Source organism: Coenobita brevimanus, chromosome 3 (genome assembly GCF_032717465.1).
Source record: "Coenobita brevimanus isolate Jiangsu-jjx chromosome 3, ASM3271746v2, whole genome shotgun sequence".
NCBI classification, from domain to species: Eukaryota; Metazoa; Arthropoda; class Malacostraca; order Decapoda; family Coenobitidae; genus Coenobita; species Coenobita brevimanus.
Genome location: NC_136956.1, coordinates 12,658,686 through 12,730,774, shown reverse-complemented (window position 1 = coordinate 12,730,774; position 72,089 = coordinate 12,658,686).

The window sequence follows — 72,089 nt, the reverse complement described above, 5'->3', positions numbered from 1 at the left end:
TTTATGCGAGGAAGGAACCAAAGGCCATGAGCCCGCAGTAACAGTTCCCTCCAAAAGAAAAACAAAATACAATAGAGAGCCAAATTCAAGATCCGATCATTTTGAGATGCCTGGACACACTGCATTTGAAAGACTGGAGATCATAGGCAGCAGGAAATACAGACAGAGGGAGACAGTTCCAGAGTTGACCTGTTGCATAAATGAAAGACTGGGAGTAACGGTTAGCTCTTGCATTAGAGAGTTGGACAGAAAAGGGATGAGAGTTTGCTGCCAGACGGGTGCTACGCGCCCGTCATAGAGGTGGAGGAATGCAAGCAGACAGTTCAGAGGAGCAGTGACCATTAAACTAGCGATAGAAAAGAGATAAAGATGCAACAGTGCAGCGAAGAGACAGAGATTGAAGGGAGCCAGTAAGAGGAGGAGAGTGAATGAGACGAAAAGCCTTTGACTCCACCCTATTGAGAAGAGCTGTATGTGGGGAGCCTCCCCACACATGAGAGTTGTTCTCCACACAGGGGCTAATAAAACCCCTGTATAGAGTCAACATTTGTGCAGGGGTAAAGAAAGAGCGGAGTCGGCTTAGCACACCCAATCTCTTGGAAGCAGATTTTACAAGAGATGTAATATGATCTTTCCAAGATAAGTCCCGAGTAAATGAAACCCCAAGCATGTTCAAGGATGATGCAGGATTAAGCTGAATATTATTAAACATTAGTGGGTATACCTGTGGAAGATTTTATTGGGTTGATAGGTGTAAGAACTGAGTCTTAGATGCATTAAAAACAACCATATTATTTTTACCCCAGTCAGCGATACGAGCCAAGTCAGACATTAGGTGTGCCATAGCCTCATCCCTTGCTTGTTGAAGTAGCTGCTGAGGTGGGCATTGCGGGAACCAAATGGAAAGGTGAAGGGTGGAGTCATCAGCGTATGAGTGGATAGGGTTAGATGTACAGCTTAGAAGATCATTGATGAATAAAAGGAAGAGAGTTGGTGATAGGACAGAGCCCTGAAGAACACCACTGTTGATAGATCTAGGAGAAGAACGATGGCCGTCTACAACAGCGGCTATAGAACGACCAGAAAGGAAGCTAGCGATGAAGGCACAGATAGAAGGATAGAAACCGTAGGAGGGCAGTTTGGAAATTAAAGATTTATGCCAGACTCGATCGAAAGCCTTTGAGATGTCAAGTGCAATGGCAAAGCTTTCGCCAAAGTCCCGAAAGGAGGATGACCAGGAGTCTGAAAGGTAGGTGAGAAGATCGCCAGTGGAGCATCCCTGATGGAACCCGTACTGACGATCGGAAAGAAGGTTGTGATAGGAAAGATGCCTTAAAATTTTTCTATTGAGAATTGACTCAAAAACTTTTGAAATACAGGACGTTAAAGCAATTGGACGATAGTTGGAGGGTTGGGAGTGGTCACCCTTCTTTGGGACTGGCTGAATGAGAGCAAACTTCCAGCAAGAAGGAAAGGTACAAGTTGACAGACAAAGGCGAAAGAGTTTGCCTAGGCAGGGTGTAAGCACAGAAGCACAGTTCTTGAGAACAACAGGAGGGACCCTATCAGACCCATATGCCTTGTTAGTACTGAGGCCAGTGATGGCAGAAAATACATCAGCTGAAGAAATTTTAATGTCAGCCATGAGGAAGTCAGAGGGGGGAAGTGATGGAGGAACAGCACTGGAATCGTCTAAGGTGGAATTGGAGGAGAAAGACTGTGTGAAGAGATCTGCTTTATCAGTAGAAGAAATAGCTACAGAACCATCAGAGTAGAAAATAGGAGGGAAGGATGATGAGGTAAAGTTGTTAGAAAGGATTTTGGCAAGGTGCCAGAAGGAGCGGGAAGAATTCGAGTTGGAGAGTTGAGAGCATTTAGTATGGATGAAATTATTTTTTGCAGAGCGAAGAATAGACTTAGCAGATTCCGGGCAGAAACGTAAAGATGATGTGATTCAGTGGTGGGTTGGCTCCGGTACCTTTTGTAGGCCCTCTCCTTGTTGCGGACAGCATTAGAACAAGCGTGATTAAACCAAGGCTTTCTTGCGTTAGTCAAAGGATATGAGCAAGGCATGTATGCTTCCATGCCCGAGAGAATAACCTCCGTAATGCGCAAGGCACACTCAGATGGCTCACGGCCATGGAAGCAATAATCATTCCAGGGAAAATGAAAGAAGTACTGCCTGAGGGCCTCCCAGTCCGTGGTTCCAAAATGCCACAGACGACGTTTCCCTGGAGGGTCCACAGGCCGTACCGGAGTGATAGGACAGGTTAAGGTGATAAGGTTGTGATCGGAGGAGCCCAACGGAGAGAAAAGATTAACAGAGTAAGCAGAAGGATTAGTTGTAAGGAAAAGGTCAAGTATGTTGGAGCTCACTCTAAGGTGGTCAGGGATACGGGTAGAGTGCTGTACAAGGTGCTCTAGGTCATTAAGGATAGAAAAGATGTAGGCTTGTTCACCAGGTGGATCAGTGAAAGGAGAGGAGAGCCAAAGGTGGTGGTGAACATTGAAATCTCCTAGAATGGAGATTTCTGAGAAAGGAGAAATGGACAGAATGTGTTCCATCGTAGAAGTAAGATAGTCGAAGAATTTTTGATAGTCAGTAGAATTAGGGGATAAGTAAACAGCACAGATATATTTAGTCAGAGAATGACAGGGAAGCCGAAGCCAGAGTGTAGAGAATTCAGAAGAATTGAGTTCAGGAACACGAGAGCAAGATAAGTCGTTGCATATATATACACAAGAGCCACCTTTGGCTTTGAAATGAGTATAGAGAAAGTAGGAGGATACAGAAAAGGGTTTGCTGTCAGTTGCCTCAGACAGCTGAGTCTCAGTTAGAAAAAGAAGATGAAGTTTAGAGGAGGAGAGCAAAAGTTAGAGGAAAGGCTGCGAATGTTGCAGAAATGAAGAAGAAGTGAGTCAGACAGTGGTTCCAGGCACCTCGAGTCATCACAGGGAGATGGGCGGATGGTGGGGGCATTTATGGTCCCCCCCCCAGGGGACTCCGAGGCTTGGTGAAGAGACGCCACAGTTTTTTACATTTTGGAAAGGGAAGTGTAGTGTGTACTGTGCATGTAGTTTGGTGTAGATAGTTAGAGAAATTTGTATTGGAGAGCATGCTGGCCTACTCTCTGTGTAACTGAGACACTGAAAAAGTTCAGCAAAGGGACCTAGTCCTGAGGGCTGATGAAACGGGAGCTCCAGCACTCCCTGTCATCAGCTTTCCATCCACCTCGGGAGTACTGCCCTGCTCGACTGGTGCTACAGTCTACCTCTGCTGGTGCTGGTCCAGGAGATGGTGGTTTTGGCACCTGTGCTGGTGCGCTGCAGGTGCTGCAAGTGCTGGAGGTCCTGCTGGCCATCGGGTTGGAAGGTCAGGGGCATGATGGATGACATGCCCTGATGTGGGTCACTCTGCTTCATTGAACTGAAGGAGCTTCAGGATTTTCTCCTCCAGAAAGTCCAGCTGACTGACTGACCCATGTGAGCACTTCTTGTATAGGGCGAACTTTTTGAAGATTGCCATCTGAATGAAGTACAAGGTTATTTTCTTGGTTCACTTCACAGTCCACAGCTGGATGGGGTAATACTGGACCATTTGGTCAAAGTGGTCCACCCCACCCATGTGCTGATTGTAGTCTTCCACCATGACAGGCTTGTCCATGGTCTTCTGGACATAGGTTGTCCTCCCATTAGGACCCCTGGCCTTCCCTCGAACCTGCTTTGAGATGGTGCTTGTGCTGTGGAAGGTGGAGACCATGTTGATGATGCACTTGTTCTTCCACAGAAGCACCATCACGTTGTCCTTGTGCCTAGCTGCCATGCCCCCCTCTGGCAAGCTCTTGGCCCTGGAGATGGCCTGCAGCTGCTTTGGTGTTCCTCTTGCCAGGCATTGGGTCCCACACATGTAGGTTCCTGCACTGAAGAGTTGTTCACACAGGGTTACAGAGTTATAATAGTTGTCCACATAAACTTTGCATCCCTGGTCCTTCAGCAGTTTTATGAGGCCACAAACGGTGTCCTCCAGAGTCTTCTTCTGCCCCATATACACCTCAAAGTTCCAAATGTTACTAAGGAAGCCTCAGCCAGGATGTATAGCTTGATGGCTACTTGAAGGACTTCATGGGGTTGTACACGCGGAAGCTGTGCCAACCCCTTCCACGCCAGCAAGCCCTCGCTGAGGTTGAGGTGCTCCTCGGGTAGGTAGGTGTCTTGGAGCCACTGAAGGAGGTACTCCATCATCGTGCAAACTCTGATGAGCTGATCGCAACTGTCCTGGGGTATGGTGAGTGAGTTGAAGGCATGGAAATGTTTCAGGATGGCCCTGAAATATTGCCCACTCATCACTCGCCTGAATCGTGGATAGTCGTGGAGCGGTGAACTTCTCCAGTAGTGCCTGATGGTCGGCATATACACGATCCCCATGAAGAAGTACAACCCCAGGAACTTGGCCATCTCCTTTTCATTGCGGATGAACCAGGCGTCCAACGCAGTCCCCAGGAATGATGTGTAGTTGTTCATTTCGTGGGTGAAATATGTCAACAACTCTCGGCTGAAGAAAAGCTGGAAGAACTGCATGGGCGTTGTTGGCAGATCCACCTTCATTCCTGGGGATCCTGTGAAGGGCCCATTATGTGGTGTGAATGGGCCACTGCTCCACCCTGGGTCCTCTGCGGGAACACCTACTACACTGGTGGCAGCGGGTTGGCCTCCTTGGGCACCCCTTGGCTGCCCCCCGTAGCCGGGCCGTGGACCCCAGCAGCCTCATGGAGGTGGTGACGGCTCCGATGAGGAAGATGACGAGGCTGGCTCTTGCTGCTGCAACACACTGGGGGGGATGAATGGTGCCGGAGACAGCGCCTTGGACGACCAGGCAGGGGATGACGATACAGTCAAATCCTGCACCAGCCGTGCCACAGACACTGCAGCAGGTGCAGGTGCCAATGTCACGTAACTAGGCCCTGCAACCGGTGACGTGGGCTCAGCCAAGGGGGAACTGGAGGCTAAAGGTGGAGAGACTGCAACAACTGTTGAAGCGAGAAGTCCAAGCAGATGCAATGGCTGAGGTCCAAGCGAAGATGATAGCTGGGCTGTGGGTCCCAGCACTGGTGGTGGTGTCTGCTCCCGTGGTGGTCAGGGTCGGGGCACAGCCTCCCAACAGGAATGGCGTGGGACATCATCCCAGTCCTCCTCCACACTTGGAGCATCACTCAGCACCTCCTCCTCCTCCTCGCTCTCAGCCTCCTCCTCAGACAGAACCTTCTGCCACTTGTCAGAAGACAAACCTTTCCTCTCCATCGTGGCAAGCACTGAGACACTAAAGTTCAGTCTGAGTTATAGGTTCTTTCTGAAAACAAGAGATATTCTTCACTGTCATGCAACATCTACCACTGAGAGCGGCACTACACAAGTGATGTAATATCTTTCTATGCGACCAATCGCTGCACCATTTACGGACACTTCACATAAACAATAACATTTCAATGTCTTAGCATGGTGTAATACCTGTCCACTGGCGTCAGTGGGTGTGTGCCATATATATATATATATATATATATATATATATATATATATATATATATATATATATATATATATACACCTGGACTGAGTTCAAACCTTCACCCTTTTTACACCCCCCCTGGGAGTAGGGGGGGTTTTCAAGAATACTCCCCCAGTATCCCTGCTTGTCGTAAAAGGCGACTAAAAGGGTTGGCGGAGGATTAGTGCCCCTCCCCGGAAAACAACTAACTAAAAAAACAAACAATAAGCCTCGGACAAGGACTGACCAAACGATGACGACCAAGGACCGGACAAAGGACATTGTAATTGGAACTTGGAATGTAAGGGGAGCGAATGATGAGGTGAAAGAGAGAGAGAGATTGTCCAGGTATATATATATATATATATATATATATATATATATATATATATATATATATATATATATATATATATATATTATAACTTAGATGATAACCAAATACATAATAAAATGAATGTAAAGATTATGAGAAGACAATGAGATCTGAGAAGAACATGATATCCAGTACAAAGCTACATTAATAAGTCTCAGTTACTTTATATTACATTAGTTTTTTTTGGATTTTGGAATAGACTTGTGTACAAAATATTCACAGTACCATGGGTGCATTACAGTATATAAATCTAAATCATGGAAATAAATTCTTGGCAGTTAGACCAGTCTGAGACATTTTTTCAATGAAACCATATTTATGGCAGCCAGAAATATAATTCGGGGGGGGGGGGGGGGGGAAGGGGCCTCAATACCTAACCATGAGAAATATTAAAACTGATTCTCCTGAAGCGGCCGCCTGCTGCCGATTGGTGGACGACCTACTGACAAATACGATATATTAATCACAGAAAAGGTGCTGTTAGATAGTCAATTAAATCTAACTCCTGGCACTGGCATTCCCCTACTTACTGTTTTAAGAAAGTTAGCATCGAACAAGGTGAGTTGGGACAGGTAAGTATATATTTTGTTCCCCAACAAAAACTATAAAAGATATTTGTATCATACTGCAGTAGGAGTACCTCCATATGACGTAGATTTATCATACCATGTTTCAATGTTTCAGTCTGAACACATTTTGTACACTGTTAGTGAAAGTACTTTTTGCTCACCCCTGACATGATGGGGTGAGTTGGGACTGTTTTGGGATATACTTGCCAAAGCTGGGACGTACCACTTTTTAACTTAATATTTCATTTAAAGTAAAGAATCACTAATTTCAATGTATTAGCTGATAAATAATGTAGCACAAAAGTTAAATTTATTTCTATTACCTTATATGAAATGCAGTATCAAAATTACATGAGCATTATTGCTCAAAAAACATAAAAAGAAACATACATTTATCTAATTAATCAATTTGAAGTTCTATTAGCTTTCGTTTCGTTTTTAAAGGTTCCCACATGCTTGATCCATCGGCCTTGGTCACCTAATGGTGGTTCTCCATGCTGCACAATCTCTGGCAGCTTCCCTATTCGGTCCCTTATCCCTGAGGTCACACTCAGTGACCTTCTTCTGGGTCCTTTTCAGTCAAACTCTTCCAACCCTACCACTAACATCAGCACTAATCAATTTCTGCACCCCATTATCATCCCTCATCCTCTCCACATGCCCAAACCGTCTCAATCTACCCTTCCTCATCACAACACCAATGCACTCCAATCCCATCCTACCTCACAACTCCATCATAAACCTAGCCTCCCCCCCCCCACACCTCGTATTTAAGGACACATTGCACAATACATATTCTATAGTTAATAGTTCCACTAAGTTGCCTGTAGCTATTTATGCTGAAAAATTTCTCTGAAAAATATGCTTTTTATAAACACGAAAGGCTTTGTCCACCTCTTGCATCATAAATGGTACAGTTCCTGCTAATAAGACAGGTCCACCAGTGATGTACTGCCGAAAATCATCATCAGTATACAGTACATCATCACAAACTGGCCAGTTGCATTTCTCAGTTTCTCTCCTTTCCAAAAATTTCATTGTACAACTCCTTTTCCCCTACTATTGACACCGTACCAATACAGGTTGCTGGTTCTTTGAAAGCAGTGATAATAAACAGGGAAGTGAGCATGGAAGTGAAAAAGTTACTACATGACAGTATTGTGATACCAACTCTAACGTACGGAAGTGAAGCTTGGACGTTGTTGGAAGGACACAAGTCAAGAGTGAGAGCAGTGGAAATGAGTTATTTAAGAGGAGCCTGTGGAGTCACATGGAGAGACAGGCTGACGAATGAGGATATAAAGGAGCGTTGTGGTGAGGATGTGGATGTGATAGGAAGCGTTATGAGGAACACACTGAGGTGGTTTGGCCATGTGGAGAGGATGGAGGGTGAAATACTGACGAAGAGAGTGTATGTGAGTGAGGTGGAGGGGGAAAGAGGGAGGGGGAGGCCGAGGATGAGATGGAGGGATGGGGTGGAGAGGTATATGAGAGAGGGGGTGTGAGTTGGGAGCAGGGCAGTGAAATGGCGGGGACAGGGCGACTTGGAGGAGATTTGTTTGTGGCCACCCCAAACGGGATTGAGGCGTCTGGCAATAGATAGATAGACCAATACAGGTATAGGCCTTTTTGCCATAATCCACATCATAGTAATTTCTCTCTTTAGGGCATGCATGGAACCTGAAAATGAGAAATATCTACTTGTTGACACCCAAAACCACCACAAACACAGCAAACTATAAAATATAGTAGTATATAATGAATGAAAAATAGTTTTATCCTGGCAAAAATCACAAATGAAATTGTTGTCCCAACTCACCCTGGGTAAAAATAATAATAATAATAATAATAATAATAATAAAAAAAATGATGGGCGAGTCGGGACAACTGTCTGTTAACCCTTCAGCACCGCTCTGCTGTAAAAATTCATTTTCTGGATAAATCACAAAAACTATAACAATTGAAGATTTCACCCACCAAAATGTAGACCTTTAGCTCTAAAACTGATTGTGGGAGAGGAAAATTGGCAAAATATGTGTATTTTCAAAAATGAAATTCTACAAAGGTCAAAAGGCTACCCATTGATATTTGCACATTTTTCATGCACTATTCGTGGTTCTAGAGAAAACTAGTATTAACAACATTTGTAAAGTTGAGGCAGGGCTATTGAATGGGCACCAAAAAATGGAAATATTATGGCATTTGGTATTGCAGTGCCCACTGTTCCAACTCACCCCGTGTCCTGCACTGTCCCAACCCACCACACTCAACACTAATGTCTATAAAAATCCATCGTCTGTTAAATATTTCACTTAGTTCAGTGATGATTACTTTACTTCAGTGATGGTTGCCACACAGGTTACAGGTAGCCAAAGCCTGAAATATATCACAAGGAAAATCTTAAGCAATCACTGGCTTCCAGTTTCTGCATGAACCTACACTTATGTAGAGCTCGTGACATGACATTATCATTTGTTATTATTACTGGCAGTAATAATATCCTCTACAATGTAATGCATTTGCTTAACATAAACTGACCTTTTAGAACTTGAAATCATGAAATCCAATATACTTGATTGCTGCGGCTGCTTCCGTTTCATAAATTGATCCAGGGAAACCCACGGAATACGTCTTTTCACTTCTTATCACAGTACAGCGTGCAAGTTGTATGGATTGGTCACTGGCGCAACATAATCTAATGAGAGTTGACTGATGGCGCAGGCGGTTGCTGAACGAGTGACACTTAGCTGATGGCCAGTAAATGTTGCCACGATAGTTTATTTTTCTTGCCAATTCTGCAATGTAGGTCTACATGCCCACAGGTACTCCTAACTAGTTAATTACAAAAAACCTATAAGTACCGGAGTTTCCCGTTTTGAAGGTAATGTGTCATAAGGTAGGCTACATAAAAAATTTTAAATTTCGCAGAGCGGCACACGTTTCATGTTTCCTTTCCCGCTTCCTTTCCTCACCCATCCGGGTGCCAACGGCTCCCCGTGCGTAAATATGAATATCTGTGTCTCACCTAAAGTAAAGTAAGTCTTAGAAAGTGTATGTGTATACAAGACTTTTAACTCAGAATTGCACAATTTTTCAGTTCTCCAAATATGTGACATACCGAGTATTACACCCTGTATGGAACAAGTATTCGATATTTAAGATTCGCAGTCTACTCTTGAACACACGTAGAAATTTTTTTGGGGGGGACCCGGGCCCCCGTGGCCCCCCTGGCAGCTCCACTGATGCCAGCCTTCTCCCAGCCTTCTCTCGTTCCATTGTATTCTGTTTCTCCACCTCTCCCATTACTCCCTTGACATTCTCTTTTCTTTTTCACTGGTTTTCTCTACGTCTTGCTTACTATATTTCCATCCTTTTCCCCACCACATGTCCAAACCGTCTCAACCTAGCGTCTCAAGCTTTCTCAGCGGTAGCAGCGACGCCTTTTTGTCTCTAATATCATGTTGAAGTCATTCTCTTCGCAAAATTCCCACGAACCACGATTTCCTTCTCAATTCTTTTCACTCCAGCAACCCTTCATTGTTTCTTGCTAGTTTCCAGACTTTTGTTTCATACAGAAGCACCAGTCATATTAATGTGATGTACTCATTTTTTTATTCGGCTTTTCATCAATGTTTTTTAGAGATTACTGCAGTAACCTCTTCATTTTGAACATCCTGTTTTAACTCAGCCTCTAACATGAGCCTCTGACTCTCCTTCCTTTTCTAATGCAGATTGCATACGCTCATTCGAACCCGTTTGTTTTATCCTGTGACCACATTCATCCAATATATAAATAGCCTTTCCACCCTTTCTGCGTCTAACCACCACGTCAGTTTTGGGTACATTTAGCCTACACTTAATTCATCTTCCTCCATACTGCTGTTCCATTCCACCACACAACATGTCCCTTTCTCTTTCAGTCAACATCATCAGCATACGGGCAGACAAAAATTCGAACACAGTGTGATATATATATATATATATATATATATATATATATATATATATATATATATATATATATATATATATATATATAATAACCATCGTTTACGGTCTAAAAAGGAAATACTACTTGTACAAAACACACACACACAATATATATATATATATATATATATATATATATATATATATATATATATATATATATATATATATATATATATATATACACTCAGGTAGTAGGGTGTTCGTAGGGAACCTCAGTTTCAGAAGGAGGCGGACAACGAGCGTTGACGTGAACAGCATATTTTTATTTCAAATGTTTCGACATTCAAAATGTCATCAGTGAACTAAAAATGGGAAACAAAAAATCACGTCAAAACACTAAAAACACAATATACTTGGATGGGTGACCGCCTGGGAACACCAGATGCTGTTGGCTCGTTCTCCCTACGTGTCAAGTGGGGTTGGTGGAGGATTAGTGCCCCTCCCTGTAAAACAATTAACTCTAAGCCCTTGGCCACCCCGTTTGGGATACATGGCGTCTGGCAATGAATGAATGAAATGACAATATTGTGAAGTTAAAAAGCACACACAGACTTGCGATCTTCTTATAACGAAAATAAAATAGGGGGATGGGAAAGGTTATTGGAACATTTATGTAACATAAAAAGGTACTGTAGACTTAGTGTTAGTTAGAGATGGATTATGGGACTTTGTATATATTGATTCTAGCAATCTTAAGTTATTATTTCATGAAGAAGCTAATATTTTAAAGGACTCCTTTTTAAGTATGATATCACAAGATTCACAATGGTCTCTTACTGCTGAGTGAGGAGGGGACATGAGTCGTCGGCCTGTCCTGCTGGACTGACCCGTATGTTCGTCTGTCCTAACCTTGAAGGCACGGATTGTGCTACCGATATACCCGGCCTGACAACTTGGGCAAGTGAAACAATAAACAACAGACGAACGGAGGTCGGTTGGAACATAGTCTTTACCGTGAAAAAATGAGCAAATTTTGAATGAATTAGTATAACCTTAAAGTCAATTTGAGAATAAAATTTAACAAAGTTGTGAATTAAATGGTTTTTCATTTGAACCGAAATATCACCCAAGTAGGGTAAACTGAGATAAAATACCTCCTTACTAGCAGTAGAGATTGGTTGTTTAGGCATGTAGTGTTGTTAAGAAAATTCTTACAAGACGATAGAACAAATTATCACTATAGCCATTATTCACAAAATATTTTATTAGGAAGCAAATCTCATCATGGAACAGAGATTATGTAGATGAGGGAAAAAATGCTTATGCAACAAGGTCTTAACAGCATTGATTTGAAACAGTTTGCAACAATAACTAAAAAAATAAAACTGCTACCCAAACCTGAGAAAGTAGGCTTACGGAACACGGAACACAGGAATTTACTATTATCTCGACTAACCAAGGTATCTAAAAGTGGGAAACAACTGTTGGACTCTGTTTCAGTCGTGAACTGTATGTTATCATGACGATTGTTTATATACAATAGTGCAAAAAATCCTGACCATGGCTTTTATCTCTAAATATGACAAATGTATCATCGACATACTTTCGGTACTTCCATGGTTTAATAGTACTTGGACAATCTCTAAGTCATAATTTTTCATAACAATATAAAAAGATGATGGCAAAAGTAGGTCCAAGGGGTGATCCCATAGCAACACCATTAATCTGTAAAGTTCGTTATTGAAAATAAACAAGCCATCCTTAACACGAAGGGCCAAAAGTTCTTTGAATACATTTCTTGTCATTCCCCTGAAAAGTTTAATGTCTTTATAGAGCACTTTCAAAATTATGTTTATAGTTTCATCAATGGGTATATTGGTAAAAACGGAGGTAACATCAAAACTGCAAATAAAATAAGTGTCAGGTATACAAATCTTGGACAGGAAATCAGCAAAGTCGTATGAGTTCTTCACTGTGAACTCATTGGTAGTTAAGACATTTAGAAGTGGGACAAGAAAATTTGACAATTTTAATCTAAGCAGCCATGATAAGATGGAGAGGTACCGATGGTACCCCCCAAAAGCACGTTTGAATAATACGTATCTAAAGAGTATTATATGCCAAGAAAACGAGTACTCTAAAATTGAGAAGAGAGATTGTGTACATGCAGTATGAGGGAAATATGAGTGAAATAAAAGGAAAGGGCAAAGAAGAGATATAGGAGGAAGAAGACGGAACAGGAGAGAAAAGAAAGTTGGAATAAGGGGAAACAAGACGATACATGGAGGAAGGGAAGGGGGAAGAGAAGAATGGAACGGAATGGAAATATGGAAGAGGAATGGAAGGCTGAACGAAATGGGTCAGAGGGGAAAAAAATTTTGAGGACGAGAGGAAAGAATGGGAAGAGGGAAAATGAAGACAAAGTAAGTGGGAAAGAGGAATGGTGTGAGAAAGAGGGAAGAACGAGGGAGAGACAGAGATGAAGAAATAAAAAAAAATAAATGAAAGAGAAGGAGGGAAGGAAAGAGAACAGGATGGACGTTATGGAGGGAGATAAGGATACAGAGAAAAGAATGTAAAAACATGGGGAGAGAGAGAGAGAGAGACGAGGGGATGGGTCACCTCACCGTGCTATTACACTGAATTCTTTGCTTGAACCTCGTCAGAAGTGGCGCAGTAACTAATCCAGACGGAGAAGCGGAGAAAGGGATGTAAAGGAATAAAGGAGAAAGATGAGGAAAGATATCAAGGCAAAATGTGAGGCACGGAAGAAGGAAAAGAAACAGCGAGTATTAGGAAGGGGAAAAAAAAACAGAGGGGTAAGAGAGGAGGAATGGAAGCGAGGTAAATAAAATGCTGGGGGTGGGGGTGGGGTGTATTACCTGGATTCCACCTAATGAAATCAACCCGCTCAGGTGCTGCCCAACTTACCTGGTGATCCATAAATGACTCCCGAGAGAGAGAGAGAGAGAGAGAGAGAGAGAGAGAGAGAGAGAGAGAGAGAAGTACCCCTTAGCATGTTCAGTAAAATGAATTTGATATTTTTTTTAGTCTATCAAACCAACAGTTACAATCAGCAAAGAAAACTTCTCGTAGTGAACAAGAAATGAAACAACACATGTCTCCTTTTGTCCACGGCTTACAATAGTCAATAAGTTTAGTTTGACGGGACAACTCGTATCAAAAAGATTATTATAAAGAACTTCCGTGTGCCTATTAAACACGACAAACACGATGATCTATTATTTTCCTTTTTCCTGTCACGGCACAAGATGTACTCCAGCTTTGGAGGCTTCTTGTACAGAAACGGTCAGGATAATTTGTCCTTAGAATTCACGCTTGATATAATAATTTCTTTAATTCGACCACATTTCATATAGATTATTCATAGTATTCCAGACCCTTAACTAAACAGCCAACTTTTGTAATGGACAACAACGTTACGAGGAAGTTCAAAATTTTTGCTGGATTAACTTAGCCATTTATTTCATAAAGTAATCAGTGGGTTTTGACAGAATGGAGGTGTATGGTGAGGATAATAAGACTAGGGAGACAAAGCATGGGTGGATATAGATTATAGAAGGACAGAGGACAAGAAGAAATCATATGTACAAAAGGGATCCATCCAATCCAGTCCTACACCCACGAGTCCTGTGTGGTGGATAAGTGAATGAAAATGTATAGGTGGTGAAGAAAAGGGTGGATAGGAGAGCTGGTTTAGCTGATAGATGATTGATGGACGAGGATAGGTAATGACAGGCATGTGGGCATATGGATGAACAAGTGGGTATTTGAGAGGGGATGAGCGAACAGATAACTGAGTACATAAGTGGATGAATAATGAGAGACACGATTTCCTCATGGTCTTTCGTTCATTCGTTTTTTTCGTGTATAAAGGCTCCAACATGTGGGTATGTCTCGGCTTTGGTCACCTGATGGCGCTAGCTATTCGACATTAACCAGCCTCTATTCATTCCCTGTCCCCTCAGGCCACACTCTGTGACCTCGTCGCAGGGTTTTTCTGTCTGTCTCCTGCAGCTCTACCCTCAACGGTCACACCTCTTACTCTTTACACAGTTGTCATCTTGTACCCTCTCCTTCTCATCAGACCATTTCAGCAAAACCTATCTTATCACAACACTAATACATTCAAATTCCATCTTTCCCCTCTGTGCTTCATATGCAACAAAAGAGGAAGTAGTAACTTGCTTTTAAAAATTAAAGGAAAAAGAGCAGCTGGATAGACCTAAATGTTTTATCAGCTGTTTCATGTAATTCAGAACTGGTGTTGAAGTGCTGAGGAGCGTAAACCTGATAAAATACTACGGGAGATACAGCAAAAAGTTGGAAAGGAAAAAGAAGAGGCAGGAAAGAGGATAGGAAGAAGGAAAATTGCACCAAGGGGAATGCACCAGGAGAGAGAGAGAGAGAGAGAGAGAGAGAGATCCATCGCTCATAATAATTACCTATTTGTGAAGCCGGGTACTTATGACGTAAAATGTAAACACAACTTTCAGCACTTACTTTCCTCTGATTTTTATAAGGCGATCGTCAGGAAGCACCTAACGAACTTGTTTAAGACGTACACTCAGGGTCGCTAGTTCTTCCTTCCTCTAACGCCGCTACATTCACGGATGTTCCGTGTCTGTTCACCACCCGAAAATAACTACGATGGTGGTTTTTCTCCAGTGCCAATCCCAGTCTTTGATTCTTATAGCTGGTCTAGATCGGGACACTGCATTGGCCGTTAGTGTGTCAATTCCCCAGACAGGCCGGAAAAATAAGATAAGCTATATTACTCCATACAGTATAACAACCTAACAGTGACTTTAATAACTTAGTAAAACTTATCTGAGAATATAGCCGATAACACTGTAGTATATATTTTGCTCACTGACATGATTTGTATTTGGGGGCACTTATACAGGAATTAGGCACGTCCTTTTTTTTTTAATAGATAATGAATGGAGGAAGGAAAAACAAAGGGAAAAAAAACAAGTCCTTGTGCCTAAAGGCATCCTCCGTTCATAAAATATGTATAACAACTGGATTTAAATTGAAGTGGATTAAATATTTGAGGGAAACAACTATCAGGAAGTGAATTCCAGAGAGTAGTAGTTTTGGAGATAAATGAGTTTTGATAAGCAGATGTTCTGCATTGCGAGGGAGAGAGTGTGAGTTCACGGGCTCTCCCAGCTGCCCAAGTATTTCGGGAGAAAATGTGAAAGGGAGGCACAATTGAAGGCAGTTCGTCAGAGCACTTACGGTAAAAATATCGATAAAATAATGCTAAAGAAGCAACATCGCTGTATACTGATAATGGAGGAAGGTCCTGCGTAATGGCAGGATTATTGATTAATCTAATGGCTTTATTTTGAATTTTGTCCAACTGCCTCAATGCAACCGCTCCACATCCACTCCACAGTGGTGAACAGTATTCGATCTGAGAACGCACATGACTTTTGTATATTTTGGCCATCTGCTCGTCAGTGAAGAACTCACGAACTCTGTACATAAGTCCTAATTTTTTAAGAGCATTTTTAGCAAGGGATTTAACATAAGCTGTCCAGCTTAGGTTGTGTTTTAGAGTAACACCTAGGATATCAACTGTAGTGGATATGGGAATATTGACATCATTTAAAATTATGTGAGAGTCTGAGGGATTCTTTCTGTTGGAGAAATTAATGTATTTAGTTTTCTGAGCATTAAATGAGACCAGATTTGTTTGTCCCCATTGATTAATTTTAGAAAGGTCCTGGTTCAGAGAAATTACTGTGTTTATTTGGGAATTTACAATATCAGTTGTGTAAAGGGGTACTAAATGTGAAAGAACTATGAAGGGTCGAGTCATCACCATAAGAGTGTATTGGGTTGTGAGTGACAGATAGGAGGTCATGTATATGAATGAGAAAGAGAGTTGGCGCCAAAACTGATCCCTGAGGTACGCCAGCATTTATGGAATGAAACTGAGAATAAATTCCATCTACCATGACCCGTATTTTTATGTTATAAAGGTAAGAAGAAATTAGAGGAATCAGTCATGCAAGGCCATAGTGTGACATCTAAGACAGTAAGGCCCGGTGCCATGCTCTGCCAAATGCTATTGATATATCAAGTGCTATTGTGTGTGTTTCACCGTGATGGTCTGTTGTTTTGAACCCTAGATAGGTAATGTGGGGTCTCAGAAACCCCAGTCCTCGAAATTTGATTTTTAAAAATATGAGGATAAGCTCTACAGATCTGTCCGTCTCATTACCTTCCTGCCTAGTGATGCTCTTCATGGGGATGGTGGGGTCATAGCTGTATCTGGCTCTGATTTTGCTCTATAGAGCCATTGGGGTATGTTAGACCCCCAAATTACCTATAGTGTAACCTAGTTGAGCCCTCTTGTGATTTTTTTTTTATTTCAATTTGCTGTCTTTCTCCTTTTGTATACAGAAGGTCCCAACATCGGTCTACTGCAGGCCACCCAAGGAATCATGATATTACTTTTCAATTTTGCAAGATTTAATTTTAAAATTTGCAAACTTAAAATTTAATCATTTTTGTATAACCTTTAAAAAAATATATTTTTTTCAATTAAACTTTATTTTTTCTGGCCCTATTTAAAGATAAGGGGTTGAATTATTTATGTATTGAAGCATTTTGAAATATCTCAAACGGAAGTTTTATTTTATTTTTTTTTTTTTTCCGTGGGGTCCATCAGACCCCACGTTACCTACTATGTAACAATATGAAGATTACCTATCTAGGGTTCTGATGGGTAAGAAGGCAAAGAATGTCCACAGTTGAACGTTCTTGTCTTAATCTATCAACCCATCAAAACCATCCACGGGAATACCCACTAATGTTTAATAATATCCAGCTCAATCCTGCATCATCCTTGAACATGCTTGGGGTTTCATTCAAACGGGACTTATCTTGGAAAGATCATATTGGATCTCTTGTAAAATCTGCTTCCATGAGATTGGGTGTGCTAAGCCGACTCCATTCTTTCTTTACCCCTGCACAATTGTTGACTCTATACAGAGGTTTTATCCGCCCTGTTTAGAGTACAACTCTTATGTGTGGAGAGGCTCCCCACATACAGCTCATCTCTATAGGGTGGAGTCAAAGGCTATTCGTCTCATCAACTCGCCCCCTCTTACTGACTCCCTTCAACCTTTGTTTCTTCGCCGAGCTGTTGTTTCTTTATCTCTTTTCTATCGCTACTTCAATGGTCACTGCTCCTCTGAACTGTCTGCTTGCATCCCTCCACCTCTACGACGGGCACGTAGCACCCGTCAAGCAACAAACTCTCATCCCTTTGCTGTCCAGCTCTCTAATGCAAGAGTTAACCGTTACTCTCAGTCCTTCATTTATGCAACAGGTCAACTCTGGAACTGTCTCCCTGTGTCTGTATTTCCTACTTCCTATGATTTCCCGTCTTTCAAACGCAGTGTGTCCAGGCATCCCGATATGAATGGATCTTGACTTTGGCCCTCTTTTGTATTGTTTTTGTTTCTTTCTTGGAAGGAACGTTAATGCAGGTTCAGCCTTTGGTTCCTTCTTCCTCGCATTAAAAAAAAGTCCATATTGCCGATCATTGATTAATTTATTGATTTCTAGATGCTTGATTATGTGTTTGTTAATCAGTGTTTCAAACACTTTACCAAGAATGGAAGTTATTGCAATTGCTCTATAGTTTGATGGATCACAAGTTGCCCCCTTTTTAGGAACAGGAAGGATTCCAAGAGGCTGGAAAACTTGAGGTACAGATGCATAAGCGGAAAAATTTTGCCAATACAGAAGCCAACACTGAGGAGCAATTTTTAAGTACTATTGAAGGAATTTCTTTTGGACCAGTAGCTTTGTCTGCTGAGAGATTCTGTAATGCAGTTTGTACGTATCTGGTGTGAATCATGAAAGGAGGTATTTGAGGGGAATCAAAATCAAGTACAGGAATATTGTGATTTTTCTGTATTTAGATTTGAGTTTGTTGAAAAAATGTCAACAAGAAATTTGGCTTTTCCATGTGGGTCACTTACTAGATTTCCATTGGGGGACTGTAAAGGTGGAATGGAAGAGGTGGTAGTGAAGTTAGTTTTGAATGAATTAGGGGTTGGCCAGAATATTTTATCATTTGGGTTGTTTAGTAGTTTGTTAGCCTGTCTATGTGGAAAGTTTGATTTAGAAAGATTGATAATAGTTTTGGCATGGTTTCTGATATTTCTATAATAGTTAAAGGCTTCTTTGGTTTTGGTCCTTGTATAAGTGTTATAGGCTATTGTTTTATGTTCCGTTACTCTAGCACACTTGTGGTCTTACCATTTAGGAGAATTACATCTTTTTCTGTAACTATGATGGGGAATGAATGTTTCCATGCCGACTTTAATGAAATCCTGTATGTGGCCCAATGTGGAATTTGCATCTTGGGAGAAAAAGGAGGTCCAAGGAACTTCCATGAAAAAATTATGGAGTCCCTCCCAGTCTGCCCTGTCGTAGTGCCATTTAGTCACCACGACAGGTTCAGAGCAGAAGGGTGGTTGTTAGGTTTTAAACTGCTGGCTTGAATCAGATGCAACTTTCCATTTACAATGGCACTTGTTTTTTTCCATTAAAATATGACGCTTTCTTGACTGGCACAATGACACCTCTAGACATCTCGCCAACTCGCTAGACATCTTGCCATCTGCTGCCATGCCTATGGTGCTGTTTCCCAATCGTGAAAAAGATTTAATAAAACTGCTGAAGAATAAGTTGGTCAGTGTGTGATCAATAACATATAGGCCTACTGGTATACTACTAACAACTGCACTTGCTGTCTGTTGGATGTAGCTCTAAGAGAACGTCCATTGGGTAAGCCACCGTGACATCACTTATTATACAATATATAACATATATATTACTGAACTCAAAGCTATAGTATAACATAATGTACTGATCAAAGGACATCTGATAAGCTAAGCTTAAGAACCACTGGACCTACACCATTATTTGTTAAATGGATGTTATAATATTTCTTCCTGAATTACTGTTATTAATGTATTATGCCACTCATAATGCATTTTTCTAATATTTCAGTATCTGTCTTTATACAACGTTTCAGGTTCCACCCCGAAAACATAATCATATATAATTATGTATTATGCCACAAACATAGATAGAACCTAGATATTACTGAGGTCTGTGTCATCAAGTGTTAAGATAGAACCTAGTTATTACTGAGGTCTGTGTCATCAAGTGTTAAAGGCAAAAATTAGGTATATCAGTCGTGGACGTCCTTAGCCACGTATGAACACAACCGCATTACCATTATGACACACCCGCATCACATATTACACTCGCCCCACCTCCACCACACGTATTGTCCCTCACCCAATACTCACCCACTCACACATAGACATACTGTATTTGACATTCTGTGTACTGAATGAAATTCTTTTATGAATTCTGTTATTCCCAATGAAAATAAGCATATAGAATCGCAACATCAATATCATGTTCATTGACACCACACTGTCAGACTGGTAAAACTGAAGCAAACGGACCAGGATTATGACTGGTGCGTGAGAGCTACAATTCCCCCACAATATGCGCCATAATATGTTTTGAGAGTTCATAACAGGCTGTTTGTGTTTTTCATAAGAAATGGCTGTTCATCAGTATGTTAACCTTAATAAATGACATAACTGGAGGAAGAGGAACCTCTACAGTGACAATATAACGCACAGGAGTAGCTATCGGGATTGGGGGTTTCAGCGGCCACCTCCCCTCTAACTGGTATCCGCCACTGAACACATGATTACCTAAAACATTTACAACAACATCACTGTGAGTAGGGCTACCCCATGACTATTACTGGAACGTAGGCTATGCACATAAGTATTGTTTATTGGCTAAAGTAATCCTTTAGGTGAGCTGGTAATGTAATGCACTTGTATTTTGACGCAGTAATAAATTGTAGGTAAATATATTATATACACGGTCATTGCTCATTAGCACAAACTGATGATGTGTGTGTGTCTACTGATAGGCAATTGATGAGTTGAGAGAGAGAGAGAGAGAGAGAGTCGAGTTGGTGGAGCAGGCTGCATGTTGTCCGTTAACAAGAGACTGGGTATCCTATGTTTGGTGTAAAGTGTGTAATCAGTTGTATATAATAATGAATAGTAAAAAAATAAATACGTTTATTATCATTTAAGATACAGGACATCATTGACACCTTAATAAATGCACTGTAATGGCAAAGAACTGTTGGGGTAAACGAACGACTCCCACTTCATCCCTCTTCCCTCCACCTGCCAAGCTCGCACTCACTCCCATACTTACCCCTTCCCCATACATCGCGCCATTTGTGAGTGAACTTGCTTACTGTTTCTGAACCCCATCTCAGCCTGAATCGTGGTTCACGCTACAGTATAAGAGAAGAAATATTTTAAATAACTCAGACTTTATAAATAGCATAATGCACCACAACTCATTACCCCCAAAAATCAACAATGTTTATTAGCCAATATCACAGCATAATACAATGACCACATTATAATATACCATGGCACAGACGAAGAAGTTTGGCTATTCGAAAAATTCTCGGGCATGCACACACGAACACACACATACAGTACAAGCGCTGTAGCCACGTTAGCTAGACTATATCCCACGACTAGGAGGTCCAGGTGGAACTCTTGTCAAGTGTACCTCTTATGCTTTTGAAGAGGGATTATAAGAGGCACGAGAACTTTCTGTTTCAGCTTTCGCAGACTAACGCACGGTATATGTGCGCACTTGTTTACTGTTACCAGTGACTTCAAATGACCTCTGACAGGTGACTTCAGATGACCTCTGGGGTCAACCCGACATAGCCTATTTTCGAACTGGAGGTCATGTGCGACTCCTTGCCAAAAACTGGGTTGCTGGATTCAGTAGTTCGAGTTTGTATTATATATATATATATATATATATATATATATATATATATATATATATATAGATATAGATATATAGATATATATATATATATATATATATATATATATATATATATATATATATATATTGTTACATAGCCTATGATTTCATCATCTTTTGTATAATTCTAACGTACAGTATGCTGCATGTTTGATCACGATTCGCCTCGTGGCTTCCATAGTGACCAAGCTTCCGTGTTCTACCTCCCCCCTTCTCCTCCCTTATAGTAGAGTAAGTCGTTCTTTCTGTTGTTCAGAGCAAGAGTGTCAACTCTTTGTCCCCTATGGCTTCATTTGCGCGTCCTTCTTACAAGTTGTATTAAGCTCTGCCGGACCCTATATAATGAGCTCAGTCTCTGCATTAATTGCCACTTAGATCTACTCCTCATTTTGCTCACATCTCTGTCCTCCCCTGTACAGTTGTTATTATTTTTGAGAGTGCTCAGGAAGTCTCCAACCATCTAGCTGCTGTGTAATTTGAGTATAAGTGTTATTACATTTTTTCTTCTACTGTATAGCATGAGGTGTTAATTCGTAAGCCTGGTAAGGTTTTTGTGATTAATGTGAAGTGTTTACTGTCAGCCAGTAGTAATAATATTTTGTATCTGTAATAATATATCTTGCATTAACTGAGCATTATCCGGTTTTCTCATTTTATCAGGGCTGACTTAGATAAATTTACTCTCGCTAATTTCGTGTTAATAGAGGCTATTGCAGTTAACCATATATTTAACCTGTTTTTGCCATTACAGTATCATTATGAGTCCTGAATGTTTAGTTGTTAGTTTGAGCATTAAACTTTAACTTGTAATTTTACCTAACTCTTTTGTTTTGAACCTGGAACTTTGCGGGACAGTAGTGATTTTAGTATTCTCACTTGAAGTGTTCATTATCTCTTTCTCTTCCGTAACATAAATTTGGCGACCTCTTATCAGGATATTCAGGATATTATCATAAGGATATTGCTTGATATTCTGTGACTGTGATTTATTCATGATGTCTACTATTACTACTCTTGATGAAGCCAAAGATTTTTTGTCAAATGTGCAAACAGTGTGTGATGTAGAAATCAGAACAAAGAATGAACTTAAGCTTGTTGCTCAACAATTGGGAATTGCTGTTCGCTCTCATCATTCTAAAGATCAAATTGTTGACATAATTAATAAAAGCTTGTTTAATGTAACTCCTCCAGATGAGCAAACGCAGATTGAAATAGCTAAGTTACAGCTAGCCCTGCAGGAGGCTGGTATTTACTTCCTGAGAAACATAATCTTTATTCTCTTTCCTATTACCTGTACTCTGAGTAGAGGCAACGTACTTACTCTCAGCTTTCCTTTTTTCTTTAGAATATCTCTTGTGAGTGAGAACATATTCATCAGCTAAACCTGCAGCATCAGACAAATTATCTATTCTTTTCTCATCAAGATATAGGCTTACATCTTTGTTAATACACCTTTTGAAGTCCTCCAGCAAAATCATCTGCTTAAATTTATCAAAATCAGAATTTACATTCTTAGAATTTAACCACTGCTCTAACAGATCTTCTTTGATTTTTGCATACGCAACATGGGATTGCTTATCTTGCTTATAAGTTGTCCTAAATTTTACTCTATAGGCTTCAGGAACAAGCTCATAGGCCTTAAGAATCAAGCTCTTAACTACATCATAATTATCAGATTGATCCTGAGACAAAGATGCATAAGTTACTTGAGCTTTACCGGTGAGAACAGTTTGAAGGAGTACAGTCCAATACTTTTTGGGCCAATTAAAACCTGTAGCTACCCTCTCAAACAACTGAAAAAACTTTCTTAAATCAGATTCATTAAAAGGAGGGACAAGTTTAACATTTTTAGCCACATCAAAATCATCAGAGCTAGATGATCCAGTTCCACCTTGTTTCATGCGATACTCATGGTCTACCTGAATCCTGGCTAGTTCAATTTGTGCCTGAGCCTGTGCCTGTGCCTCCTGAATACGAGCCTGAGACTCAGCCTCCTTAGCCTCAGCCTCCTTAGCACGAGCCTGAAACTCAGCCTCCTTAGCACCAGCTTCACCTCTGGATTTCAGAAATGTAAATGTACTTATTGTAGTAAGCTTGGTCATACTACGGAGAAATGTTTCAGAAGACAGCGTGATGTGAACAAAAAGGAGTCTTTAAATATTCAGTCAATTGGTCTAGTGTCCACCCTTGAGAGTTCCCAGAATTCTTTAACCGAGTTAACTGAACCTGCTTTGAGGGGTAATTTAAATTCTCATGATAAAGCACCTCTTTTGAGCAGTAACGTGGGTAACACTCTGAAGAGTTCATGTGCTAATTTCCTGGCTGATGGTTTTGTCAGTCCTCTGGACAATAATGACAGGAAATCAGTTAAAATATATCGTGATACAGGTGCTTGTCAATCCCTTATGCTGACCAGTGTTCTAGGCTCTAATGTTAATTCCTCTGATGAAACTGTAATCTTACAAGGTGTAGGGAATAATTACTTCTCTGTCCCTCTGTGCAGAGTGAATTTAGAGTCTGGTTTTGTTAATGGTTCCGTTATGGTTGGGTTGGTTGAGACACTCCCAATGTCAGGTGTAACTTTCTTACTTGGAAATGATATTGGTGGAAGTCAAGTGTGTCCAGCTCCTCAGTTGTCTGGTGAGCCAGTGACTGCGACCCAGGATTGTGATGTCCCTGATGTGTTCTCTGCATGTGCTGTCACTAGGGCTAAGTCTAAAGTTACTGGTGACTTAGAGGATAATGATGATGATGATGTTATCCTAGCTGACAGTTTTCTTGCTAATTTAGACCACTCACCAGATGAGGCAGTACCGCGTAGTGTTGATAATTTGTCTCGTCAAGAGTTGGTGGAGTTGCAGGTTGCTGACCCTGAGTTGAAATGTCTACCTAACTCTGCTTGCAGTGAGGAAGAGTCAGCTGGTTCTTCTACTTGTTATTATATAAAGTCAGGAGTACTTATGAGGAAGTGGAGACCCCCAACAGCATCAGCCGACTGTGAATGGGAGGTTGTACATCAAGTTGTCATCCCTTGTGTTTGTAGGCAGGATATCATTAGAGTGGCTCATGATTCCAGTTTGGCAGGACACCTTGAAGTGAGGAAGACTGTGGCAAGCATTTTGAAACACTTCTACTGGCCAGGTATCTTCAAAGATGTTTCCTGGTACTGTAAGTCTTGTCACACCTGTCAAGTTGTGAGGAAGTGCAATCAGACCGAAAAGGTTGCACCTCTAGTTCCCATTCCTCCTTTTGAGGCGCCATTCACCCGTGTCTTGGTGGATATTGTGGGCCCTCTTCCTAAGACTTCTTCAGGATTTTCTTATGTGTTAACCCTGATTGATATGGCTACTCGTTGTCCTGAAGCCATTCCACTTAGAAATATCTCAGCAAAGAACGTGGTTAAGGAAATGCTAGGGTTCTTCACAAAGTTTGGTCTACCCAAGGAGGTACAGTCAGACCGGCAAAGTAATTTCATGTCAAATGTTTTCAAGCAGTCTCTGAAAGAGTTGGGCATCACCCAGATCACGTCTTGAGCTTACCATCCCCAGACCCAAGGAGCGTTGGAGAGATATCATCAAACACTCAAATCGATGCTCAAGAAATACTGTTTGGAACCTCAGAAAGACTGGGATAAAGGTCTTCCATTCGTTGTATTTGCTGCAAGAGAATCTCCAAATGAATCACTGGGCTTCTCACCCTTTGAACTACTGTTTGGCCATGAAGTAAGAGGACCCCTTAAGCAACTCAAGGAATGCTGGCTGTCAGAGGAAGATGCCGTGAACCTGCTGGAGTATGTGATGAAGTTCAAAGAACGGCTGTCCACTGCTTTACAGCTGGCGAGAGAGAATTTAGGAGCTGCTCAGGAGAAGATGAAGACTTGGTATGATAAGAAGTCCAGGTTACGCCACTTTCAGCCAGGAGATCAGGTTTTGATTCTGCTACCGGTGCATGGGCAACCTCTTCAAGCCAAGTTTAGTGGTCCACATTTCGTGGAGAAGAAACTCAGCGATGTCAGCTATGTCATCGCCACACCAGATCGTAGAAAGAACAAGCAACTATGTCACATCAACATGCTAAAGTTATATCACAGACGGGATGAAAATAACCCAGTCTGCACTGTAGCTGTTCCACCCGAGTCTGCAAGTGAAGCTCTCCCATGCAGTATGAGCCTGAGTGAGTGTTTGGGGAAGAATCCTGATATCATGAATGATCTCCAGACTAAGCTTTCTCATCTAGCTCACGAGGAAAGGGAGGAGTTTTCGGCATTACTGCAGGAGTACCCGCAAGTGTTCCGTGCCACTCCAAGAAGAACCACTGTGTTGATGCATGATGTCGATATTGGAGACGCAAAGCCAATTAAACTGCCTCCTTACCGTGTGAACCCAGTGAAAGTTCCTCTCATCTAGAAGGAGCTTGGCTACCTGTTGGACCACAAGATGACTGAGCCCTGTCAGAGTGAGTGGAGTTCTCCTGTCACTCTAGTCCCTAAGCCAGGTGGGTCACAGCGGCTTTGCATCGTTTACAGACTTGTTAATCAGATAACCAAAACAGATACTTACCCTCTCCCTCGCGTGGAAGATTGCATAAACAAGATCGGAAAGGCTAGGTACATAAGTAAGTTTGATTTGTTAAAGGGATACTGGCAAGTACCTATGACTGAACGTGCTATGGAGATCTCATGTTTTGTAACACTAGGAAAGACTTTTGCATGTTCTGTAATGCCATATGGTATGAAAAATGCACCAGCCACATTTCAGAAGCTCATGAATGTTGTAATAGAGGGTTTGGCAGGGTGTGTTGTTTATATTGATGATGTATTAATCTTCAGTGACAACTGGAAAGATCACCTATGCCGTGTCAGTAAATTTCTTGAGCGTTTGGTTCAGGCTAATCTTGTAGCTAATTTTTCAAAGTGTGAGTTTGGTCAAGCTAAAGTTCAGTACGTTGGGTATGTAATTGGTGATGGACACGTTGCACCACCAGGAGCTAAGGTTCAGGTTATAAGTGATCTTCCCAGACCTAAAAGTAGGAAAGAGCTACAAAGATTTTTGGGAATGGTAGGTTATTATAGGAGATTTGTTCTTAACTTTTCAATTCTTGTATCACCACTTACAGACGTACTGAAAAAGGGAGTTAAATTTGTCTGGACGGATAACTGTGAGTCCTCTTTCAGTAAACTTAAAGCTATCCTATTATGTCAGCCAGTGCTCGCTACTCAAAATTTTGCTAAGCCTTTTAAGATGGCTGTTGACGCAAGTGATACAGGAGTTGGGGCTGTTTTGCTGCAAGAGGATGATTAGAGTATTGAACACCCTGTATCTTATTACAGTAAGAAGTTTTCTCCACCTCAAAAGAACTACTCAACTGTTGAGAAAGAGCTTTTGGCCTTGATTTTGGGTTTACAGCATTTTTCATTTTATTTGTGTTTTGGTTTTGACCCCATAGTCATTAATACCAATCATAACCCACTGAAATTCCTTAGTAAGTTTAAAGATAAAAATCAGAGATTGACAAGATGGAGTCTACTTCTTCAGGAGTATTCATTAGACATACAACATGTCAAGGGGAAAGAAAATGTTATTGCAGATTGCTTATCTAGACTTTAGACAGATTTTTTTAGAGTAATAAGAAATTTCCTTTGTAAATTTCTATTTTTTTTTGTGGGGAGGTGTTACATAGCCTATGATTTCATCATCCTTTGTATAATTCTAACGTATAGTATGCTGCATGTTTGATCACGATTCGCCTCGTGGCTTCCACAGTGACCAAACTTCCGTTTTCTACCTCACTCCCCCCTTCTCCTCCCTTATAGTAGAGTAAGTCGTTCTTTCTGTTGTTCAGAGCAGGAGTGTCAACTCTTTGTCCCCTATGGCTTCATTTGCGCGTCCTTCTTACAAGTTGTATCAAGCTCTGCCGGCCTCTATATAATGAGCTCAGTCTCTGCATTAATTGCCACTTAGATCTACTCCTCATTTTGCTCACATCTCTGTCCTCCCCTGTACAGTTGTTATTATTTTTGAGAGTGCTCAGGAAGTCTCCAACCATCTAGCTGCTGTGTAATTTGAGTATAAGTGTTATTACATTTTTTCTTCTACTGTATAGCATGAGGTGTTAATTCGTAAGCCTGGTAAGGTTTTTGTGATTAATGTGAAGTTTTTACTGTCAGCCAGTAGTAATAATATTTTGTATCTGTAATAATATGTCTTGCATTAACTGAGCATTATCCGGTTTTCTCATTTTATCAGGGCTGATTTAGATAAATTTACTCTTGCTAATTTCGTGTTAATAGAGGCTATTGCAGTTAACCATATATTTAACCTGTTTTTGCCATTACATTATCCTTATGAGTCCTGAATGTTTAGTTGTTAGTTTGAGCATTAAACTTTAACTTGTAATTTTACCTAACTCTTTTGTTTTGAACCTGGAACTTTGCGGGACAGTAGTGATTTTAGTATTCTCACTTGAAGTGTTCATTATCTCTCTCTGTTCCGTAACTATATATATATATATATATATATATATATATATATATATATATATATATATATATATATATATATATCATCTCATCTCATCAGCCGTTTGAGTGTCCACTCCAAGACCGGCCTATCCCGATTGAAGTGGGGACGATACAGCCAATGTATTTCTATCAAGTGGTTTAGGCTGTCTGGCAGAGATTGTATGTAGGATGAGAAGTATATATATATATATATATATATATATATATATATATATATATATATATATATATAAGTAGGGATGGGGAGGCCAAGGATGAGATGGAGGGATGGGGTGGAGAGGTATATGAGACAGGGGGATGTGAATTGGGAGCAGGGCAGTGAAATGGAGGGGGAAAGGGCGACGTGGAGGCGATTTGTTTGTGGCCACCCCAAACGGGATTGAGGCGTCTGGTAATATATATATATATATATATATATATATATATATATATATATATATATATATATATAATTGTATTTGTAAACTGCTTGCAATTTAAGCAGCCAGTTTGAATATGGAATAATTTCCGAAGCTAAAGAAGTCAGAATTAGCTTCATATTTACCATTATAAAAGAATTAAATCTGAATATAAAGTTATATGAAACGATAGGTGACTTTGGAGGACACCTGTAATTGCAGGCATTTATTACAGTGCAGCATGCGGACGTAGCTATACACCTTTGGGGGGATGTAATGCAACATGCGGACGTAAATGTACACCGTGGTTGCATAGTTTACTTCAAACTTCACTCATCGTTTTATAAAACTTTATAAACAACTTTAATTTTCTTTGATACCGGCAAGCTTTTAAAGCTAATTCTGAGTTAGCTAATGAAACAGCCAATCAAATCAGCTTAGCTGATCAGCTCTGCCCACCTGTCTCTACCTGATTCACCTGAATTGTTAATAAGCAGTCACCCACCACAGAACCACCAGGCGAGGTGAGGTTATGGCAGCAGAGACGGAAAACAGAGTCAACGATCAGCTACGATGGACGCCACATCTCCTGCTACTGCCTGCGACCCGTTAAGGGGGGCAGATAGCCCAGGCTCTGCCGGCCCAGAAGATTCAGAGGAACCGTGGTTTGGTTTAATGTCAGGGCAATGTATGGCTTCATCAAGCTCCAAGATACTGGCATTGATTTTTTCATGCACCACCAGGCTGTCGTTAAACCAAACCCACGCCATCTCTAATGCTCCCTTGGGGGTGGCAAGACGATGGAGTTTGGTTTCTTTGGGCCTCCTAAGGGTCCTGAGACTTGGGATGTCATTAGGCCGGGTGGTGCGGCCATGCAGAGTTCTGCCTATGCAAGGTGACGTCTCACGGCTCAGGGACATCAGGCCAGGGGTCCTGGGAGTCCTGAGGAGATAAGCACCATCGCCAAAATGTGCATCACGAGGGTAAAGGCTTTTTGCAAGGATGATAAGGGGGTTTTGTGCATACTCTTCCTCAAGATCTTTGAGGAGAATGAGCTGCCTTGTCTTGTCATCCCCGAGTGCATTGCCCACGATGTACATTCTGTCCCTCATCGAGGGGGATGTTGGGCCCGGTCGCCACAGCCTCCCCCCCCCCACACACACAACACTGCAGAAGAGGCTGAAACTGGGGGCTCCTCTCAACAGAAAGACTGCCACACTGATCACCGACACAGCTCCAGAACTGGACACAGCTACGACCACGGCTGCAGTTCGCCAACTACCATCAGAGACCGAGGACGGGTGGGACTCTTCTGACTCCGTCTTCATGGCTGGGGATGCATTGACCAACTCCTTGGCCAAGGAGAAGGTCAATGAATCCTCCCCTCCTCTGGCAGTGGAGGGCAACCCATCTCGCTCTCCTATCATGGACCACAAGGATTGGCTAGACATATCCTCCCACCATCACCTCCTGACACTAGGAGCCCACACCCAATTGTACCAGCTCAGAGTCTCAACCTATTACACCCTGTATGATCTTCTCCAAGCGGCCGACCAGGGTGAGGGGATTCCACTGCTTCTGACTGTCAGGGGAGAGGAGGTACTTCTGGCTGATCTTCGTGCCTTCTACCACATGATGCATCCATGGTTGGCCCCCTAGACTGGCTACTTGCCCACCTGAATCTGTAGATAGGAAGCCTTGCCTTCAGCACTTTTCAGCGTTTTTTGTGTCCTGTACATTCATGTTTATTTGACCTAATGCCCTTCTTGGTAGGCGATGGTTATTAAACACCAACCAACAACAATAACAACAAGATGAAACAAGATAGTTCCAAAACATCGCTACCCTTTGGGGAACTCCTGAACAAGCTTCAAGATCACCGAAAAATTGTACAGCAAATAGAAACAGAACATAAGAAAATAATTAAAGGAGGATGTGCCACAGTTTTCAACCTTGTATGCCTCAAACAAAACATCCTGTCTGGCTACACTAACATAAGACTTCACAACAAAAGCGCCAGGAATGCTGAAAGAACACGCTGGTTCTGGAGAGAACTGGTTGATTGGCAAGTTAGAGAGAAAAAGATCACTCAGGACTTACAGCAAGAACTGAGAATTCTCATGAAGAAATGGACTGAGGCTCCTGTCACAGATGACCTGAGGAGACAGACTGACAAAGAACTACAGACATTCCGGGAGCAAGACCATAGAGGTATGGAAAGTAGCACCATCATCAAGCTCTCCAAACTCTTCGGTGATAACATCAAACTGCCCTGCCCTACCACCGGATACATCAACCTCACCGACATCGGCCTGACTCCAGACCAAGAGCAGCTCTTCAACATGGGGCTTAACTGCCATTGTCTCTACAAGCTGCACCCCTCTGCAAGCAACTTGAGATTGAGGTCCTCCTCGATAACCTACAGCAACTTGAGAAGGCAGGGAAAGTAAAGACGACACCTGACCTTAAACCCTTCCTACTCACCGATGCCACAAAGACCCATGGTTCCCACGTCAGGAAAAACATCATGAGAAACCACATCCTGGCCACCAAACAGCTGCAATAAAATGAAAACATCGTCATCCGAAGCACTGACAAAACTTTTGGCATCGTCATTATAAAAAAAGAGTACTACAGTCAAAAGATCAACACCATCCTCACTGACACTTCTAAGTTCAGAAGGATATCTTGTAACCCCACCGACGCCAACCGAGTTTATGCCATCACCTCCACCATCAGTGCCAGCACCAACGGCCTTTGTCTTCAGAAGCTAACTGGCGAGTACTCACTCTGCTACTCCTACAGCAAAGTCAAGACACACAAGCCTGGCAACCCTCTATGCCCGATCATTTCACAAATACCACCCGTCACCTACACCATACCTGGGAAACTCATTGAACTCCTGACACCATATGTACCTAACACCTTCAGCCTATCCTCTGCTTTGGACTTCCTTGAAGTCCTACATGATACACCTCCCACTGACAACTACATCATCGCCTCCCTCAACATTGAGAACCTCTTTACCAACATACTCCTGTGGAGAACATGATTGACTTCATACTCGACTGTGTATACCACTGCGAACACACCAAGCCCCTCAACATCTTAGAGAAGGCTCTGAAGACTGCCGGAGCTCTGCATGAAACAAGCCCCTTTCACTTGCCCGGCCAGATTTATCGGCAGATCAACAGTTTAGTGATGAGCAGCCCCCTCGAAGTCCTGTTTGCTAATTTCTACATGAGGAACATCGAACTGAGACTTCTAGCTAATAGCCGCCCCTCCCTATACTGCTGCTATGTTGATGATATCTTCGTCCATATCAAGGACCTTCAGGAGCTACAGGACCTCAAACATCGCATCATCACTGCCTTTGGACTTAATTTCACCTATGAAGAAGCCAGTGACAGATGCCTCCCCTTCCTGGACATAATCACCACACACAATGTTGGACTCAAGACTACAGTATTCACCAAGCCCACGAACAAAGGACTCTGAATGGGCATACTGAGTGCCCCAGACATTACCTGCTTTCTGCCATCAGCGCCTATGTCAGGAGAGCCCATTCCCTCTGTTCCATTTGGAGAGACCCCCAGCAGGAACAGAATGCATGACTCAAGTCCTCGTTAACAGCGGCTACAGCAACACCAAAGTATTCTACATAATTAAGAGAAATGGACTTATAATATACTTACCAGTACTCCACGACACACACAACTGGTGAACACATCAAGATATACTGCAGAAACCACATGTCTCTTTACTACAAGACAGATGAGAAGATCATCAAAGACACTATATACAGAAATGTACAGCCTGCAAACTTGGAACAACACATTGCTCTCATCATCTACTACAAGACAAGGAAAACAGCCCACCTTCTGCTTTGTAACTGACCCGCCATGATCAAGACGCCCCTTCAGGAGAACCATGTCATTTACCAGCATAACTGAAACAGTGAGGAGTGTGGACCTCATTCTTACATTGGAATGATATGGACCTGGCTATGAAGGCACCTCACCTGCCAGCTACAGAGTGGAGCCACCAAGAACCACTACACCTCCCTACACAATTCCCACTTGACATGACAAGACCTGGATGAAAACACCAAGATAATCTACTGAGAACAAGACCCTCATCGTATATTGTTCTAGAGGCAATCAACATTATCACAAAACAAACAACAATAAATACACAAGTCCAAGATTTTCAAATCCTATCATCCACAAAATGCCACACAAATTTAGCTAATAAATCAGCCAATGGGCAATCAGTATCGCTGATCAGCCCCACCCACCTATCTCTACCTGATTCACCTGAATCGGCTATAAGCATCCACCCATGACAGAACCATCAGGAGATCAAGAGCAGCCACCATGACGAACACATCTACTGCTACTGCCCGTAACCCACTGGGGGGGACTGATAGCAGACCAACATCCCCAGTGGCCCAGAAGATCGAAGGTGTTGTGGTGTGGCTTAATGTACAGGTGGGATATATATTTATCAAGCACTGGGACTAGTGCTGATATCTTCACACACCACGACGCGATCATTAAACGAAATCCACGGCACCTTCATCTCTCCCTCATGGACGGCGAGAAAGACATTTTCTCTCTCTTCAGGACCCCTCTTTGGTCCTGAGATGCGGGATGTCACTGGGCCTGGGACGTGGCCATTCAGGGTTCTTCCCATGCCAGGCAATGGCCTACGGCCTGGGGACACCAGCCTGGGGATCCTGGGAGTGCCGGGGAGAGTGATACAATAATTGTGATGTGCATCGCGATGGGAAAGGCTTTTTGGGGGGATGACAAGGGGGCTATGAGTGTTCTCCTGCCCAAGATCTTTCAGGCTGCCCCTCATTGTCATCCGCGAGTGCTTCGCCCACAACGTACATTCATTTCCTTGCTAACGGGAGTGCTGGGCCCAGCATCCATGACCTGCTGCCCCTGCACAACACCGCGGAAAAGGTTACAGCTGGATTCCCCTCACAACAGCCAGACTGCCATCCCGATCATCAACCCGGCTCCGGAAATGGACACAGCTCAGACCACAGCTGTGGTACACCATCTGCCGTCGGAGATTGAGGAGGGGCAGGATTCCTCTGACACCACCTCAATGGCTGAAGCAGCATCGACCGGCTCCTCGGCAGAGGAGGAAGTCATTGAGTGCTCCCCTCCTCTGACAGTGATGGGCATCCCATTTCTCCCTCCCATCATCGACCACAAGGATCGGCTGGACGTGTCTTCCCACTGACATTCCCTGACCCTCAATGCCCACATCCGGTCGTATCAGCTCAGAGCTACCATCTACTCCTACTTCTACAATCTGCTCCGGGCTGCCGACCTGGGTGAGGATACTCGACCCGTCTTGTTCGTCAGGGAGGAGGGGGTGCACCTAGCCAATCTACAATCACTTATATCATATGTTTCCTCCACATCTGGCCCTTTAGAATGGCCTTCTTGTGCAGCCCTGGTGCAGCAAAGACGTGATGTTTTCTACTATGTAGTTTTGCCTAATGCCCCACGTAGAGGGCGATGGCCATAAAGCCAAAAAAAAAAAAAAAAAAAAAATCAAATCCCAGCTGAAAATGAAACAAGATAGTTCCAAAATGTTGCTGCCCTTTGGGGAACTCCTGAAGAAACTTCAAGATCACCGAAAAATTGTATGGCAAAGCGAAACTGTACATAAGAAATTAGTAAAGGAGAATGTACCATAGTTTTCAACCTTGTATGCAACCAAGAATAAATATATATATATATATATATATATATATATATATATATATATATATATATATATATATATATATATATATATATATATATATATATATCATCCATTAACCAATCCTACATTGCCCCATGAGGAGCGTAGGAGCTCGGGGCTAGGCAGTTGGTCTCGACATTTAAGATGAGAGTGACCAGCATCACTCATCCCTGAGTGGCATTATATGAGCAATCAACCCCAACAACCCCTTGGATATAAACCTTCACTGGTTCAATCCGACTGGAGCGCAATAATTACCCACTAAACCACCAGGTGTCAAAATTTGGCTATATGGTTACCACCCAGCGAAGTAAATGGTTTCCAGGTGTACAGGATGTGGGCATTCACTTTAGTTCACCATCCACACGCACTGCAGCCTTAGCACCATCATACATACTCTTCACAGCATTCAACAACTTCCCATCTACTCCATATATTCTTAATACTTTTAACAATCCTTGTCTATCCACCCTGTCATATGCTTTCTCCAAATCCACGAAAGCCGCATACAAATTCTTTCCCTTCTCTGGAAACTTTTCCACTAAAGATCTAAGAATGAATAACTGATCTACACAACCTCTTCCCTTCCTAAAACCTCTCTGTACTTCTCCAACTAATTTCTCTGTTCTTTCTCTAACTCTGTCAATAAGTATCCTACCATACACTTTTCCTATTATACTAAGAAGACAAATGCCCCTATGATTACCACACACTTCTTTTTCCCCTTTTCCTTTGTATAAGGGAATAATTATACCTGACTTCCAATCCTTCGGGATTCTACCTTCCTCCCAAGCCAATCTGCACATCTTCCACGTCCATTCGACTACTATCTACCCCCATGCTTCAGCATTTCACCACACACTCCATCAATTCCTGGGGCTTCCTCAATTTAACTTTCTTCATTGCTTCCACAACTTCTTTCCTACTGATTTCTTCCTGTCTTCTCACTTCCCTCCTTCTCCCAGCCATTCCCCAGCCACTTATACTAGCATTACTTCCATTCTCTATGTTCAACAATTCTTTAACCCGCCGCGTCCCGGAGACGTGAATTCATGTCCTCACATGATGTGCAGTCATATCCCGGAGACGTGAATTAACGCGGCAACATTGCAAGGTACCTAATTTGCACAATTTTCAATTTTTGTGAGTGATTTTGCAAGTGATTTTTGGCACATATACACGGGACACCTTCCTCTATTCATCTACAAGATGCCAAGCAGGGACAATGCCTTACACCGCATAACCTCTCTCCTCCCTTGCACGCCATTGTCTCGGCAATTCACCTGTTACCAGTGACCTGGCCAATAAAGACATTCAGGGCCAGAGTGATTCCCCAATCGATGACAAAGTGGAGGACAAAGTTTACATAGCATTAGAGGAAGAAACAGTCAGAAATGATGATCAGGTAATGTGGGAAAAAAAGGTCATGAATGGTGATGAGTTAGTGAGTGAAGCAATGCTTATAATGCCTGTATTACTGTTTGAAAACCAATATACTCTTGTAATACATATAAATTCGTACCAAGTAAATAAATAAATACTGTTTATGAGTGGATAAAATAGTTACCCTCCCATAGAACTCGTTTTCTTTGGTGCCACCCTGTTAGAAACCCCAGTCAGGTAAGGAGGTACTTGTACCTAGATCGAGTATTTTAAACCTCAGGTGAGCGATTTCTCTATGAATTTTCGATGTTTCTCACCAAAAGCGGATGTTTGAGCCCCACAAAAAAGGTCCAAAAATGTTGGGACTGGAGCGTACCACTGCCCAGAAAACATCGGGATAGGGCGGGTTAAAGTGTTCTCCCCATCTGCTCACTTTTTCTCCCTTCTTCACTAGTAATCTACCATTTTTATCTTTCACTCCCCTGCTAACCTCACTTCCACCTTGTCTTACTCTCTTCACCTCTTTCCAGAACATTTTCTTACAGTCCCTTCACCTTACACTCAAATTCCTTCCGAATTCCTCATCCACTCTCTTCTTACTCACTCTTAATAATCTTTTCACCTCTGTCTTTCTTTCTACATATCTCTCTCTTTTCCACCTCTCAACTTCTTCCACGCCCCTATTTCTCATCCATTCATTGTATGCTTTCTTTTGTGCCACCGCCTGTCTCACCTCTTCAGTCCACCACGCTATTCCTTGCACCCCCCTCCATCTTCTCTTCCTCCCACACACCACATCACATGCTGCACATATTTTTTCTATAAATAACCTGCACACACCTTCCACGTCCCCCATCTGCTCCAATTCATATTTGCCCAATTGTTCGTCCACTTCTCTCTTATACTCCACCTTTTTCTCATCCTCTTGAAACCTTTCAACTCTCCTTGCAACTAGTCCTTCCTCTCGTCTTTCCCTTCTTCTGTTCCTCCATCTTACTTGGATCCTAATTCTGGCCACCACCAAGTAGTGGTCAGGAAGTCCACTCCCCCAACCTCTATAAACTCTTGCATCCATTACACATCTTCGCATCCTTTCATCCACACACACATAATCAATCATTGCCTTCCTTTCATTCAGTTCACCACCCACCCTTCTCATCACTCGCCATGTATACCTGTGGATCATTTTATGCCTGAACAGGGTATTGGCTATCACCAACCTCCTCTCACCACAAATGTCCACTAATGCACTGCCATTCTCATCTATCTTAACAGGAACACCCCACTCACCAACTATTCCATCCACCTTCACATTCCCTACTTTACCATTCATATCAGCGATCAAAAACACTCTCTCATTCCTTCCAAACTTTTCCATGCACACTTCCACATTTGTCCAGAACTCTTCTCTCACTCTGCTAGCACGATCTTGTGTTGGCGCATACATACACACAGTCACCCACATTTGTATTCCAACTTTCAACTTTACCCACACAATCACTGACCCAACTGATCCATACTGTCTTATGCTCTTCTTCCATCTTTTACTCACAACTATACATACTCCTTCCTTTGCCCTCTCATTCTCACCTACTCCTGCACATATACCCCATCCATACTCCCATTCTTTCACACTTTCTCCTCTCCATTTTGTTTCAGTTATTCCACATACATCCACTTTCGCACCCTCAAGCACCTGGACAATCTCTCTCTCTTTCACCTCATCATTCGCTCCTCTTACATTCCATATAGCCATTACCAAGTCCTTTGTCTGGTCCTGGGTCGTCATCGTTTGGTCAGTCCTTGTCCGAGGCCTCTCTTTTGTTTTTTTAGCTATATATATATATATATATATATATATATATATATATATATATATATATATATATATATATATATATATATATATATATATATATATATATATATATATATATATCATCATCATCATCATCCGGACATCCTGTTAGGACTCCATATTATAATTACAAATCATAATAGATAGATAGATAAATAGATAGATAGACAGCTCTATGCGAGGCTGGGAATGGGAAATGATCTTGCAAGTTACACTGAGGAAAAGCTGATGACAGATTACGAAGTAGCCAGTAAGGAGATGATGCAGTTAGTTGTCAGCAATTCGCCAGGTGAACAAAGCCTTGTTGACCATACACACACATACACACATACTCACACACAGGCTTCTAGAACTTTCCAATCACAGGGAACATACGTGATACGACTCCTGCTTCACCAGAATTTAGGAAAGAGAGCTCAGAGGGAAGCTAGCTATAGAACAGACAGGTCGCAGGGAGAAGGGCTTGGCAACTTGAGAGAGAGACAGAGAGAGCGAGACAGGGAGATAGCTCCCGAGACTCTACTTTATACTTCGCTCTGTGTGAGAGACTTGTTAATGTTTCCAAGACAAATAAAAATAGTTCCATACTGTTCTTTACTTCTCCTTGTCATTGAATGACAAATGGGAAAGAAGATTATCTACTTACAAAGCTACTCAAGTATAACAACCACTCGTCCACAAGTCTAATATACATATAACTTCTCTACAAGTAACTACAAAGTCTTTAATGACATTTGGTAGCAGCGAACGTATACGAACCTCATCTACGAATCAACAGTGAATTCCTACAAAATATCAAGATTGAAAACAAGAATACCTCTCACAACCAAGAACTTACAACCAGCTCCTGACAGTTCTCTCCAACCAGCCCCCTCCGTCTCCCCGATCATCACGCTGATGTAGAGGTGAAGAGGTCACAGGACGCCTTGCAAGTAGTTTAACAATATATTGATACAAACAGTCTTGCAACTTCTACGATGAACCGGCGAACTACAACCATCTACAATCAACTACAAGTAACAACTCTACGAGTCGTCTGTATAATCTTCTACACGCACCTACAAGTAGCGGCAGTCTTCATCCTACAACGAGTAAATCACAAGAGAAAAGGACCGAGAAGACATCGACAAAGAAAAACAAAACAAACAAACGAAGAGTGAGACACGACTCATACCTCATAACCACCAGACCTCACCCTCCTCTCTCTGCTACATCCACCCAACCTCCACCGCTTATGCAGGAGTGAAGAGGTCAAGACGACGAAGCAAATACCAAGTCCATATTCACAACTCATCTTACTCACTCATCTTCACTCAAGTTACTCACCGCTACTCATTCACTCACCACAGCTACCAGTGTGAGAAGTCGACGTCATCATGCGTGCTTGCTGAAAATACGCCACGTCGGTCAACACACCACCTGCACCACCACTCACACCATTCCCACCACGGTAAAAATTAGTGAGTTACATAGTTACTTCATTTATACAATACACAGTGATAGACAATAAGCTTCTGCACAAACATATAAAACGTGCCGTATAGTTACAGCTTAAATACACATACTTACTTCAGTTACCTGCATAACTCAAACACTAAATAATCACCAACAATAAATATTTTACACAGTATATATTCATTCATTTATTATAACATTTATTTACTACCAACGAGTGTTACCATTTATACCTACATAAAATACGTGTTTCATACATACAGTTATACATTATTATATCTACAAAGTGATAAAGAAAATATACCATCACAGTTACTCAGTGAGCGATTAAAAGAACTGTATTAAACATTTATTAACCCTTCCCCGCACGGTAAGTTTCAGTAAGCTTTCTGGTGCAGGAATTTTCACTACGAAGCCGCCCGGCTGGGGAGCGCGCGCGCGGCAAATTTGAGCAAATTTGAGCGAATGAAACACATTCTTGCCTTATTTTCGCCACCCATGAAACCTATCTCCAGGTATGCATCGATGTTTGTTCTATCTGATAAACATGACCAAAACACAGGAAAACACCAGCAAAAAAAGTTATTAGCCCTGGAAGCATGGTCGAGTAAACTTTCTTCACTTCCCAACATCGCCGTTTGAATGTTTTCCATCATACAGGAAAATGATCTAATAAGTTTTTATAGAGAAATTCATCAGCTTTCTAACGAAACCAATCCGGTTGAGATACGATGTATACTTTTCGAGAAAATGGCCAAAAACTGAGAGCCATTTTCGGAAAAATTTCACTGACCTCTGAGAGCAAAGTTTTCCCAGGCACCTTATGTTTTTATTACATAGTAATATGCCCCAATGATCCAGCTTTCCCACTGTGACGTACAAACCCCATACGCCTCAGTTCTCGAGTAAATCGAAAAAAAGTACTAGGCACTCCGTGCGTGATTGACTTTCGTGATGCGCGCAAGGCGTACGCAATGTTCCCGTCTACGTAAAAACGAATTCTTATCACAAATATTACATATTTATGTATTGTACATATGTAGAATTTCCTGCTCTTCATCATGGTTCAAACGTGAAATCGATACGTCCAATAGTTTCCGAGTAATTGGCAGAGAAACAGAGAGTATTACTACGAGCATTTTTCAATGGTAATAGCCGAGAAGAGACACTCATTTCCACCGCCTTTTCTCGCACAAAACGTAACATAATGCTTACATTTTGGTATTGATCATACGTAGAATTTAGTGGTATAGATCATGGTTGTTACAGAAAATCGATAAGTCTAATAGTTTTCGAGTAATTAGCCGACAAAGTGAGGTTAGTACTCCGAGCCCTTGTCACTGATAACAAACGCGAGGAAAAAGAAAAAAACCCTTGCCTTTTACCCCCCAAAACGCTACCAAAGGCTTACATTCTGGTATTGATTATACGTAGAATTTAGTGGTATTGATGATGGTTGTAACAGAAAATCGATAAGTCTAATAGTTTTCGAGTAATTGGCTGACAAAGTGAGGTTATTACTCCGAGCGAATGTCACTGATAACAAATGCGAGGAAAAACATTTCCCTCGCCTTTTACCCCCAAAACGCTACCAAAGGCTTACATTTTGGTATTACATACGTAGAATTTAGTGGTATTGATGATGGTTGTAACAGAAAATCGATAAGTCTAATAGTTTTCGAGTAACTGGCCGACAAAATGATGTTATTAATCCGAGCGCTTGTCACACAACAACCGCTAGGAACAAAAACATTTCTCTCGCCTTTTACCCCCCAAAACGCTACCAAAGGCTTACATTCTGGTATTGATCTTACGTAGAATTTAGTGGTATTGGTGATGGTTGTAACAGGAAATCGATAAGTCTTATAGTTTTCGAGTAATTGGCCGACAAAGTGAGGTTACTCTTCCGATCGCTACCAACTTTTACACACACTGTTTTTTCCTTGCACACGTGCCTGAAGACTATGCTACCAACTTTTTTTCCCCCCTATCTGTACAGACTGTTACATCTTCCATGGATGTTTTTCTATTGTTATAACCTACTACACATAAACATAACTCTTCTATAGTTACTGCTGTGGAGATTTACTTTCTTTCGTATGTGTAATCTGTAGGAGAAAATGGTTATTTGTCTGAAAGTGGGAGAGGTAATGGTAATAGATTATTATATATATCAACAAAATTTGCAGAACTCACTTCCTCCAGGGGTGTTGATCCAGTTAGACCAGGAATTTGAAGATGAGGAGTTATGTAGTGTGTGTGTGTGAGTCAGCTTCTCCCTGAGGGTATGTGGCAACGCTATTTTTAGCACACACCACACTCGTTCACGGAAACTCGCAGCTTGTTTGACGTATATTTCATACAATTCTATACGCATTTACACTATCAGAATCACAATAATTCCAGCCCTAAAACACCGGTAATTCTCCCCTCCCAACTTCAGGTTTGCCCCTTCACAACACTCTGTTTCATGCCATACGTAACGCTTGCTGGCTCCATAATTTCACCAAGCCATCCACAGTATGTTTCACACAATATATATTTATGCCTTGGCTTCATTTATATACGTATTTCCACTCACGCCATACGGCCTACGGGGGGGCGGAGTGGCGAAACCCCGCTACACTGACCATGCGTCTGGCTCCAAGGCCCAACGATTGCTAACGGCCAGAATTGCTTTTCAATACATATATGTATGTTCCATCGACAATATCACGTCACTATATGTTCACATACAATGTATTATCTCACTGAGTCAATAGGGCCTTTGCCTCGGGCGAGAGGGGGAGAATTATGGATGATTTAAAGGGAACCACGAGCAGTCAAACACCACCGCCTGACTGCTCAACAAACACTGAGGTTGGAGGGAGCGGGCTGAGGTAGATAAGGCAAAGCAGCATTGCCAATGACATACCTCGAGAGAGCTTTGGCGACCCTATGATGCGCCCAAAAATCACGCAAATCGGCCTATAAGTTTTTTTCTGACGAATATTTTTGTGCCTAAACCACGCGATTCGAGTGACTGTGCCAGACCTAATACAAGGCGACGTCACGCGAATCGAGTGAGTGTGTCTGGGAGGGTTAATTAAAGCTACCTAGTGGAAACATATAAATTAAGTTACAAGGTAAACTAGAGAAAAAAAAAATTGGCCAACACAAATGACGTTAGCAAGAGTGAACATCTTCAACACAATCGTGAAGACAATGATTTCCACACAGTGCTGACACACATATTACCCACGATAGGTACAAGTGAACAACAAGTCAGTGTATGTAGTTAATACTGTATATAGTGTATATATATATATTTTTTTATATAAAATAACAAAATATGGGACTATATAATATCATTTTCAGTAATACCTGTGCAATATAAACTAAACTTTAAAAAAGTATCCCAAGGAAATTAGCCAGTAATTATGCAACGATGAACAACATAGAAAAAGCGTACACAAGTGAAGAAAAACAAACTATAGAAAATCAATACATACAACAACAAAAAAAAAGAAAAAGTAAGAAAGAAAAACGAGAGAAATAGAGTAAGCTCACATAACAAACAAATGAAAATAAGTGTAAGTGTTACTACATATGTCAAAATAACACATAAACTCCTTCTATAAGTGAAACAAAAACATTGTTGTCTCCACAAGCAAGTGGCATGGCACATCATCACATAAACTCCTTCTATAAGTGAAACAAAAAGCAGATTGTTGTCTCCACGAGCCAGTGGCATGTCACATCATCACTATCATCGACCGCAGCATGACCGGATTCATATGTCAGGACTGCAATTATTACAATTATGTAACGACAAACGATTGCATTATGTTACACTTGCTACAATTATGTAACTACAAACGATATGTAACAATTATGTAATGACAAACGATTGCATTATGTTACACTTGCTACAATTATGTAACTACAAACGATATGTAACAATTATTTAACGACAAACGATTGCATTATGTTACACTTGCTACAATTATGTAACTACAAACAATATGTATCATTTATGTAACAGTTGCATTAACAAGATGTAACTTTTATGTAACTTTAACTACAATTATGTAACTACAAACGATATGTAACAATTATGTAACGACAAACGATTGCATTATGTTACACTTTGCCAATTATGTAACAGTTGCATTAACAAGATGTAACTTTTATGTAACTTTAACTATAATTATAAGGCCAAGACACTTATGTAACAGTTGCATTAACAAAATGTAACTACAATTATAAGGCCAACACAATTATGCATTACCGCAATATTTTGTAACAATTCATAAAATGTTACAATTATGTATTACCACAATGCTAGTATAATATTATAAGTCATACAACTATAGCACAATTCTGTATTACCAGTATCATCATACAAGTTAGGTGAAATATTAGACATTACTAAAGTGATAACTCAATCTGTAATGTATAACCTAACAGTATTACCATTGCACAATTATATGCGTATGTCTGTTATACATACACATCTCACAAAATGTATACAACTTGTTTAAAATGTAATATTACTGAATAATTACTATTTACTATGAATATTATATGTATACAATATTATAATCAATATTATGTACTAATAGATTAGCATGCGTCAATGATAATTGCTGTTGGAGGTCCTTCAGCTGCGTGGACCGAGCATATGTTAGGACTCCATATTATAATTACAAATCATAATAGATAGATAGATAAATAGATAGATAGACAGCTCTATGCAAGCCTGGGAATGGGAAATGATCTTGCAAGTTACACTGAGGAAAAGCTGACGACAGATTACGAAGTAGCCAGTAAGGAGATGATGCAGTTAGTTGTCGCAATTCGCCAAGTGAACAAAGCCTTGTTGACCATACACACACATACACACATACTCACACACAGGCTTCTAGAACTTTCCAATCACAGGGAACACACGTGATACGACTCCTGTTTCACCAGAATTTAGGGAAGAGAGCTCAGAAGGAAGCTAGCCATAGAACAGACAGGTCACAGGGAGAAAGGCTTGGCAACTTGAGAGAGAGACAGAGGGAGCGAGACAGGGAGATAGTTCCCGGGACTCTACTTTATACTTCGCTCTGTGTGAGAGACTTGTTAATATCTCCAAGACAAATAAAAATAGTTCCATACTATTCTTTACCTCTCCATGTCATTGAATGACAAATGGGAAGGAAGATTATCTACTTACAAAGCTACTCAAATATAACAACCGCTCGTCCACAAGTCTAATATATATATCACTTCTCTACAAGTAACTACAAAGTCTTTAATGACAATCCTTTCCCACCCAAGGGCAGGGGGAGGCGTAGCAATGTCCAGACAGCCCAAAATTGCCCAATCCAATGGGCCACGCTTCCATTCACTCATCATTCAAGCCCCCGGAATCCTGGCTCTATCGGATACGCCAAAAACATTCACCACGTTCTGTAGCTTCACATATCGCTGCCACGTTAAAAAGGGGTGCCAAAAATCCCTGATCATGCATATCTCCTCACAAAATTCATCCAGCCAGCTCGATCTCCTGTCAGTTCCCTAGCCTCACCGACTTCCAAACCTCTCTTCCTCACAAATTCATCCACCATATCTCTCCACCTTCTCCTTGGCGTACCTCGCCTCCTCCCTCCTTCGAATTCGCTCAGATATACCTTCTTCACCACTCTATTGTTATCCATTCTCTCCACATGACCATACCATCTCAGTACACTCTCTTCAATTCTGGTGTCCACTGACTTCCTCACTCCGCATCTTTCACGAATCACATTATTTCGTATCCTATCCACCCTCTGTACTCCACATACATTCTTCAGCAGTCCCATATCCACTGCTCTTACTCTTGACTTTTCATTTTCATGGCACATCATTGTCTCATATCCATATGTTAAAGTTGGCACTAGCACTCCTTCATGTAAGCCTCGTGCAGCTGCAACACTCAAGCCTCTGTTTCTTATCAAGGCCTTCATTGCACCAGCTACTTTTCTTCCTTGTGTCACTCTTCTTTCAACTTCTTTTGCACATTTTCCTCTCTTTTCTATCACTGTACCCAGGTATTTGAACTCTCTCACCAATTCCAGTCTCTCTCCGTTCACTGTTACATTGCACTGGGAGTCACCTTCTCTCTCAATAACCATCACTTTACTCTTTTCTACATTTACTCTGAAAGCACAACGCTTACAGACATCAGCAAAACTCTGCACTAGCCTACCAAGTTCTTGTCCGGTACTTGTAAGCAGTACTGCATCATCAGCATACACCAAATTTGAGATATTCCATCCATCACCATTCATTACCAATGCCATCCCTCTCTCCATTACTCGTGTTTTCACTTCTCTCATCACCCCACCCATATATACATTGAACAACCATGGGGATATCACACAACTTTGTTGCACGCCCACACTGATTGTGAACCATTCACTTAGATGCCCATTAACCCTGACACATGTTTCACTACCATCATAAAAACTCTTGACGGCATCTAACAGCTTACCCTCTACACCGTACATGCGCAAAACTTTCCACAATCCTTCTCTGTCCACTTTGTCTTATGCTTTTTCCGGATCCATGAATGCCATAAACACCTTATGGTCCTTCTCACAAGCCTTCTCTACTATCTGTCTCACTGCAAATATTTGGTCCACACATCCTCTGCCACCCTGTTCATCACTCACTAGGACTTCTGATATCTCTCTTACTTTCTCTATAATAATTCTTCCATATACCTTCTCTACCACACTTAGTAAGCTTATGCCACGATAATTCTTACACTCACTTCGTTCACCTTTATTTTTGTACAGGGGTACAATCAAAGCCTTTTTCCACTCTGCAGGCACAGTTTCACTCATCCATGCCTTCTTACATATCTCCAACAAGCACTTCATTCCATTCTCTCCACTACGTTGAAGCATCTCTGCATACAACTCATCAACCCCAGCTGCTTTCCCATTTTTCAGCCGCTTCACAACACTTCACCTGTGCGAGTGTTACGTCTTCTGGCACTGCATTCCTTCTCTGCACACCCCCAAAACCAATCATGTTTACAGCTTCTCTGCTCTCTCTATCCCCATTCATCAGGCTTTCAAAATATTCTTTCCATCTGGTCCTTACTTCATCTCCATGGGTTAATAATCTACTACCTGCATCCTTCACACCATCCCATTTCTTATTGCTTTCACTTCTACAGTTCCGCACCTCTTTCCAGAATAACTTTCTATTTTCAGAGTAGTTCGCATTCATTTTTCTTCCTAGATCCTCATTTACCTCCTTCTTTTTCCTCTTCACTAGTCTCTTTACGTGCTTCTTGCTCTCAACATATTTAGTTCTTATTTCAACTGAACCTCTATCCTGTAACCACTTTAGCCACTTCTTCCTCTTTTCCTCCACCGCTCTCTTTACCTCCTCATCCCACCACGCTGTATCTTTCTTCTTGGTTGTTACTCTTGCCACACCACATACCTCTTTAGCATTCCTAACTAAGGAATCCCTATATGCATTCCACAGTCTGTCCAGATCCATTTCATTCCAATTCAGTAATTCTAACTCGTCCTCTACTTTGGTTCTGTATTCATCTGCTATTTCTTTGATCCTCAACTTCTCAACTTTCAGTCTTTCTCCCTGACTGCTTCTCTCTGTCATGATCCACCTCATTCCTTTCAGCTTGATCTTGCATACCACAATCATGTGATCTGACAGACCTCCACATCGTCCTCTCACAGCCCTTGTATCAGCAACCATTCCCATCATCGACCTCTCTATGAGCACGTAATCAATCAGGCTTCTATCAACACAATCCCCGTTCCCTCTATATATACCATATTACCATATATATATATATATATATATATATATATATATATATATATATTGTTACATAGCCTATGATTTCATCATCCTTTGTGTAGTTCTAACGTGCAGTGTGCTGCATGTTTGATCACGAGCGTGTTCTGCCTCAGTCCCCCCTTCTACCGTTATAGTAGAGTAAGTCGTCCTTTCTGTTGTTCAGAGCAGGATTGTCAGCTCTTTGTCCCCTATGGCTTCATTTGCGCGTCCTTCTTACAAGTTGTATCAAGCTCTGCCGGCCCCTATATAATGAGCTCAGTCTCTGCATTATTGCCACTTAGATCTACTCCTCATTTTGTTCACATCTCTGTCCTCCCCTGTACAGTTATTATTTTGAGTGCTCAGGAAGTCTCCAACCATCTAGCAGCTGTGTAATTTGAGTATAGGTGTTGTTGCATTTTATTCTTGTACTGTGTAGCATAGGTTGTTGATTTGTGGGCCTAATGAAGTTTTTGCAATTCATGTAAGGTTCTTATTGTGAGCCATTGTTCATAATAGTTTGTATCTGTAATAATTTATCTTGCATTAACTGAGCATTACCCAGTGTATTTTCATTTTATCAGGGCTGACTTAGGTAAATTTACTCTTGCTAATTTCGTGTTAATAGAGGCTATTGCAGTTAACCATATATTTAACCTGTTTTTTTGCCATTACATTATCCTTATGAGTCCTGAATGTTTTGTTGTTAGTTTGAGGATTAAACTTTAACTTGTAATTTTACCTAACTCTTTTGTTTTGAACCTGGAACTTTACGGGATAGTAGTGATTTTTAGTATTCTCACTTAAAGTGTACATTATCTTTCGCTGTTCCGTAACATAAACTTGGCGACCTCATATCAGGATATTCAGGATATTATCATAAGGATATTGCTTGATATTTTGTGACTGTGATTTTTTCATGATGTCTACTATTACTACGCTTGATGAAGCCAAAGATTTTTTGTCAAATGTGCAAACAGTGTGTGATGTAGAAAACAGAACAAAGAATGAACTTAAGCTTGTTGCTCAACAATTGGGAATTGCTGTTCGCTCTCATCATTCTAAAGATCCAATTGTTGACATGATTAATGAAAGCTTGTTTAATGTAACTCCTCCAAATGAGCAAACGCAGATTGAAATAGCTAAGTTACAGCTAGCCCTGCAGGAGACTCGTGTGAAGGAACCTGAATTTCAAGCACGTGCTAAGGAGGCTGAGTCTCAGGCTAAGGAGGCAGAGTCTCAGGCTAAGGAGGCGGAGTTTCAGGCTCGTGCTAAGGAGGCTGAGGCACAAGTTGAAATTGCTAGGATTCAGGCAGACCATGAGTATCGCATGAAACAAGGTGGAACTGGATCATCTAGCTCTGATGATTTGGATGTGGCTAAAAATGTTAAACTTGTCCCTCCTTTTAATGAATCTGATTTAACGAAGTATTTTCAGTTGTTTGAGAGGGTACCTACAGGTTTTAATTGGCCCAAAAAGTATTGGCCAGTACTCCTTCAAACTGTTCTCACCGGTAAAGCTCAAGTAACTTATGCATCTTTGCCTCAGGATCAATCTGATAATTATGATGTAGTTAAGAGCTTGATTCTTAAGGCCTATGAGCTTGTTCCTGATGCCTATAGAGTAAAATTTAGGACAACTTACAAGCAAGATAACCAATCCCATGTTGAGTATGTAAAAATCAAAGAAGATCTGTTAGAGCAGTGGTTAAATTCTAAGAATGTGGATTCTGATTTTGACAAATTTAAGCAGATGATTTTGCTGGAGGATTTCAAAAGGTGTATTTATAAAGATGTAAGCCTATATCTTGATGAGAAAAGAAGAGATAAAATGTCTGATGCTGCAGTTTTAGCTGATGAATATGTTCTCACTCACAAGAGATATTCTAAAGAAAAAGGGAAAGCTGAGAGTAAGTACGTTGCCTCTACTCAGAGTACAGGTAACAGGAAAGAGAATAAAGATTATGTTTCTCAGGAAGTAAATACCAGCTCCACCTCTAGATTTCAGAAAAGTAAATGTACTTATTGTAGTAAGCTTGGTCATACTAAGGAGAAATGTTTCAGGAGACAGCGTGATGTGAACAAAAAGGAGTCCTTAAATATTCAGTCAATTGGTCTAGTGTCCACCCTTGAGAGTTCCCAGAATTCTTTAACCGAGTTAGCTGAACCTGCTTTGAGGGGTAACTTAAATTCTCATGATGGAGCTCCTCTTTTGAGGAGTTCATGTGCTAATATCCTGTCTGATGGTTTTGTCAGTCCTCTGGACAATAATGACAGGAAATCAGTTAAAATATATCGTGATACAGGTGCTTGTCAATCCCTTATGCTGACCAGTGTTCTAGGCTCTAATGTTAATTCCTCTGATGAAACTGTAATCTTACAAGGTGTAGGGAATAATTACTTCTCTGTCCCTCTGTGCAGAGTGAATTTAGAGTCTGGTTTTGCTAATGGTTCCGTTATGGTTGGGTTGGTTGAGACACTCCCAATGTCAGGTGTAACTTTCTTACTTGGAAATGATATTGGTGGAAGTCAAGTGTGTCTAGCTCCTCAGTTGTCTAGTGAGCCAGTGGCTGCGTCCCAGGATTGTGATGTCCCTGATGTGTTCCCTGCATGTGCTGTCACTAGGGCTAAGTCTAAAGTTACTGGTGATTTAGAGGATAATGATGATGATGTTATCCTAGCTGACAGTTTTCTTGCTAATTTGGACCACTCACCAGATGAGGCAGTACCCCGTAGTGTTGATAATTTGTCTCGTCAAGAGTTGGTTGAGTTGCAGGTTGCTGACCCTGAGTTGAAAGGTCTAGCTAACTCTGCTTGCAGTGAGGAAGAGCCAGCTGGTGCATCTGCTTGTTATTATATAAAGTCAGGAGTACTTATGAGGAAGTGGAGACCCCCAACAGCATCAGCCGACTGTGAATGGGAGGTTGTACATCAAGTTGTCATCCCTTGTGTTTGTAGGCAGGATATCATTAGAGTGGCTCATGATTCCAGTTTGGCAGGACACCTTGGAGTGAGGAAGACTGTGGCACGCATTTTGAAACACTTCTACTGGCCAGGTATCTTCAAAGATGTTTCCTGGTATTGTAAGTCTTGTCACACCTGTCAAGTTGTGGGGAAGTGTAATCAGACCGAAAAGGTTGCACCTCTAGTTCCCATTCCTCCTTTTGAGGCGCCTTTCACCCGTGTGTTGGTGGATATTGTGGGCCCTCTTCCTAAGACTTCTTCAGGATTTTCTTATGTGTTGACCCTGATTTATATGGCTACTCGTTATCCTGAAGCCATTCCACTTAGAAATATCTCAGCAAAGAACGTGGTTAAGGAAATGCTAAGGTTCTTCACAAAGTTTGGTCTGCCCAAGGAGGTACGGTCAGACCGGGGAAGTAATTTCATGTCAAATGTTTTCAAGCAGTCTCTGAAAGAGTTGGGCATCACCCAGATCACGTCTTGAGCTTACCATCCCCAGACCCAAGGAGCGTTAGAGAGATATCATCAAACACTCAAATCGATGCTCAAGAAATACTGTTTGGAACATCAGAAAGACTGGGATAAAGGTCTTCCATTCGTTGTGTTTGCCACAAGAGAATCTCCAAATGAATCACTGGGCTTCTCACCTTTTGAACTACTGTTTGGCCATGAAGTAAGAGGACCCCTTAAGCTACTCAAGGAATGCTGGCTGTCGGAGGAAGATGACGTCAACCTGCTGGAGTATGTGATGAAGTTCAAAGAACGGCTGTCCACTGCTTATACAGCTGGCGAGAGAGAATTTAGGAGCTGCTCAGGAGAAGATGAAGACTTGGTATGATAAGAAGTCCAGGTTACGCCACTTTCAGCCAGGAGATCAGGTTTTGATTCTGCTACCGGTTCATGGGCAACCTCTTCAAGCCAAGTTTAGTGGTCCTTATTTCGTGGAGAAGAAACTCAGTGATGTCAACTATGTCATTGCCACACCAGATCGTAGAAAGAACAAGCAACTATGTCATATCAGCATGCTAAAGTTATATCACAGGCGGGACGAAAATAATCCAGTCTGCACTGTAGCTGTTCCACCCAAGTTTGCAAGTGAAGTTCTCCCATGCAGCATGAGCCTGAGTGATAGTTTGGGGAAGAATCCTGATATCATGAATGATCTCCAGACTAAGCTTTCTCATCTACCTCCCGAGGAAAGGCAGGAGTTTTCGGCATTACTGCAGGAGTACCCGCAAGTGTTCCGTGCCACTCCAGGAAGAACCACTGTGTTGATGCATGATGTCGATGTTGGAGACGCAAAGCCAATTAAACTGCCTCCTTATCGTGTGAACCCAGTGAAAGTTCCTCTCATCCAGAAGGAGCTTGGCTACCTGTTGGACCACAAGATGATTGAGCCCTGTCAGAGCGAGTGGAGTTCTCCTGTCACTCTAGTCCCTAAGCCAGGTGGGTCACAGCGGCTTTGCATTGACTACAGACGTGTTAATCAGATAACCAAAACAGACACTTACCCTCTCCCTCGCGTGGAAGATTGCATAGACAAGATCGGATAGGCTAGGTACATAAGTAAGTTTGATTTGTTAAAGGGATACTGGCAAGTACCTATGACTGAACGTGCTATGGAGATCTCATGTTTTGTAACACTAGGAAAGACTTTTGCATGTTCTGTAATGCCATATGGTATGAAAAATGCACCAGCCACATTTCAGAAGCTCATGAATGTTGTAACAGAGCATTTGGCGGGTTGTGTTGTTTATATTGATGATGTATTAATCTTCAGTGACAACTGGAAAGATCACCTATGCCATGTCAGTAAATTTCTTGAGCGTTTGGTTCAGGCTAATCTTGTAGCTAATTTATCAATGTGTGAGTTTGGTCAAGCTAAAGTCCAGTACCTTGGGTACGTAATTGGTGATGGACATGTTGCACCACCAGGAGCTAAGGTTCAGGTTATAAGTGATCTTCCCAGACCTAAAAGTAGGAAAGAGCTACAAAGATTTTTGGGAATGGTAGGTTATTACCGGAGATTTGTTCTTATATTTTCAATTCTTGTATCACCACTTACAGACCTACTGAAAAAGGAGTTAAATTTGTCTGGAGCGATAACTGTGAATCCTCTTTCAACAAACTTAAAGCTATCCTATTAAGTCAGCCAGTGCTCGTTACTCCAAATTTTGCTAAGCCTTTTAAGATGGCTGTTGATGCAAGTGATACAGGAGCTGGGGCTGTTTTACTGCAAGAGGATGATCAGGATATTGAACACCCTTTATCTTATTACAGTATGAAGTTCACTTCACCTCAAAAGAACTACTCAACTATTGAGAATGAGCTTTTGGCCTTGACTGTAGGTTTACACCATTTTTCATTTTATTTGTGTTCTGGTTTTGACCCCATAGTCATTTATACCGATCATAACCCACTGGCATTCCTTAGTAAGTTTAAAGATAAAAATCAGAGATTGACAAGATGGAGTCTACTTCTTCAGGAGTATTCATTAGACATACAGCATGTCAAGGGGAAAGAAAATGTTATTGCAGATTGCTTATCTAGACTTTAGACAGATTGTTTTTGAGTAATAAGAAATTTCCTTTGTAAATTTCTTTTTCTTTGTGGGGAGATGTTACATAGCCTATGATTTCATCATCCTTTGTGTAGTTCTAACTTGCAGTGTGCTGCATGTTTGATCACGAGCGTGTTCTGCCTCAGTCCCCCCTTCTACCGTTATAGTAGAGTAAGTCGTCCTTTCTGTTGTTCAGAGTAGGATTGTCAGCTCTTTGTCCCCTATGGCTTCATTTGCGCGTCCTTCTTACAAGTTGTATCAAGCTCTGCTGGCCCCTATATAATGAGCTCAGTCTCTGCATTATTGCCACTTAGATCTACTCCTCATTTTGTTCACATCTCTGTCCTCCCCTGTACAGTTATTATTTTGAGTGCTCAGGAAGTCTCCAACCATCTAGCAGCTGTGTAATTTGAGTATAGGTGTTGTTGCATTTTGTTCTTGTACTGTGTAGCATAGGTTGTTGATTTGTGGGCCTAGTGAGGTTTTTGTAATTCATGTAAGGTTCTTATTGTTAGCCATTGTTCATAATAGTTTGTATCTGTAATAATTTATCTTGCATTAACTGAGCATTACCCAGTGTATTTTCATTTTATCAGGGCTGACTTAGGTAAATTTACTCTTGCTAATTTCGTGTTAATAGAGGCTATTGCAGTTAACCATATATTTAACCTGTTTTTTTGTTATTACATTATCCTTATGAGTCCTGAATGTTTTGTTGTTAGTTTGAGGATTAAACTTTAACTTGTAATTTTACCTAACTCTTTTGTTTTGAACCTAGAACTTTATGGGACAGTAGTGATTTTTAGTATTCTCACTTAAAGTGTACATTATCTTTCGCTGTTCCATAACAATATATATATATATATATATATATATATATATATATATATATATATATATATATATATATATATTTGCATCTCTGTTTTTGAAATACGAGTTACAATTGCACAACCTCCTCTCCTGACACATATCCTTCAGTCTTTTCCCATTATCATTTTCTCCCCCCTGGGGGTAGGGGGGTTTCAAGAATACTCCCCCAGTATCCCTGCTTGTCGTACGAGGCAACTAAAAGGGTTGGTGGTGGGTTAGTGCCCCACTCCGTAAAAAGAACCAACTAAAAAAGCGAATAAAGTGCCTCGGACCCGGACGGACCATACGTTGATGACTAAAGAATGGACAAAGGACATTCTTAGGGTGGGAACATGGAATGTGAGAGGAGTTAATGATGAAGTGAAAGAGAGAGAGATTGTTCAGGTGCTTGAGGATGCAAAAGTGGATATATGTGGATTGACTGAAACTAAATGGAAAGGTGAAAGGGTGAGAGAATGGGAATATGGTGTAGGTATATGTGCGGAAGTCAGTGAGAATGAGAGGGCAAGAGAGGGAGTATGTCTGATGATAAGCAAGAAGTGGAAGAAGAATATAAGAGAGTATGGAACAGTGGGTGCAAGGATTGTATGGGTGAGGATGAAAGTAGGTATACGAGCATGGGCGATTGTATGTGTGTATGCTCCAACAAAAGCTCGAGTAGCAAGAGTGAAAGATGAGATTTGGGCGAGAGTAGAAGCATGTATGGTCAAGTTTGAGAGGAGCGAGAGAGTGCTGTTGATTGGAGACATGAATGGCAAAGTTGGGAATGTACGAGTGGATGGAGTGGTTGGTCAGTGGGGTGTGCCAGCTGAAGTAGATGGGAATGGTAGTGCTTTGGTGGACATCTGTGCTTGTAAGGGGTTAGCAATAGCCAACACCTACTTTCGTCATAAGATGATCCACCGGTATACATGGAGAGTAATGAGGAGGATGGATGGTGAACTTGTTGAACGAAAGGCAATGATAGACTACTTGTGTGTGGATGAGCGAATGAGAAGACAAGTGTTGGATGCAAGAGTGTGGAGAGGGTGGGGGAATGGAGTCTCGGACCATCACTTAGTGATGGCCAAGGTAAAGATGCAAAGAAAGTGGTTGAGGAGGCGAAGGGGAAGACAGGAGGAAGCAGCTCCTGTGAAAAGAGTGGAGAAATTGCAAGATAGTGAGAAAATGATAGAGTATAAGAGCATAGTGGAAGAAAGATTGGGAAGGTATGAGCTAGAGCAGATGGAAGGGGTGGAAGATGTATGTAAGATATTCACGGAAGAGATAGGCGCAGCGTGTGAGGCGGTTTGTGGAGTGAGGAGGAGATGTAAGGGTGTGCAAAGGACAGCATGGTGGAATGATGAGGTGAAACGAGCTGTGGAACAAAAGAAGAAGGCATATGGTGAATGGTTGGCGAGTAGAAGTAGGGGAGAAGATGAGAGAGAGAAGAGAGAGATATATGTGAGCAGAGAAGGGAGGTTAAGCGACTGGTGAAGGAGAGTAAGAAGAAAGTGGATGAAGAGTTTGGAAGGAATCTGAGTGTGAAATGGAGGGAGAGTAAGAAATTGTTTTGGAAGGAGGTAAAGAAAGTAAGGCAGTGTGAAAGGGGAAGTAATAGGGGGGTGAAAGATAGGAATAATAGATTGTTGGTGGAGAAGAGAGAGAAACTGAGGAGATGGAAGGAGCACTTTGAGGATTTGTTGAATGTAGAGAGTGAGAGCAGTGTGAGTATAAGTGGTTGGGGAATGGCTGGGAGAAGAAGAGATGAGAGGAGGGAGGGAGAGATCAGTAGGGCGGAAGTAGTGGAAGCGATGAAGAAGATTAAGCTGGGAAAGGCCCCAGGAATTGATGGAGTGTGTGGTGAAATCTTAGGTATGGGGGTGAGATTGTTGTGGAGTGGATATGGAAGTTGCGTAGATTGGCTTGGGAAGAGGGAAGGGTTCCAGAGGACTGGAAATCAGGTATAATTGTTCCTCTGTACAAGGGAAAAAGGGAGAGAGAAGTATGTGGTAACCATAGGGGTATTTGCCTTCTTAGTGTGACTGGTAAAATATATGGTACAATACTCATTGATAGGGTTAGGCATATGACACAGAAGCTAGTTAGAGAAGAACAAGGGGGATTTAGGAAGGGAAAAGGGTGTGTAGATCAGATATTTGTTCTAAGATGTTTAGTGGAGAAGTATCTAGAGAAGTGAAGGAAAGTGTATGCTGCCTTCATGGACTTGGAGAAAGCTTATGACAGAATAGATAGGCAAGATAAGTGGAAGGTATTAAGAATATATGGAGTGGAGGGGAAATTGTTGAGTGCTGTGAAGAGTATGTACGAGGGAGCTAGGGCTATGGTGCGAGTGGATGGTGAGCTGAGTGAGTTCTTTGATCTCAATGGGACTGAAACAGGGGTGTGTGATGTCTCCATGGCTGTTTAATATATATATGGATGGGGTTGTAAAGGAGGTGCAAGGTAGGGCAGTGGATGTGGGGCTGGCCCTAATGAATGGGGTGAGATTTGGAAGCTTCCTGTGTTGCTTTTTGCTGATGATACAGTATTGTTGAGTGAAGATGAATGGGAGTTGCAAGGTTTGGTGAATGAATTTGGGACAGTGTGTAGGAGGAGGAAGCTGAAAGTTAATGTAAACAAAAGTAAAGTTATGGTGTTCGAGAGGAATGAAGTCACAGAGTGTGCAGTGAGGTTGGATGGTGAGGATATGGAGAATGTGAGTGCATTCAAGTACTTGGGTAGTGTGATGAGTAAGGATGGAACTTTGGGGGATGAAGTGCGTGAAAGGGTACAGCAGGGAAGGAAGGTTGTTGGTACACTGAAAGCAGTGATGAGAAATAGGGAGGTGAGTATGGAAGTTAAGAAGTCACTGCATGATGGTATTGTGATCCCTACCCTGACGTATGGAAGCGAGGCGTGGACCTTGCAAGAGGGGAACAAGTCAAGAGTGAGAGCAGTGGAAGTGAGTTACTTGAGAGGAGCATGTGGAGTGACGTGGAGGGACAGGTTGACGAATGAAGAAGTGAAGGAACGTTGTGGGCTAGATGTGGATGTGGTTGAGAAGATTAGGAGAAATACACTGAGGTGGTTTGGACATGTGAAGAGAATGGAGAATGAAAGACTGACTAAGAGGGTGTATGTAGGTGAGGTGGAGGGAGGGAGAGGAAGGGGTAGACCGAGGATGAGGTGGAGGGATGGAGTTGATAGGTATATGAGGGAGGGGGGGGTGAGTTGGGGGGAGGGTAGTCAAATGGTGGGTGACAGAGTGACTTGGAGGCGTTTTGTCTGCTGCCACCCTTTGTGGGATTAGGGCGTCGGGCTATAGATAGATAGATAGATAGATAGATTTTCTCCTGGTACTCCATAGCAACCCATTATGTCATCCTCAGGACCAGTGCCTACTCTTCCATTCATATCCCCCATTACAGTCACTTTATAGCTCCTGGGCATTTCTCCCACTACTTCACCCAGCTCATCCCAAAACCTGTCTTTCCCTCTCTGACTCCTGTCCTCACATGGTGCATATGCTACAATGACTGCCACTTTCACCTTCTCAAACTTGAACTTCACATACATACATCTCGATCTAACACATTGGTAGTATCTCATTCCCCTCTGCCACACCTCATTCATCAGCAAAGCAACTCCTTCCTTGCATCTTCCTCGCCCATTCATTCCCGATCTTACACATTTCACCCCTTCCCACTCCTCCACTTCGCACCCTTTCATCTTCATTTCACACAATGTCATCACGGCATATCTCGCACTCTTGAACACATTCACCACTTCCACCCTCTTGCTCTTCTCATTCACACCTCTCACATTCCACATAGCCACGCGAGTCCACCCATTTGGTTGGGGCCCTGGGCAGGTATTGGGCCCTCCGAGGCTCTCTGAGACAACGCCATGATTAATTGATTTTGGATAGGGGAATCTGGGGGACACTTAACCCTGCCAGAAACCCTGGTTATATGGTTACCACCCAACGTTGTAAATGGTTTCCTGGGTACAGGAAGCCATTTGGCTTGTCACTCAGTGTAGAGATCATATGGCACCTCTACATTGAGTGAGTGGATAATGGGTGTCCCCACATATATATATATATATATATATATATATATATATATATATATATATATATATATATATATATGTATATATATATATATATATATATATATATATATATATATATATATATATATATACATACACATCTTCGTACACACATACATCCACACACACAGACACACACACAGACACAGACACACACACACACACACACACACATATATATATATATATATATATATATATATACACGTGTGTATATAGATAGATACATAGATTGATAGATAGTTATATATAATAATTGTATTTATTTTTTGGTTTGTATTTTTTTAAATTATTATTTTCCTGATATACTTTGAGAGAGGAAAAAATCCGAAGCTAACAATCCTAGAACTAGTAAACCTAACAGACAAATCGCTAACCTATACTAAATCCTAAATATGCACATTAGATAACCTACACTGATGGTAAAAATACCTCGACCAAGAGAACATCTGCTGCAGATATGTAAAGCCTTTCTACATTACACACCTGCACTCATCACCTGGTTACTGTCAGTTGAGGCACAACCTAATATAGGGAACATCAGTATATGGAAGAGAACCAGACGAGTGAGGAACATTTCCATATACGTCAGGTGTCGGCCCTAATTAGAACAACTTAAATAAAATTGTATAAAGTATCTACATATTATATACAAAAAGTGAAGTACCTCGCCCAACAGACCACCATCGAATGAAAATCTTTGAAGGAAAATAAGGTGAAAGGAAAGATGGAAGAATGCATGCCGAGAAAGAAGAAAGAAAAATATAAAAGATTTGTAGATTTAAGATAATAAGAGGGGTAAAGGTGATAGGAAAGAGACAGCAGCAGGAGTTAGGCAAAGAGAAAGAAGAAGAAGAAAGAAAAGTTACAAAAAAAAAGCATAGATGCAGGCAAATAAAATGCAATGAAAGACGGACGGAGGAAAGAGTAAAGAAAAGAAAGCTGTGAAAAAGGATGGAAAGAGAGATGGAGGCTGCGAAGGGAAACAGAAGGAGAGAATTATGAATCACTGGAAGGTAGGAGGGAGCGAGGGGCAATGATAGAAAGAGTGAGAGATGGAAGAAAGAACTTACGTAGACTGGAAGGCGAGAATAAAAGAAGGATGCAAAAGAAAGGAAGGCGAGGATAAAAGAAAGATGCAAGGAAAGACTCTGACCAAAAATAATGAGTGGGTAAAGACCCACTATGGAACAGAGAGTGAGAGAACGAGGGTGGGAAGGAAAGAATGAGTCGTGAAAGCTGTGAATCAATACACTCCCCATTAACCCTCTCATGGCTGGGAAAAATCTTTTAATTTTCTCTCGACACCATTACATTATTATAATTAGAGTGAGCAACAGGAGTGTAAGAGTTAATGCAGTCACCATCAACCCTTTGACGGTCCGGACAACTCTACATTCTATTACAGCTAACGCAAGACAACTTTATCTAGTTGCGTGAGTCATAGGAGCAAGAGTGTTGATACCTCCTCCATCCAAGGGAAAAAAAAAAGTTACTTGTATTTGTGGCAGTACTGAATTATAATTTTCACTTTTTTTTTCCCCAGATCAGTTACCCTTACTCCGTAAGTGAAATGTGTATAACGTACTGAATACCAACGCTGTAAAATAACAATAATTTCAGAATTATTTATTATCTAATGGGGTAAACAGCTTTGGAAATGAAAGAGATCGGTAACAGTACAATTTTACCTAGCTGTAAATTACAAGAGCTTCGTCATAGCACCATTCGCTTAGCTTGCTTCCAGAATATTCATGCAATCATCGAGCCCCACCGGCTGTGCTTTCACCATTCGTTTAATCTGACCAACTACACCAACAGTTCCTCATTCTTTAATTGTTCTGCATAGGTGAGCGTCTTGCCTGGCTGTGTGTCTTGTCTGGCTGAGTGTCCTGCCCGGCTGTGTCCTAAATGACTGAGTGTCCTGTCCTGCTGAGTATCCTACCTCGCTGAGTGTCCTACCTGACTGAGTGTCCTGCCTGAATGAACTGCCTGGCTGCGTGTCCAGCTTGACTGAGTGCTGTGCCGGACTGAGTGTCCTGCCTGACTGAGTGCCCTGCCTGGCACCTGTATGTAATAAAAGTATTTTACAATAACGAAGCCGGAAGGCAGCTATTGTGACCAAATTGGCTTCTCTGTACGCATGTATGCATATATTTCTGTACGTAGGCATGATAACTAAATGTCACCTAAATGCCAAACTCGGTTTTAAAATAAAAACTTGCAGACATTTTATGTGTGTGTCTGGAAAGTTGTTCACTTTTGGTGGGGATCAACAAAAGCTCAGATTCATGGTCATGATTCACTTTCACGGTGAAGTAAAAATTTCTTGAATGTCTGGTCCGCTTTAAGTCAGTTTTGCCACATGTGTATCAAGATGGGAAGATGTGATTTATATTTAATGTAAGTCATTCAAAGATCAGGTCAAGGTTGAATTTCGCTGGTGGCGTCACTGTGCTCTCTGAGTAACTCTCTTTATCGATTTCGATGAAAATTGAGACAAAATCTGCATGTGGATCTGGGAACAAATTATTCGACATTAGTGATGGCCTATCAGATATCAAGGTCATTGGACACGGTCAAAGGTCTGCTTGAAGAAAATATCTCATGAGTGCTGTATCCATTCTGGATCAGACTTGGCACATACTGTGTGTGTGTGTGTGTGTGTGTGTGTGTGTGTGTGTGTGTGTGTGTGTCTGGGGTGGGGGGGGGAAGTCATTCAGCTTTGCTGCAAGTCAGAGGTCAAACTCACAAATCAAGGACATAATTCCAGCATAACATTGTTGCACTCTCTATACACGCTCTCTAGATGCATAATTAGTCCCGAAACACAAGAAACATATAACCTCGCAAGTGCTGATAAATTATTAAAAAAAATCATTCAAATAAATATTAAACATTTCAGAATTCACAAGAATGTTGAACACCTACCTGGACCTACCCAAAAGGCATGGTGAACCAGTCAGAATCACCCACACCCTAACAACATAAAGTGCACGACCATCCTCTATGTTAGTTTCCCACAATCAGCACCGCATTATGTGTGGTCAACTCAGTTCACATAACCGTCGGCTGTAACACATTTCCCCTTGACCCTGTCTAACCTCCAACATGCAGTAATTCCTACAACTGAATTTTTATCTCAGATACTTTACATTCTTCCTTTCTGCTCATCTCCATAAACATTGTCTCTTTCCAAACTTCAGGGCATAGTAGACTACTTTCTTCCCAGCAGTATCCTTTCTTCCCAGTCGGTATTAAATGCTTCCTGGTCTAGCGGTAAAGTACTTTGGTGATTATAATAATGATAATAATAATAATAATAATTATTATTATTATTGTTATTATTAATATTATCATTATTATTATTATTATTATTATTATTATCATCATCATCACCATTATTATTATTGCTGTAATTGTTATTGTTGTTATGTTGTTTTTGTTACGTAAAATTGTCTCCAGCGGATATACTGTATCTATCTCCAGACCCCCCAAAAGTTCTGAACTACAGTAAACTTATGGAAGGCAGTATTATGGGACTGGCTGTTACCCGTCCAGTACGGTTTCCATTTAATAACATTCCATTCTCTCAACAGTTTCAAAATCAATACAGTAATCTCTTCTTTTGTACCATCTGCCACAATCAAGTAATTTCCATTTCCCACCAACAATCTCCTCTTTCCCACCAAATTATCATCTCAAAAACATTCACTTCTCCCCACCAAACTATCATTTTCTCACCAATATCATCATCTTTCTTACCAAGTTATCGTCCCCTCACCAACATTCTCTTTTTTTCCACCAAATTATCTCCTCGCCAACATTCTCTCCCTCACACCAACACTCATGCCTTCCTCCATGTATTCGATGCTCTAGTAAACTCAATTTGCAATTATTGTTGGAGATAATGGTCAGTGATTTCACGAGTTGGCGAGAGGGAGTCGGTGTGGGCAAAAGAGTGCAAGGCGAGAAGGTGGAAAACATTTTAACAAATAAAGATCTGAGTTGGATAGCCTACCCGTGGATCGTCGGACGCTGCATTTTATTTGTAACACCATATTGTTTATTCTGGCTTTCGAGAGGCCTCTCATAAAAGGCCAAACAAAAAAAAAAAAAAAAAAAAGAAAGAAAGAAAAAAAGAAAATATAGTTATTGGAAATCAATAGATTTTTATGACAATTTATATCATTCTACAAGATTGGACCTCCACACACACACACACACACACACACACACACACACACACACACACACACACACACACACACAGATTAACCCTTTCCAATGTGGATGAATTTCAAATAGGAATGTGGTGTCCCTGTATGGACGTGGTGCAAATAAGACCTGCAGTGCTGTAGTGACTGTTTATGTGCAGTATGTTGTTATCGTTTTGAAGCGTCTGGATACGAGCATTAACAACATCTGGAAAGACTCGCTGTAAATGTTTGTCACCGTTCATTATCAAAAACTACGGCTCAGAACACTTGTACTGGGTGATGATCAGACTACCACAGGATCACTGTCTTCCGGAGGTATTGGCTTAATTTATCCGTTTATCATCCTGTCTATCCATCCATCACTGTATACACACACACACACACACACACACACACACACACACACATATCTATCTATCTATCTATCTACCTATCTGTCTATCTATATCTATCAATCTATCTACCTATCTATCTATCTATTTATATTATAAGTATATTAGTGTAGCCAGGCTGGATATTTTCTTGAAGGCATACGAGGTTGAAAGCAATGGCACATTTTTCTTGACTGATTTTCTTATGTACGGTTTCTATTTCCCGTACAATTTATCAATGATCTTGGAGTTTCTTTAGGAGTTCCCCAAAAGGCAGCGACCTTTCAGAACTACCGTGTTCCATCTTCAGGCTTGATATGCTGGTTCTGTCATGAGTGGGTGCTTATAACCGGTTCAGGTGAATCATGTGGAAATAGATGGGCAGAGCTGATCAACTAAGTTGATCGCTCATTGGCTGCTTTGTTGGCTAAGCTTATGTGGCGTTTTGAGGACGGTAGGATGTGGAAATCGTCGACTTGTGTGTTTACTGTAGGGTGTTTGGTGATCATGTTGATTGCCTCTAGAAACAAGAAACTGTGAGTGCCTTGTTCTCTGTCGATTATCTTGGTGTTTTTATCCAGGTCTTCTCGTGCCAGGAGTTGTGTAGGGTGGCGTAGTGGTTCTTGATGGCTCCATTCTGTAGGTGAAGGGTGAGATGCCTCGATAGTCTGGTCCGTATCATTCCGATGTATAAGTGAGGTCCACATTCCTCACAGTTGCAGTTTTGCTGGTAAATGACATGGTCCTCCTGAAGGGGCATCTTGGTAACGGCAAGTCGGTCAAGAAGGAGAAGGTGGCATGTTTTCCTTTTTTGTAGTAAATGATGACAGCAATGTGTTGTTCCGGGTCTGTAGGGCATACAGTTCTGTATATAATGTCCTTGATGATCATTTCATCCATCTTGTAGTGTGTAGACATGTGGCTTCTGTAGTATATTTTGATTTGTTCGTCGGTTATGGGTGTAGTGGTGTCTTGCTGAGTATACCATTTGTCCATGCGTCTCTTAATCACGTTTGATACATCGGTGTTAGTGTAGCCGTTGTCAACGAGGACTTAGTCACGCGTTCTACTTCCTGATGGGCATATTTCCAAGTGGAGCAGTGGAAGACGTTGGCGCTGATGATATAAGTGAGGTCTGATGTATGAGTGAGGTCAACACTCCATCCTCAAAACAAGGAAAACAGCCCACCTTCTGCCTGGGAACCGATACGCCATGACCAAGACGTCCCTTCAGGAAGACCGTGTCATTTATCATCATAACTGCAGCAGAGAGGAGTGTGGACCTCACTCATACATTGGAATGACACGGACCAGATGACCGAGGCACCTCGCCCATCACCTACAGAATGGAGCCAAGTACCACTATGCCATCCTACACAACTCCCACCTGACGACAAAACTTTGTTGAGAACACAAAAATAATCTAGACAGAACAAGACCCCTTGCCGTCTCTTTGTTTCTAGAGGTAATCTGCATTATCAAAAAACAAACTACAATAAACACATAAGTTGAAGATTTCGAAGTTTTACCATCCCTAAAATGCCACACAAGCTTAGCCAACGAAGCAGCCACCAGTGACTGATCAGCTTAGCTTATTAGCTCAGCCCACCTGTCTCCACTTGATTCACCTGAACCGTATATAAGCAGCCACCCACGACAGAACTAACAGGAGCAGAAAGAGAGAGGATGACCGACAGCCATGGCAGACACATCTGCTATTGCGTGTGACCTGTCAAGGAGGGCAGTCAGCACACCACAGTCTCCAGCAGCCCAGAAGATCAGGGGGACTGTGGTTTGGTTTAATGCCAAGGCAGGGTATGGATTCATCAAGCACCAGGATACTGGCATTGATGTTTTTGTCAGGCTGTCATTAAACCAAACCCACGGCACCTCCAACGCTTCCTTGGGGACGGAGATACGGTGTAGTTTAGTCTCTCTGGGACTCCTAAGGGTCCTGAGGCTCGAGATGTTACTGGGCTGGGAGGTGTGGCCATGCAGGGTTCTGCCCATGCACAGCAACGTCTCACGGCCCAGGGACACCAGGCCAGGGATCTTGTGAGTCTAGGAGATAAACACCATCGTTGAGATGTTCATCGTGATGGTGAAGACTTTTTGTGGGGGTGACAAGGGGGCTTTGTGTGTTCTACAAATGATCTTCTAGGGGAACGGGCTGCCTTGCCTTGTCATCTCCGAGTGCTTCACCCGGAATGTACATTCAGTTCCTCCCCGAGGGGAGCACTGTGCCCGGCAGCCACAACCTGCTGCCCCCCACACAACACCACAGGAGAGGCTGAGGCTGGAGGCTCCCCTCAACAGAAGGACTGCCAACCTGATCACCGACCTGGCTCCAGAAATGGACACGGCAATGACCACTGGCGAAGTATACCATCTGTCATCAGAGATTGAGGAGGGACAGGACTCCTCTGACAACACCTCCACGGCCAAAGCAGTGTCAACCAGCTCCTCGGCAGAGGAGGCACCCCAATTCTCCCTCCCATCATCAACCATAAGGATTAGCTGGAAATGTCCTCCTACCGACACTTCCTGACTCTCAATGCTCACACCCAGTTGTTCCAGCTCATAGCTACCATCTACTCCAACATCTACGATCTGCTCCAGGCTGCCGGTATGGGTGAGGATATTTGACCCGTCTTGTTTGTCAGGGGAGAGGAGGTGCGTCTGGCCGATCTATGATCCATCTATCATATGTTGGCTCCACGTCTGGCCCCTTAGAATGGCTGTCTCATGCAGCACTGGTGCAGCGAAGACGTGATGTTCTACGCCATCTAGTTCGGCCTAATGCACCTCACAGAGGGCAATGACCATAAAGCCAAAAAAAAAAAAAAAAAAACTATCAGATCCAGCCTGAAGATGGAACATGACAGTTCTGAAACGTTGCTGTCCTTTTGGGGAACTCCTGAAGAAGACAACCGAAAAATTGTACAGCAAATAGAAACCGTACATAAGGAAATCAACAAAGGAGAATGTGCCGTAGCTTTCAACTTTGTATGTGTCCAAGACCATAATTATATATGGTCTGCATGCATTCCTCCACCTCTACGACGGGTGTGTAGCACCCATCTAGCAGCAAACTCTCATCCCTTTTCTGTCCAACTCTCTAATGCAAGAGTTAACCGTTACTCCCAGTCCTTCATTTATGCAACAGGTCAACTCTGGAACTGTCTCCCTCTGTCTGTATTTCCTGCTTCCTATGATCTCCAGTCTTTCAAACGCAGTGTGTCCAGGCATCTCGAAATGATCGGATCTTGAATTCAGTTCTCTCTTGTATTTTGTTTTTCTCTTGGAAGGAACAGTTTTGCTGGCTCGTTGCCTTTGGTTCCTTCTTCCTCACATAATATATATATATATATATATATATATATATATATATATATACATATATCATCATCAACCGTTCGAGTGTCCACTGCAGAACAAGCATATCCCGACCGAACTGGGGACGATACAACCAATGTATCTCTACCAAATGGCTTAGGCTCTCTGGTAGAGATTGTATGTAGGGTGGGAAGTGCTTGTAAGTGTGATTGTAGTAGCTTTGGATGTGTGTGTATCTGTGAACCAAGTGTAATTGGCCCATGCAAGTTGACTGGGTGCAAGCATACTCTACAGTAAGCGACAGTGGTTCAACCACAGCACCCCTTATGTCCGCCAAAGCAGTACGTGGCCGGGAGAACACTCCCAAAGAGTCTTATTCTGGCGGGGCACGAACCCTGGTTCTCCCATGTACACACATGCACACTTTACCACTGTACCACAGAGGCTCCATATATATATACAGTATATATATATATATATATATATATATATATATATATATATATATGAGAGAGAGAGAGAGAGAGAAAGACTCGTTTTCCACGTAACAGCCCTACCCCACCCCATGTTCTCACTGTGTACAGATTGGCTATTCTTCAGACTTACTGTTGTGTCTATGTTCACTTCAGTCTGCCTTTGTATTTATGTTCCCTTCTGTCTGCCTTTATATCAGTTCACGTCTGTCTGCCTTTGTATCTACTCACTTGTCTGCCTTTATATCAATGTTCACTACCGTCTGCCTATGTATTAATGTTCATTTCTGTCTGCCTTAGTATCTATGTTTACTTCTGTCTGCCTTTGTATTTATGTTCCCTTCTGTCTGCCTTTGTATTTATGTTCCCTTCTGTCTGCCTTTGTATTTATGTTCCCTTCTGTCTGCCTTTGTATCTATTCATGTCTGTCTGCCTCTGTATCTACTCACTTGTCTGCCTTTATATCAGTGTTCACTACTGTCTGCCTTTGTATTAATGTTCACTTCTGTCTGCCATAGTATCTATATTCACTTCTGTCTGCCTTTATAACTATGTTCACGTCTGTCTGCATTTGAATCTAGTTTCACTTCTGTCTGCTTTTGTATCTACATTCACTTCTGTCTGCCTTTGTATCTATGTTCACTTTTGTTTGCCTTTGTATCTATGTTCACTTCGGTCTGCCTGTGTATCAGACCAGTGCAGCGATTTGTCTCTTAACTTAGTTTTACTGCACTGCTTAATTTACTACACTGTCTGGATAAAAATGAGTTTGCCCGTCACTGAAATTTAGGCGTCTTTGATACAACCTGTTATTTCTTTATTTGTCAAGATCACAGCTTAAAGTTGCTTAAGCTAGAAGAATCAGTGAACAATGAGTTGAGTAGATGAGAACTGAACAGTGAATGGAATGACTTTTTTGGGGGGAGGCTTAATGGCCTTCACCTCCAATATGGGGTATTAGGCCAGCCAGGATGGATATACAAAACCGAAGCCACTCCCTCACGGCACAGCACTGGTGATCTAAGGGGCCAGACGAGGTGGGAGCATGTGGTAAAGCGTCCTGAGGTCGGCTGGACGCACCTCCTCTCCCCTGACAATCAGCATAGGTCTTATGTCCCCACCCTGGTCGGCAGCTCGGAGCAGATCGTAAAAGGTGGTATATGTCGTTGCTCCGAGCTGGTATGACCGGGTGTGAGCACTGAGAGCCAGGAGGTGCCTATAGGAGGCTACGTCCAGCCGATCCTTGAGGTCGATGATGGGAGGGCGAGATGGGATGCCCTCCTCTGTGTGAGGAGGGGGGGACTCACCAACTTCCTCCTCGGTCAAGGAGCCGGTCGACGCTTCCTCGGCCATGGAGGCGGTGTCAGTTGAGTCCTGCTCCTCCTCAGACATTGCTGGCAGCTGGTGGACTTCCACCATGGTCGTGGTCATAGTCGTAGTGTTGTTCAGGTCCGGGGCTGGGTCGGTAATCTGAGAGGCTGTCCGTCGGTTGAGGGGATCCTCCAGCCTAAGCCTCTTCCTCGGCGTCTGACGAGGAACAGCATATCGTGGCTGTGGTGGACGAGCCCGATGCTCCCGTGGGCGAGGGACAGAGTGTATATCACGGGCAAAGCACTCGGGGATGATGAGGCAAGGCAGCCCATTCTCCTCGAAGATCTTTGGGAGAACGCGCAAAGCCTTCTTATCACCCCCACAAAAAGCCTTCATCGTCGCGATACACACCTCCACGTTGAGGTTCATCTGTTCGGAACTCTTAGGATCCCTGGCCTGACGTCCCCGGGCCGTAAGGCACCGCTGTGCATGGGCAGAACCCTGCACAGTGTTACATAGCCTATGATTTCATCATCCTTTGTATAATTCTAACGTACAGTATGCTGCATGTTTGATCACGATTCGCCTCGTGGCTTCCATAGTGCGTGTTCTACCTCACTCCCCCCCTCCTCCCTTATAGTAGAGTAAGTCGTTCTTTCTGTTGTTCAGAGCAGGATTGTCAACTCTTTGTCCCCTATGGCTTCATTTGCGCGTCCTTCTTACAAGTTGTATCAAGCTCTACCTGCCCCTATATAATGAGCTCAGTCTCTGCATTAATTGCCACTTAGATCTACTCCTCATTTTGTTCAAATCTCTGTCCTCCCCTGTACAGTTGTTATTTTTGTGAGTGCTCAGAAAGTCTCCAACCATCTAGCTGCTGTGTAATTTGAGTATAAGTGTTATTACATTTTTTCTTGTACTGTATAGCATAAGGTGTTAATTCGTAGGCCTGGTGAGGTTTTTGTGATTGGTGTAAAGTTTTTGCTGTCAGCCAGTAGTAATAATATTTTGTATCTGTAATAATATATATTGCATTAACTGAGCATTATCCGGTTTTCTCATTTTATCAGGGCTGACTTAGATAAATTTACTCTTGCTAATTTCGTGTTAATAGCGGCTATTGCAGTTAACCATATATTTAACCTGTTTTTGCCATTACATTATCCTTATGAGTCCTGAATGTTTAGTTGTTAGTTTGAGCATTAAACTTTAACTTGTAATTTTACCTAAATCTTTTGTTTTGAACCTGCAACTTTGTGGGACAGTTTTCTCTGTTCCGTAACATAAATTTGGCGACCTCTTATCAGGATGTTCAGGATATTATCATAAGGATATTGCTTGATATTTTGTGACTGTGATTTATTCATGATGTCTACTATTACTACATTTCATGAAGCCAAAGATTTTTTGTCAAATGTGCAAACAGTGTGTGATGTAGAAAACAGAACAATGAATGAACTTAAGCTTGTTGCTCAACAATTGGGAATTGCTGTTCGCTCTCATCATTCTAAAGATCAAATTGTTGACATAATTAATAAAAGCTCGTTTAATGTAACTCCTCCAGATGAGCAAACGCAGATTGAATTAGTTAAGTTACAGCTAGCCCTGCAGGAGGCTCGTGCTAAGGAGGCTGAGTTTCACGCACAAGTTGAACTTGCTAGGATTCAGGCAGACCATGAGTATCGCATGAAACAATGTGGAACTGGATCATCTAGCTCTGATGATTTTGATGTGGCTAAAAATGTTAAACTTGTCCCTCCTTTTAATGAATCTGATTTAACAAAGTATTTTCAGTTGTTTGAGAGGGTAGCTACAGGTTTTAATTGGCCCAAAAAGTATTGGCCAGTACTCCTTCAAACTGTTCTCACCGGTAAAGCTCAAGTAACTTATGCATCTTTGCCTCAGGATCAATCTGATAATTATGATGTAGTTAAGAGCTTGATTCTTAAGGCCTATGAGCTTGTTCCTGAAGCCTATAGAGTAAAATTTAAGACAACTTATAAGCAACATAAGCAATCCCATGTTGAGTATGCAAAAATCAAAGAAGATCTGTTAGAGCCATGGTTAAATTCTAAGAATGTGGATTCTGATTTTGGTAAATTTAAGCAGATGATTCTACTGGAGGACTTCAAAAGGTGTATTAATAAAGATGTAAGCCTATATCTTGATGAGAAAAGAATAGATAATTTGTCTGATGCTGCAGTTTTAGCTGATGAATATGTTCTCACTCACAAGAGATATTCTAAAGAAAAAAGGAAAGCTGAGAGTAAGTACGTTGCCTCTACTCAGAGTACAGGTAACAGGAGAGAGAATAAAGATGATGTTTCTCAGGAAGTAATTACCAGCTTCACCTCTAGATTTCAGAAAAGTAAATGTACTTATTGTAGTAAGCTTGGTCATACTACGGACAAATGTTTCAGGAGACAGCGTGATGTGAACAAAAAGGAGTCTTTAAATATTCAGTCAATTGGTCTAGTGTCCACCCTTGAGAGTTCCCAGAATTCTTTAACTGAGTTAACTGAACCTGCTTTGAGGGGTAAATTAAATCCTCATGATGAAGCTCCTCTTTTGAGCAGTAACGTGGGTGACACTCTCAAGAGTTCATGTGCTAATTTCCTGGCTGATGGTTTTGTCAGTCCTCTGGACAGTAATGACAGGAAATCAGTTAAAATATATCGTGATACAGGTGCTTGCCAATCCCTTATGCTGACCAGTGTTCTAGGCTCTAATGTTAATTCCTCTGATGAAACTGTAATCTTGCAAGGTGTAGGGAATAATTACTTCTCTGTCCCTCTGTGCAGAGTGAATTTAGAGTCTGGTTTTGTTAATGGTTCCATTATGGTTGGGTTGGTTGAGACACTCCCAATGTCAGGTGTAACTTTCTTACTTGGAAATGATATTGGTGGAAGTCAAGTGTGTCCAGCTCCTCAGTTGTCTAGTGAGCCAGTGACTGCGACCCAGGATTGTGATGTCCCTGATGTGTTCTCTGCATGTACTGTCACTAGGGCTAAGTCTAAAGTTACTGGTGACATAGAGGAAAATGATGATGATGATGTTATCCTAGCTGACACTTTTCTTGCTAATTTGGACCACTCACCAGATGAGGCAGTACCCCGTAGTGTTGATAATTCGTCTCGTCAAGAGTTGGTTGAGTTGCAGGTTGCTGACCCTGAGTTGAAAGGTCTAGCTAACTCTGCTTGCAGTGAGGAAGAGTCAGCTGGTGCTTCTACTTGTTATTATATAAAGTCAGGACTACTTATGAGGAAGTGGAGACCCCCAACAGCATCAGCCGACTGTGAATGGGAGGTTGTACATCAAGTTGTCATCCCCCGTGTTTGTAGGCAGGATATCATTAGAGTGGCTCATGATTCCAGTTTGGCAGGACACCTTGGAGTGAGGAAGACTGTGGCACGCATTTTGAAACACTTCTACTGGCCAGGTATCTTCAGAGATCTTTCCTGATATTGTAAGTCTTGTCACACCTGTCAAGTTGTGGGGAAGTGTAATCAGACCGAAAAGGATGCACCTCTAGTTCCCATTCCTCCTTTTGAGGCGCCTTTCACCCGTGTGTTGGTGGATATTGTGGGCCCTCTTCCTAAGACTTCTTCAGGATTTTCTTATGTGTTGACCCTGATTGATATGACTACTCGTTATCCTGAAGCCATTCCACTTAGAAATATCTCAGCAAAGAACGTGGTTAAGGAAATGCTAGGGTTCTTCACAAAGTTTGGTCTACCCAAGGAGGTACAGTCAGACCGGGGAAGTAATTTCATGTCAAATGTTTTCAAGCAGTCTCTGAAAGAGTTGGGCATCACCCAGATCACGTCTTCAGCTTACCATCCCCAGACCCAAGGAGTGTTGGAGAGGTATCATCAAACACTCAAATCGATGCTCAAGAAATACTGTTTGGAACATCAGAAAGACTGGGATAAATGTCTTCCATTCATTGTATTTGCCGCAAGAGAATCTCCAAATGAATCACTGGGCTTCTCACACTTTGAACTACTGTTTGGCCATGAAGTAAGAGGACCCTTAAGCTACTCAAGAAATGCTGGCTGTCGGAAGAAGATGACGTCAACCTGCTGGAGTATGTGATGAAGTTCAAAGAACGGCTGTCCACTGCTTTACAGCTGGCGAGAGAGAATTTAGAAGCTGCTCAGGAGAAGATGAAGACTTGGTATGATAAGAAGTCCAGGTTACGCCACTTTCAGCCAGGAGATCAGGTTTTGATTCTGCTACCGGTGCATGGGCAACCTCTTCAAGCCAAGTTTAGTGGTCCTTATTTCGTGGAGAAGAAACTCAGTGATGTCACCTATGTCATCGCCACACCAGATCGTAGAAAGAACAAGCAACTTTGTCACATCAACATGCTAAAGTTATATCACAGGCGGGACGAAAATAACCCAGTCTGCACTGTAGCTGTTCCACCCGAGTCTGCAAGTGAAGTTCTCCCATGCAGCATGAGCCTGAGTGATAGTTTGGGGAAGAATCTTGATATCATGAATGATCTCCAGACTAAGATTTCTCATCTAGCTCCCGAGGAAAGGCAGGAGTTTTCGGCATTACTGCAGGAGTACCCGCAAGTGTTCTGTGTCACTCCAGGAAGAACCACTGTGTTGATGCATGATGTCGATGTTGGAGACGCAAAGCCAATTAAATTGCCTCCTTACCGTGTGAACCCAGTGAAAATTCCTCTCATCGAGAAGGAGCTTGGCTACCTGTTGGACCACAAGATGATTGAGCCCTGTCAGAGCGAGTGGAGTTCTCCTGTCACTCTAGTCCCTAAGCCAGGTGGGTCACAGCAGCTTTGCATCGACTATGGACGTGTTAATCAGATAACCAAAACAGACACTTACCCTCTCCCTCACGTGGAAGATTGCATAGACAAGATCGGAAAGGCTAGGTACATAAGTAAGTTTGATTTGTTAAAGGGATACTAGCAAGTACCTATGACTGAACGTGCTAGGGAGATCTCATGTTTTGTAACACTAGGAAAGACTTTTGCATGTTCTGTAATGCCATATGGTATGAAGAATGCACCAGCCACATTTCAGAAGCTCATGAATGTTGTAACAGAGGGTTTGGCAGGGTGTGTTGTTTATATTGATGATGTATTAATCTTCAGTGACAACTGGAAAGGTCACCTATGCCATGTCAGTAAATTTCTTGAGCGTTTGGTTCAGGCTAATCTTGTAGCTAATTTATCAAAGTGTGAGTTTGGTCAAGCTAAAGTTCAGTACCTTGGGTACGTAATTGGTGATGGACACGTTGTACCACCAGGAGCTAAGGTTCAGGTTATA